Below are 72,089 nucleotides of genomic sequence, written 5' to 3' on the forward strand. Positions count from 1 at the left end.
CTATATCAGCCACTACAGAAAGAACAATAAATTTACATTGATATAGTATCAATAAAAAATATATTTACAACGGTATAGTAATTCACAATGCCAATACATATGGACTTGTCATAAATCTTCATTTCGACAAATATGAATTAGTTCCTACTGAGAAAAAAAAAATATTTATGCAACATTATAGATAAAAAAATTCAGTATAGGTCACACATGCTAAATATTCATACATCTCAATTACAAATATGCAAGATAATATAATAAAAAAAACAAGCTCCAAACATGCCTACAACTCAATTATCAAGAACATACTTTTTTTGTATTAAAAATTTAATAATAAAATGGATAATTGCAAGCTAATATAATTATCATACACGATATTTTATAATGATATTCACTTTAATTCCTCTTGATAATACAGTTTAACAACATGTATTTTTTGCATTAAAAGTTTAAAAAATTAAAAATAGATTTTTAATGCAAAATTGCATTAAAAATATAATTAGGTTTAACGGCATGTATTTGTTAATGTATTTTTTTGCATTAACAACAAATTAAAAAATACAGTTTTGCATTAAAAATATAATAACATGTATTTTCTTGCATAAATAATCTATCAACATGCAATTTTTTGAACTAGAAATTTAACAATAAAAATTAAAAATATTGTTTAATTCCTCATGATAATCAAAAACAATTTTTCGAAAAATCACCATTTCTCAAAAAAATTGATCATGAATATAAATAAATAAAAACCCAGTTCTTCACAGACCAAACTAACATCAGTCATTCCAACTCAAAAATCCACCTCAAATCCAATAAATTACATCAAATTTATTACATGCTTTAATAAACAACACTATAAGGAATCAAAGCGCTATAATATTAACACATTATTATCAAAATATTAAATAAAATTGATTAAATTGAGGAAAAAAAAAAAAAAACGCAGTTCTTTACGGACATCAGTCATTCAATCTCAAAAATCAATCTCAAATTGAATAAATTAGATAAAATTGAATACATGAGATGATAAACAACACTATAACGTATCAAAACCCTATAAATTTAACACATTCTTTGCAAAATATTTACTGAAATTGTGAAAATGGCAGAAAAAAAAAAAAAAAAAGAACAGTCCACTTTTTTTTTAACAGACATCACTCATATTTTCTATAAAATCCAACTCAAATTGAATAAATATAATCAAATTGAATATATCTAATGATAAACAACACTACAAAGATTCAAAACCCTATAAATTTAATACAAGATTTGTAAAATATTGACTGGATTTGATCGCATGACGGAAAAAAAAAAAAAAAACTGAGTTTTTACCTGTTCTTCGTGCATTTGTGTTTTCAAACTCAAAATTCATATCTATTCCTCCAAGATAATCACAAATTATGAACACAAAATTCTGACCAACACTCTTACAATCATTCAGCCTGAAATTTTACAAAAAATGAAGCTTTATTTTGATTGAAATTGGGAAAATGGCTGAAAAAAAAAAAAAAAAAAAAAACAGTCCACTCTTTTTTTAAACAGACAGCACTTTTATTTTCTATAAAATCCAACTCAGTTGAATAAATATAATCAAATTGAATATATCTAATGATAAACAACACTACAAAGAATCAAAACCCTATAAATTTAATACATGATTTGTAAAATATTGACTGGATTTGATCGCATGGCAGATAAAAACAAAAAAACTGAGTTTTTACCTGTTCTTCGTGCATCCGTGTCTTCAAACTCAAAATTGATATCTATTCCTCCAAGATAATCACAAATTATGAACACAAAATTCTGACCAACACTCTTACAATCACTCAGCCTGAAATTTTACAAAAAATGAAGCTTTATTTCAATTGAAATCACTAAAATGGCGGAAACCCTAAAACTCACTCTGCGAACCAAATTTGTTGATAAAAAACGGTGGTTTTTAATTCGTTTTATTGAGTGAAAATGATTCAAAGTTTGAATTAAAGCCAGTAATATTCGTTCATAAGGCTGAAAACGTTGAAAATCGATCAAAAAATGACAAAGAAATCAAAATCCCGTGAAGAACACTGTGCAGCCGGTGTTCTTCCGGGTGACTCGCGATTCTACTATTGGGACTCAGACATAATCGCGAGTCTACTATTGGGAATCGCCCAGTACTCTCTGGACACGGGCGATTCCCGTGTTTTGTACGGAATCGGCACGTCCTGTAGCGATTCCCGAGTCGAACCAGGCGAGTCCGGCTCGACTTGGTGATTTTTTAAACCCTGGTCTGTATCAAAGTTGGGAGCTTCCAACAAATTTTTTGATATTGACCTCACAAAGAAGTACTGTGGGGTCAGGACCATGTGCTCTACAACTTCAAAGTCTAGCCTCCCTGGACTATTGAGATGAGGGTCGGTTGGATGGCATCACTTGTTCTTCTAAAAAATGTACTGTGATCCCTCTGAAGGGACCGCACATAATTGACATATACACATATAACCCAACATACCACGCAGATTCTTTCCTACCTTTTTTTCTTCTCATTTTTCTTTCACTCACGATTTTTTTGAGGTGTTAACAGTAGGAATGGAGCCTAACACATTAGGTGTTGAAACACTGCTTCTCTCACTTTCACTTCCATAAATATAGAACGTTTCGCTAGTCTCAGCCATGCACTTTCCTTCCTACCCCATAACCATTCTCTCTCCTCTCTTTCTCTCAATGGATAATGTCCCGCTCCCTGGTCTTACAAGAAGCACCCCAAGTTTTCACACAAAAAAACATGAGAATTCATGTGATTTCTCCAATAATGACCTCCACTTTAATGGTTACGAGGTGAGAGTTCATAGTCAGATTGTGTTCCCACTCTTTTTTTTACAGTTCTAGGAAAACTTACTCACGGACGGTAATATCTATTGTGATAACACTTTGGTCCAGAAATTCTAGAAATTTTACTTGGACGCCTCTGTTTTCGTGGTGGTTTTCTTCTAGATTTGCTAGTATAGCATTTCTTTTTGTTTTTATGGTTTTTGGGGTAGCCTGTTGCCCTAGATATCTCATTGAGGGCGGTTTGACACCATACATGTGAAGTATACCCATCTAATGTTTGTTACATAGGTTTATATTTGGAATTAGTATAAAAAGGGGCCAATCTTATGTCTGTAATTTCAGTTGAGCCTATATGTCGTTTCTTTTATATGCATAACACTGTACGTAGATTGACCATAATGTGGTAATAACACATTTCCTTGCCATGATATGGAGATTAAACTTATATGATATCAAGGTGAAGAATATATGAAAGACTTTGGGGTCCAATGTTAGAGACATCTAGTCGCCCACTTTCTTTACTTGTTTTTTTTCTTTTTCTCTTTTTAAGTAGTTCAATATTGGAGACGTTAGATTGGTCCATATATGATAGAGTCAACCAAGCTGCTTATATAGCAATTTCATCCAAAGGCTCAGATTGAATCTAGGTTGGATCCAATGGTTATGGCCTCATTTCGAATTTAAATTTTTATTTGTTTTCTACATATCCAAATCACTTGAAATTTTGGATGTCTATTTTTTTAAAATAGAAAAATCTAATAAAAATATAAAAAAATAAAATACAAGAAATAAATTGAACAAAATACCCCAAAACTTTTTGTTTTCCACTTTATAAACCCATTTTCCCCATTATATTCGATCCTCCTCAAGAAATCATTATTAAGAATTTAAACTTTGTATCTTCATGTCCAAATCTTTTTAGTCTTGGTTTTGGGCATAAACAAATGAGTCATGTACTACAAAAATAGCAAATGAAAGTTTGCCCAGGGGTTTTGTCTTTCCTAGTGAGCCAAGAGTAGATTTCTTATGTACTAATATTCGTATTGTAGTAGTGGCATTTGAATTGAATCATTTTGCATTAAATTATAGCCCACGTTTCACTTTAGTCCAAGAGATAAGATCCAATCTATTTCAGGCAATCAAAGGTCTTTAAAGATTGAATATTAATGACTTATTTCCAGGTTGATTTCAATATTGCCTGGTTCAATGACATGAAGAAAAATTTGATGAGGATGATTACTGCCACCATTGATGACACAGAAACCATGGTTTTAATCGACAATATCCAACGGCTCAGCATATCCTACCATTTTGAGGCTGAAATCGGAGAAAGATTAGATCGCATTTATAGGAGTGGTATTGTAGGCGACTGCGATGACGACCTATATATTGTTTCTTTAGGATTTCGACTCCTCAGACAGCACGGATATAGAGTGTCAGCAGGTAAGTGATCTATTTCATAGTTTACTTGGGCCACCAGAGTTTATTTCTCTCCTTCTGATTTCTGATGTCGTGAATATTCCTTATCAATGGATCTCCATTTGAAGTTTATGTAGTTTTTTTATATTAATGAATAGGGGTAGGTGATTTTTGATGTAGTGAATATTCCTTTAGACCCCTCTAAAATCAACTACATTGGGCTAAATATGATTCTAAATTGAAGAGTAGATCAATTTAGAATCATATGATTCTACATTGGGCACTACTTGTAGATCAAGAGATTTCCAAAGGTCCAAGAATTTTCTAAATCCGATTCGTCGTTTGAAAGTTATGGTCCAAATAAAATTTTTTACCAGTAATTCTATAATGGTCCTTGTAAAAACCTCTGAAACCCTAACCTCATAGATCTAGGAAATCACAACCCTATGGGCAAGAAACCTAGCCAATTATCTTCAAGTTCAAATCCCTAATTTTCATTGATAAACTCAAGCCCTAGGGAGCTTTACCTAGGGATCTTCAAGAAGAAAAGTGAAGGAGCATGTGTAAACAACCCATGATTCTGATAAAGGCACCAACTTGGGGTCTTTGGGTGTGTCGGGTTGGTCGGCCTAGCTAGGTATGTCATTTTATTTATTAATTTATTGATTTTCAGATTAATTTAATTTTATTAATGTAATTTAGTTTACTTCTAGTCTTATGGTTTCTTGATAGGATTATTGCTATATTGAGCCGGATCTTCCAACAGTACTTAAAGAACTATGATCTTCTCTTAATTGGTTTTCTTTTTATATAGTAATTTGACGGATCCCACTCATCTCTACCTACTTTTTTTTTTTACTTGTTGAAAGCATAAATTATGTGAGGTTTCATTAAAGATCTTGTCGGATTTGGTTGTAAACAATTTGGTGCCCAACATGGGCTTGTTGAGCTCAAGATCGTTTGAAATCCGTCAAGAGTTGATTATGAAAAATCTGCTTCAAGGTCAATTTTTGACATATTAGTAAGATCATGGTCTATATGAGTCTATGTAGATTTATGGACCTATTTTTAAGGACATATAAGCTTTAAAATGGAGATCATTAATATGAAAAATAAATAAATTTTAAAAATTAAAAATAATAATTGCATTAAGAAAACATTTGGACTGTTAGTTTCAATTATTTTTAGATGGACACATATTTGCATCCATCTGTAAGATGGATGCTTTATAGCCAGGGACTGCAAATGTAGAAATTTGGTCTCTGCCACATGAAAGAATTTTCCTATTAGAAAACCACAGAATTTTGTTAAAACAGAGAGAGAAATAATCTTTTTCCATTGTTAAACCTTGCTTTGATTACCTCTTTTCTATAGCTTGGTTTTTTTTTGCTCGTAAGTAGTTTAAAGAAGTAAATAAATGAGGATCACTCTGTGGCCTTTTGTAAGAAGAGCATTTCTATTTCTCTCATGCGTCTTAACGGCAAAGAAGGTTGCTCTTTTGGGTGCGTGACTATCTCTACTTTTTGTGAAAACGTTTTTGGGTGTGTGATTATCCCTATTAAAAAAGGTGACCGAAGTTCCTTTGTCTCCCTATGCAAGAAGGCACCGTTTATGCAAGAAGACCCAAATTTAAAGAAAAACTCTTAAAAAAAAGAAAAAGACTTATAAAATAAAAAAAGAAAAAACAAAAGGGGTTGGATTCGGGGTTGTAGCATCCTCACACCTAGTCACCCCATTGTGCTTTCCATTTCTACCACTAACACCACCTTACTAACACTTTCAAATATCTAATTCCTAATCTACTTAAAATATATGGGTAGGGGTCTGTTTTCCCCACCTAATTAACAAAAAAAAAAAAACTCTTAAAAAACAAACTTACTAAAAAATGAAATTGCTTAGAAAAATATTTATGATAATTTCTCAACTAGCACTTCTTCTTCAACCCAGATCTGATCGCTCTAAATAATCGAGCGTGATCAATTCAACTAAATCATCCTCCCCTGGTTGGAGAGAACTTGCCCTCGAGTTAAGCTTGTTGTCACTGGAGGTATCTCCCGTATAAGGAATTAAGTGCTTGACATTGAAAACATCAAAAGTCCTCATAAGGCTTGGTATCTTTAACTGGTACGCATTGTCAATGATCTCCTATAAAATTTTGCATGGTCCAATGTTTCAATTACTGAGCACGCTATACTCCACAATGTTACACCTGCCTTTGGTCAAAACATCTCACATATAATCTCCAACTTCAATACTTGCTTGCGATGATGCTTATCTACAACAGCCTTGTATTTAGCATTATTGGCTTCAATTTTCTTCTTAACCTGCTCATGAATGCCTTTGATTTGACTAGCTAAGACTTTTTCCTTGCCACCAAATTTTCTACATGAGGCTTAGAAATTAAATCTATTACACTGTTTGGATTATATCTATAAACAACTTAAAAACAGATTTTCTGAGTAGTTCAATTCTTGGACCTATTGAAAGCAAATTTAGGTTGAGAAATCCCATTGCCTTGGTTTCTTTCCTGCCAAATTGCACAATAAATTTCCCAAGATTTTACTTCTACCTATGTTTGACCATCACTTCGGGACTGATTAGCATTGCTAAAACATAACTCAGTTCCCATCAAGTTCCATAGACATCTCCAAAAATTACTAACGAATACTGCATCTCTGTCTGATGTGATTGACATCAGAATGCCATACAATCGAATAATCTCTCTAAAATAAATTTTTGCACTGTTAGAAGTATCCATAGTTTTCCTGCTGGCAATAAAATATGTCATTTTGAAGAATATATTTTACCACCAAGAATACTGACCCAATACCTCTTTGCGTACTTGTCATACCCAAAACAAAATTGATACTAACATCCTCCTATGGTGTAGCTATTTGCGAAAATGGGGTACAGAGTTTGGTATTTTGCGCAGTCCCTTTAGAACAAAGAATGAACTCTAGTATACATAATTCATGCCTCTGAAAATAACACCATCTTGGACACAATTGTCGTCACACTTACCTGCTCAGACATATGCCATACTTGCTCCAAATTTAAGATCATCTTGGTACAACTCCTTGAAAGTATCATTATCCACCACCTTCACCTTCATAGCATTAAGTAGTGGCTTTCCTACTTAAAGCATTAGCTACATGGGTATGAACTCATGTTTTATGCTTCAAGGTGAAGCTAAACTCCTGCAAGTAGGACACCCATTTAGCATGCCTTCTGTTAAGTTTATGCTAGCTATTGACGCATTTAAGAGCTTCGTGATCCGAACAAAGAATGAACTCTTTATTCACCAAATAATGTCACCAGCATCTTAGTGCTTGCACAATGGTATAAAACTCAACATTATAAGTGGAATAATTAGACTTGGACCCATTGAGCATTTCACTGTAGAATGCCATCCGCTTTCCTTCCTGACTTAACATAACACTAATATCAATTCTTGATATGCCACAATCAACTATATTTTTTTTTTATCAAAGTATGGTAACGCCAATAAAGGTGCTTCTAGCATTTCCTTCTTTATCAACTGGAAACACTACTTTGCTTCTAGTGTCCACTAAAATCTACAAATTTTTAAACAATCTATAATTGGAAAAATAACAGCATTGAAAATGTTAATGAATGAACCGTAAAAAGAAGTCAAACCATGGAAACTACGGATATCCCGTATGTTGTGCAGAATAGGCCACTCAAGTATAGCCCTCACCTTGGACTGATATGCTTTCACCCATTCAGAAGAAGCAACATACTCCAACCATGCCACATTTCCTGTCATGAATTTGTATTTCTTAAGATTAGCATTTAGTTTCTCTTGACTTAGAGTTTTAAGAACATCCTTGAGGTGTTGCTTATGAAATTCACGTAAAGCACTATAAATTAATATGTCAATAAAGTATACGACAACATACTTGCCAATATAGGACCTAACTACATGGTTCATCATTCTCATGAAGGTACCAAGAGCATTCAACAATCCAAAGGGCATAACCAACCACTGAAATAACTCGTCTTGGGTTTTAACAAATCGAAATAGCTTTTATTTTTTATTCTAAAATATTTATTTTATTCTAAAATACTCGGTACTTTTAAAATTAATTACTCTTCAACTAATAATGAATTTTTTAAAAAACAGAAATGTCACTTTCAACTAAAAGAAACGTGACAAAAAAAAAAGACACAATAGTGGACACTAAATTGAGGTGTTGTACACTTGTCTAAAAGTGTTGACATGTGTGTCAGTTTCCACTAAGGGTTAACAGATGATCAAACCCTAAAACCAGTGTTTTAAAAAACGTCGAGTCGAACCGGACTCGTCCGGTTCGACTCAAAAATCGCAAAAAGTGGATCGTATCGGCTAAAAAATCGGAAATCGTCCGGTTCTAGAGAGAACCGGACGATTCTGTATAGTGACTCGCCGATTCATTGTACGGAATCGGCGAATCCGAACAGTGAATCGGCGAGTCCCGTACAAAATTTTTTTATTTTTATTTATTTTTTTTTTTTTTTTGTAATCCATGATAGATTTTTTTGTAATACTTGATCGAATTTTTTGTAATCCATGATCGAATTGTTTTTGTTTTTTTGTAATCCATGATCGAATTTTTTGTTTTTTTGTAACCCATGATAGAGTTTTTTGTAATCCACGATCGAATTTTTTGTAATCCATGATTGAAATGTTTGTTTTTTTTCCTTGTAATCCATGATCGAATTTTTTTTTTTTTTGGTAACCCATGATAGAATATTTTGTAATCCATGATCGAATGTTTTGTAATATATGATCGAAATGTTCTTTTTTTTTTTGTAATCCATGATCGAAATGTTTGTTTTTTTTTTTGTAATCCATGATTGAATTTTTTGTTTTTTTCTTTTTTTGTAACCCATGATAGAGTTTTTTGTAATCCATGATTGAATTTTTTGTAATCCATGGTCGAATTGTTTTTTTCTTTTTTTGTAGTCCACGATTGAATTTTTTGTTTTTTTTTGTTTGTTTTTTTTTGTAATCCATGATCGAATTTTATGTAATCCATGATCGAATTTTTTGTAATCCATGATTGAATTTTTTGAAAATTTGTGATTTTTTTTTTTTAATCCATGATCGAATTTTTTTTTGTAATCCATGATAGAATTTTTGGAAAATTTGTGATTTTTTTTTTTTAATCCATGATCAAAATTTTTTTTGTAATCCATGATAGAATTTTTTGAAAATTTGTGATTTTTTTTTTTAATCCATGATCGATTTTTTTGATTCTGAGGCCACCCTATCCCAGCCATATTATTCACATATCAAGTCCCAACAGCAACAGTGTAGGGATGAGCACGACAGTGCAGGTGTGCATGAAGGATGGACAATCTTCGGGGATTTTAGATTGGGAACACAACAAAACACTAACACTCAGGGATTTTAGAATAGTCAGACGCCTGCTAATATCGATGATTCGTTTTTAGATTGAATCAATGAATTGTTAAACGAATTCAATCAATGGCACCAGCGTGACCAAGAAGAACAATAACGTCGTCTATCATTTTATTTTTAGATCATATGTTACTAATTTTATGCTTTATTGTAGTCCATGTATGTTGATATACTTATTCCATGATAATTATATGTTTATCCTTTTGTGTGATGTAAATTAAATGCTGAATGGCGGTTCATGCAGGGAAAGAACATATCAATATTCGCATATTCATTCAAAAACATGAAAATTCTTAATGGAGTACCCTCATTTCTTATTGAATTCCTAAAAAACAATATTTATAATGAATTTTAATAATTTTTTCGGATTTTTTTTAAGCTTTATTATGACCGATTCACCCGATTCCCGATCCGGATCGTCGATTCGCCGGTCCGAATCGGTTTTTTGGAAGCCCGATCTGGATCACCGATCCGTTTTTTAAACCATTGCCTAAAACACATGTGTCTATGTTTCATAGGATTTCTCCATTTCCTAAATTACAAAACTCACAAAAATAAAACCTCTAATACCTCTCTCTCTCTCTGACCTTTAGTACTTCTCTCTATAATAATTCTCTCTTTGACTATTTGTATATCTATCTCTAGAAAGTTCTACTACGTCCCTTTCTTTTTCCAAGACCTTGCTCTTTTTCCTTTTTTATCTTTTTTGTATTCTTTTTTCTGAGAGTTAATAGTGAATTCATTAAAGAAAAATTTTTTCATGTGGGCTGGACAACATTTTTACATATGCTGTCCAATAAGTGTAAAGCATCCATTTTAAAGATGGATGCAAGTAGGTGCTCCACCTAAAAACAATGGAAACTAACCGTCCAAATGTTTATTTACTAGAATTATTATTTTTATTTTTTAAAATTTATTTATTCATCCATATTTATGATCTCCATATTAAATATTACATGTCCTTAAAAATTGTCTTAAAATTCATCTCAAAAATAAAATTTTTAAGAGGCCTGCATTTTTACGTATACGGGCTTGGCCGCATAAAAACCGGGTTTTTCAATAATAGAAAGAGGTAATACCTTTCTCCAATACCTTTCTCTCTAGGAGATGAATTTTGTGGCAATACTTGGGAACCTTGTATTCCCCTTAACACTCTGTCTGACTCAATCCCATAATGCGAATTATGAGCCGTTCATTTTCATGTTCCTTGGCATCTTCTTTTGTCGCATGTTCACGTACTTTAGGACAGTACATTGTTGTCCCCTTAAACGTGGTTCGTGGAATATCCGGCTGATGTCACCTACAGTGCAATCTAGTCAATGGACGGTGCCGATTATCTGTGCTGTGGTAGTGGCTTTTGATCAGGAATCACAATTGTTCCACAATGCTTGTTAGGATGAGAATGAATGTCTATTGTTTGATTTTTATTTCTATTTTTTTTTTAATGGTCCAGTGATTGCTAATCAGTATTAGTAAAATCAAATCGAAATGGTTAACCGGACGTGGGCACCGAAGCGATTTAACCGGCCTAATCAGTAAACCGGCCGATTCAACCGTTCTAACTGAACAAGTCCCGGGCAGTAAAAAATGCGTTGAAAAAATAAAAAAGATACAAAAATAAAGAAACTACTATAGTATGAAAAGCACATAAAGAATGATTGAAACAAAACACATTTAAATGAAATTGAAAATTTATGAAAAAATGAATTTTAACGGATTGATTTTTGATATTAAGTGAGTATTATTGATCAAAATAATTTTCAATCTTTACAATAATATAAAGAATATTAAAAAAAAGAAGGCTTTTAAAAATCAAATTCATTATTTTTTAGAATTTTTATACATTTTTTTATTTTTATTTTTTATATACCGATCGATCACCAAAACCACGCCGGTTTCGATCTTATCGAGTGTTAGTGGTTAGATCGCCCGGTTATTCCAACAATGTTGCTAATACATTACTTGACCGGTAAACTTTCAATGAGAATGGGGTTGGTCGTGTTGGGAGCACTACTTGTGTCCTAGCTAATGTCTAGCTTCCAATCTCACCTAACGCTTTTAAAAAACCATTAACGATTTAGAAAATGGATAGGGACTCATCATCCACATTGAATTACCCAAAAAAAAATTTTTTTCACTATACTACGTAATATTGGCATACGTTTCGGGATCGCAATCTGAGCATCGACCTGATCAGGGCCAAGGTCGACCCGTCCATAACCAACCCAAACATATGCACACACACACACATATATGTAAATAAGTTAATGAATATATATATATAAATATATATATAGGTGCGGTATGTATAGAGCCGAGGCTCTAAACAATCAAAGTAAACACACCTTGAAATCGTGTCGAGAAATGTGGTTTCAATACTGAAAATCTTTGTAATAATCTTAAAATATATTTTTATCTCTAATTATAAAATTTAAGCTTAAAAAATATTGTAGATCGAGTAGATCTATAAAAACTTAAAAATTTTAAAAATTAATGGTCGAAAAATACATTACAAGATGCACCATTTACAAAAACTTGAAATCCATTTTTTTTGTGATGTGCGTTGTTATCTCTATATTGTATATATTCGCGCAAACACAGATTTGCGAAGACGTTGACGTACATAAGTTTTAAACTGATATGTGCGAGCAAAATGGACATTTGCTTGCTTAGGCACAACCAGGGCTAGGATTATGCAAAATTTCTATTTATAACAAATTCTTGCGTCGTGAAATGTTTCAAATTTTTTATTGTTAAACGTAAGTCTAATTTTTTAGATACTTGAAATACTTTTCCCCTTCTTTTTTTTTTTTTTTTTTTTTTTTTTTTTTTTTTTTTTAAAAAATACTCATCCAGTTATTGAAAAGTGGATCCCACCAAAATTGGATCTAAAAAAAATCATCCTCAGTTTTATACCGAGGGGAGAAAATAAATCTTTTGATTCTGGTCCTGCCCAGGCATAATAGTTCAAGCACCCAAAGGTTAAAAGCTGCTCCATACCGACCACATATTTTTTATGAGATTTTTCGAATTTGACAATCAGTCCATTTCTTGATGGGGAATCATTAGAAAGGAAATTATTGAGAAACAAAAGCGGTGTAGGCCACTACGGTCTCGTGCGGCACGTTTTTAGGAAAATCTCAATAACAAGAACAAATGGTAGCCGCCCATGTACAGCGCATTTTTTTCATCCCTTACTTGTCCTTTCCAAAACTTGGAAAGTGTAGTACGGTCTCGTGCGGCTGGCTGTTTTGCTTTTTTTCTTTTTTTTTTTAAAGTTTAATGTATGCCAGGCATATAATCACGCCCACGAATTCAGGATTTTACTACTGGCTCTACAATGTAGAACTGGCAGATTAAATGGATCGATCGGAAAACCGCATAGAATTGCAGAAGGATAGGGGCAATGCACAAAGCAATGAATAGTGTAAAAATATGAAATTATTTTAGTTTAGAGATTGTATTTTATGATACCATTTTTCTTTTCAAATTGCTACTAGTTGTTCAATTAGATGGCCACAAAGTTCCCGAAAGTCTTTTGTGAACTTTAAGTTAGTCAAAGCCATGCTCACGTCCACCGATTTGAAATATGACCGATAAGAGTGATTGTGACCTTCATAAAAAAATAAAAATTTAGGTTCACTCTTCAACCCTCTACAACCCTTGACTCTTAATGTTAATACCATAGTTACCGGGAGTGGGAGAGGGAGCGGCTTCGGTTCCGGGAGCAGGAGCGGCGGATCGATGGCTACCTAAAGCTCTAAAGCTCAGGAAGCGAATTCCGATGAGGGTAGAAGTTACTAATCGAGATCCCGTTTGGACAGGGAGAAAGATCCAGATACATTGGGATCGAGATCCATATTTAACGGGAACGCGTTACATGTATTTACGGAACGAGATCCTGTTTGATTAGAGAGCGAGATCCCGTTTGAATAGGAAGCGAGATCTTGATACATTAGGATCAAGATCCCTATTTGACAGGAACGTGTTACATGTACCATGGGATCGCGCACCCATCGACAACAAGAACGCGATCCCATTTAATGTTGAGTCTCACCCTATCTAAACAATACCACCACCCTATTTGGCTAAGATCGAGCTCCTTTCATTGTAGGATCGTGCTTCGCACAATGGTAGTCCGCGCCCCCATCGCTGAACTCCACTTGTATGAAGAACCCAATTCCATTACATATGGATTTGTGCACCAACTAAGCACGGCAGCCCGTTCCCATAGAAATGCGATAGCAATTTGGTTACATTTAGAAATCATTGTTCGATCTATCAATGGCTCATGCGGCTAGATCCACGCACAACGAATCCTACATATCCATGGATTAATTAAATCCCATTAATCTAGTATGAAATAAAGTCTTATAATGCTATTGACAATTAATGTTAGTAATATTCAAACTCACATACATGATGATACGAATATGAGCTTTACGTTGGCATTTGTATACATGGAAATATATTGTCTAGGACTTGGGTACCATTTGGATGCAACCTAAGCATATATGGTTACTGTTACGCTTAAATTTCGGAAATGCATCACCATTATTTTTTGGTAGAAATAACTATATGAAAATTTACTAAAAATATTAATTTTTAGATTTAAATGTTATTTTTATTTAAGAATTTTCTTTTAGAAAGTTATAAAATGGTAAAATAAATTTATTCAAAATTTCAAAAAAGTTATTGTAATAGAAATAAAGGTAAATTATATATATATATATATATATATATATATATATATATATAGAACTAAGGATGCACTCCAAAAATCCATCGGAAAAGGTTGTTTTAATGTTGAAAAAATCTCTAATTGATCATCTTGACATCAAGATGTATGAGTATATGAAAGAAACAAAAAAAATTTGACTACTAAAACTTGTGCATCTTGCAACATATTATCAACACCGTCCATTTTAAGAATTTTCATATGTTTATAGATCTACATGATTTTAACCATTTTTGGGTCTAAAAGTATTTTATTAAATATGAAAATAGATTGTTAGATAATCCTAAGAATTTTTAACACCAAAATTACATGATATAAAATTTGGTGGTGTGTTCCGTCAGACAATGCGAGCGAGATCCGTGAAGTAGAGGGGGTGAAATCCGTTGTGTATGGGATCGAGATCCCACTTTTAGCGAGAGCGAGATCCCGGCTGAGGAATGCCAGAGCGAGATTTCGGATTCCGGTAACTATGGTTGATACCCATATCAGAGCTTTTGCTCTAAAAGGAGAGAGGGTTTGGAAGCGAGAGGAGAGAGAGGTTGGGGCCCGGTGATAGAGAGAGAGGATTTGGGAACGAGAGGAGAGAGAGTGGTTAAGGTGGGGATAGGGGAGAGAGAGACAGACAGAGAAGGGTTTGGGGTGAGAGGAAAGAGGGAGGTTGGATGAGTGGCGAGAGAGAGAGGGGTTTAGAGATAGAGGGGGTTTGGGGGAAATCACGGGGAGAGATTTAAAAAAAAATCACAGGAAAAAAAAACAAAGGGTGGTGTTTAGATCTGGGCCAGCACCCGACAATAGTCTATAATCTATATTAAAGTCACGACCTGGGCCAGTTCTCCACATTTTTTGTGGTATAAAACTCACCATGGAGGATTGTGGGGTCAGGACCCTGTACACTACGTCATAAAAATCTAGCATTGAGATTAAGCTTTTATGGGATTGCAACATTTAGAGCTTATAAAAAATGTGTTGTATGGCGATCATTTGAGGACCATACACAAATCGATGTATACACGTATAACCCAATATACCCACCCAGAGTAGTTACGAGAGTCGTTGGCACCGTCCTCTTCCTCGATTTTTATTGGTTTTTCGTGGAAATTGGGGGTGCGGTCTTATTTCGAGGCAACCGTCCTGTACCACGCAGCCACCTAAGACTTTACAAGTTGAAGCATTCACATTCACACTCACATTTCCACTCTCGCTCTCAATCTCACTCCTATAAATACAAATATGGAACGTTGGGTTACTCTCACACATAAACTTTCGTTCCCCATAATCTCTCTCTCTCACCAGTCGCCTCTCTCTCTTTCTCAATGGGTAAAGGCCCGGTAAGAAGAGCCCCGAGTCGAGTTTTAACAAAAGAAAATATGAAAGAGATTTCATATGATTTGTCCAATGAGGACCTTCACTTTAACGGTTACGAGTTGAGGGACAGCTTGGGTTCCCCCTCTTGTTTTAGATTTTTATGACGTTCCAGTCATCCTTCTTGTGATTACACTTTGTTTTTGTTGGTTGTTTCTTTCCAGTTTTGCAAATACCCCCACGACTCAACTTTCTTTGTAGTCTCCCTTCAGCCAACCTTTTTTTCTCTAATTTTTACTTCAAAAAAACTTTTCTTAGCAAATACCTTCAAGTCAAAATAGTCATTTTTTTAGACAAAAATACCATTTTTCCATAAAAAAGTCAAATATTAATGTAGACTGTCAAAAAAAAAAAAAAGCCAAAATTACACTAATTGCCGGACCACCAAATATCACCACCAGACCGAGACTAAAAATTGTAGGACCGCCCTCACAAGCTGTCGGACCGGTTTCCGATATTGCTGGACCACATTTGATCTTGGAACAATTGTCAGACCATTGTTGTCAAGTGCCAAAATGCGGTTACAAAGTGCCGGACGGACCACATTCCAATTTTGTTGGACCGCATTAAAAAAAGATCGTGGGTGGAAAGAAGAGAGAGAAGCTTTTTAATTTTGAGGGATATTTTGGTCTTTTTTATCATATATATGATTTGGGAGGTATTTGCTAAAAAAAAAAGAATTTTCATTAAAATTACGAAAATAGATTTTGTTTGGGGAGACTGCAAAGGAAAAGTTGAGTCTTTTTTTTTTTTTTTTTCTCGTACTTACGAAGTATGCCAATGTCGTATTTGGAATTAGAAAAAAAAGGGCCCAATCTCATGTCTCGAATATCGACGGCCTCATGTATCCTTTCGTTTATATTGTGATGTCTCTAAAAAATGGGGCCAATGTAATGCTTCCTTTCATCATAAGTAGATTGACCGTAACTTATAGATTCACTATAAGTCGATTGACCATAACTTACGGATAACTGATTTCCAGGCTGATTTCAATATTTCCCGGTTCTACAACCTGAAAAAAAAATTGATGAAGATGATTAGTGCCACTATTGATGACATAGAAGCCATGGTTTTAATCGACAACATCCAACGGCTTGGCATTTCCTACCATTTTGACGTTGAAATCCGAGAAAGATTGGAATGCATTTACAAGGGTGGTTTCGTAGGAGACTGCGATGCTGAGCTATATGTTGTTTCTTTACGATTTCGACTCCTCAGACAGCATGGATATAGAGTATCATCAGGCGAGTAATCTATATTATAGTTTGTTAGGACCACCCGATTTTATTTCTCTCCTTTGGAAGTCTGATGTCATGAATATTCCTCACCAATGGATCTCCATTTGTAGTTAATGTAGTTTTTTTATATTAACGAATATGGGTAGGTAATCGATTTTCCCCTCTCATTTACCTAAAAACTTATCATGTTAAGCTTCCTCAATTGCTACGCGTTTACATTTTTTGAAATACGAATGTAAATTTTCTAGTCTAATTTGTGCCAAGAAAATTGATTTGGTTCCATGTAATTTAATTGTTTTGACACCCCTTTTTTTATGTACAGATGTGTTCAACAAATTCAAGGATGAAAGTGGAAATTTCAATTCATGCTTGAGCAAAGATGTTATAGGCATCTTGAGTCTATATGAAGCTTCACACCTTGGCATACAAGGAGAAGAGTACATGGATGAAGCTTTAGCTTTCAGTCTTAAGCACCTTAAAGCATCGGGGTCTCGACTCGAGCCCGAACTTGCTAAAACTGTCAAGCATGCGCTCGAGCTGCCCATGCACTTTCGCACGCCAAGGTTAGAATCCATGTATTACATAAAAGTCTCTGAAAGAGACCTTGGTAGAAACCAGGATTTGTTAGAATTTGCAGTAATGGATTTCAATATGGTGCAAGCAATGCATAAGCAGGAGTTGAAAGAAGTCACAAGGTACTCGTTCACTTGAAATTGAGTTATCGTACCTAATGTCTCTCGTAACAGCTGACATTTCGTAGTGCAATATCGCAAATTCGATTCCGATAACTGAACTACCCTACAATATTTTCAGGTGGTGGAGGGACCTGGGTTTGGCAGATATGCTAACATTTGCACGGGATAAAATACATGAATGGTTCATGTGGCCTGTTGTTATTTCGTCGGAGTCTGAGTTTTCTGTGGGTAGAGTTGATCTCACCAAAGTCATAGCCTTCATTCATATCATTGATGATATTTACGACATTTATGGAACCTTAGATGAACTACAACAATTTACGGATGCAATAAAAAGGTATACGCAAATTTCTATAAATATATGCTTTGATATGTTTTTAAAAGATGCGGTTTCTGTAAGGCCTAGGCCTTATGAACTACGTAAAGCCTCACCTCGAATCTTTATCAAGAAAGCACTTTGAGCATCAAAAGTCTTCATGATGGCTCTAAAATCAATTTCTACCCCGGACCATAAAATTTGAAGCTGGAAAATTAGTTTGGAGTACATTTATCATTCCATTTTGACTGGATCCCATTCTTCTTCGTTCTTGTCTTGTGTTTCTGTAGATGGGATCCAATGGTTACGCGTGGGCTACCTGAGTACATGAAAACATGTTATTTAGCGTTATATGATGTCGCCAGTGATATATCTTTTAAGATATTCAAGAATCATGGGCTTAATGTCATGGGCCACTTGAGACAAGCGGTACTATTCTTCTCCAACCAGCTTCTCTCTCACTTTTTTAAGTTCCGTAATTATCATTATCAAATATATCTAATGAAAAGTATACAAACATATTATTTATGTTTAATGCTTAAAGATCAAAAAGAGAAAAAGAAAAAATCTCGATCTTTGTGATACATCTCAAACCAACCAATTTGACATTTAATGGCTAGTAGTCACTATGACCTTCTTGAAATGTAGATAAACGGCCTTACTGTATACAATTTCATATTTTATTACTCTTTGCAACCATGGTAATTAAGGTTCACATAGAAAATCATAAAAAAAAAGCTCCTTTTGATGTTGGAAAACCATCTACTTGATCATCTCGATATCGAAAAGGATGGCTATGAAAATAAAAAATATTTTGAGTCTCAAAAAAAGTACATATTCCAACACATTATCCGGATGGTCCATTTTCAAGATTTTCATATCTTTATAAATGTAGTTGATTTGAAAAAAATATCTAGTTTAAAACTCTATGATTAGAAATGACAATAGATTTTCAAATCATCCTAAGAATTTTTTTAACACTAAAATTACATCTTGTAATAAAGTTTAGAGATGCACCTTAATTCGATTGTTTAATATTGCAAAGCACAACCTTCATTTTTGACGTGTATATTCATCAAAATGAATGAGGAAATCGTAATTTTCTTTTGAATGCTAAGTGGGTACTAATAGTATTACTTGTAGTGGACTTCCTTATGTGAGGCATTCTTAGTGGAAGCGACATGGTTTAACTGTGGGTACGTGCCAAGCAAAGAAGAATATTTGAAGAATGGAGTGACGAGTTCAGGTGTACACGTGGCGTTAGTTCATGCTTTCCTTCTTTTAAGTCCCCACGTAACGCGGGAGACTGTGGAACTTGCAAGCCACAATTCTCAACTCATTCTTTCACCGGCTTCAATACTGCGCCTGTGGGATGATTTGTCAGCCACTGTGGTACGTATGAGTAACTACCACCCGTCACTCTTTTTTTCTTTTTTTTTTAATTAAGGCAACTCTGTTTTTTAATTTTTCAGTAGTTTTTAAAGCAGAAGTATAGGTTTTGTAGGGTTGAGAATCAGATCCGGATCTATTCAGATCCAAATCAGAAACTATATAGAAGATCTGGATCCAATTTTGGACGCGGATTAGTTCTAAAGTTGTACGTCATAAAGTTAAAATATAATTACAAAAATTATACATTCTCTCTCTCTCTATATATATATATATATATATATATATTAAATAGCCGGATCGGACCCGAATTGGATCTACTCTACCCGGCTCCCGAATTACTATTCGGACATAAATTTTTATCCAAATCCGAATTTTGGATGTATATCGGATCTGATAGGATCCGAATTTCGGGTTTCAGATCTGAATCGACTAAATTCTCAGCCCTAGAGGTGTGCTACCCACTACAACCTCTGCCCCTATATGTCACTCTCTTTTGTTGACCATATCTTTTATAAGTCTCTCTCTCCCCCTCTCCCTTCCATTTATCTGACTACACTTTATAAGGTTAACTTTCTAATAAATTTAAAGGAAAGTACACAATAAGAACATTTACCTTTTGTATAACGTGGTCACATTAATCTTGACCATTGGATGTAAAATAAATTGGCTGCAATTATTCAATTGACCAAGTTCAAGTTTCAAAAGAAATTTTCTCAAACTACTTTGTGGCACATTTAGGCTCTCAAATTTCACATCGAATGGTTGTAAGTAATTGCGACCACTTTATAGGGTCTCACCGTATATAATCCCTAAATTTAATGCGAATTTTTTTTAACTAGAATACTTTGCTTATTTTTTTGAATAACGAATTTTCTGTACTTTACAGGGGTACAGTTGTAATTAAATTTAAAATGTCTTATTACTGATTTATTTTCTTACTTGTAATGATTTGTAATTGAAAATCCAAAAAACTAAAAGCGTCTCATTGCTTTCACTTGAAGAATAAGTGCAGAAAAATAAGGAGATTTTTAGTTCCTAATGAACCTCGCCGATTAGAACTCTGTTGTGCAAGGAGTAATTCTTAGTTTCTGAAGAAAGAGCAAAAACGTAGGGGCGGACATTTCTAATTAAACCAAATGGACGGCTTTTATTGTAATTTCTTAGCTTTAGACTTATCATGCAATAACTCATAAATTTCATGAAGTAAATAACAAATTTCTCTTCTTTCCGTTTTTTTTTTTTGTTTTTTTGTTTTTTGTTTTTGATATCAAAGAAACTTAAGATGTAGTGCTAACAAAACGGAACTGCTAACGCCTTGACCCAATCCCGATTCCTTAACTAATAAATTTCTTTCTCAGGTCGTTGTATCTTGTTTTGTATTTTTGGTGATTAACAATTTTTAACTTGGCAACATTTGCTGCTAGGATGAAAAGGAGAGGGGATATGATCCTTCCTACATCGAGTGCTACATGAAGCAACACAAGGATGAAACCGAAGAAAACGCTAAACAACACACAAGGGACTTGATTGCCACTATGTGGAAGAAACTCAACCAAGAATGCCTCGACCCAAGTCCTTTCCCACACTCCATCACAAAGATGGCCTTGAATGGCTCTCGAATGGTCCAAGTCATGTACCAATCTGAGATTGATTCAGTTGGTTCTACTCTTAAGGACCAAATGAAGTCACTGCTTCTTGAACCCATGTCTCTAAATTCTTAACTTTTCCATTACGCATTTAGAATACCTATGCGTAATGAAAATTCGGTAAAAATATGCTTTTAGTTCCTTTTCATGTAATTCTTTTCACTAAGGACCAAGTAAAATACGGACAAAAATGATTGGATCAGTGTGATTTCTGATCAGTTAAGGCTATATCTACTCTTTATATATCATTTTTCATATATTAAGCCGTAGGACTCACGGAACTATATGAATTATTATGAAAAACGTTATAGGGTATGGGATCTAACAAGAGACAGTTTTGTGTGAGATAAAAAGGACAGAGTTAACAAATATGGGGATAGATCATTTTTCTCGTTGTATCTTTAGGGTGTATAATCATGGATCTCTCTCTCTCTCTCTCTCTCTCTCTCTCTCTCTCTCCATTTAGTTCTCTTTAATGTGTCCTGTTTAAACATAGTTATCTTTCTTGCATCATTCTTTAGATCAACAAAATAATCTCAAGTTATTAAAATAACAAAAGCGAGCAAGTCTCCAATTAAAATGTGATTTTGACAAATAATCTCAGATTTCTAAAATTTGTTAAAAACTTCAAGTTTTTCAAAGAATCTTTTAATTTTTTTTTTTTTATTTTATGGAACCAATATAGATGATTGTTTTATCCTAACATGGTTTCCAGGGGACTCAGTGATTATTAAGTCTGTTGTTTCAGTATCCGAGGCTTGGGTATACTTTCATAGGGTTTGTAGAATTGAGGGGTAAAATGTCAAAGAGGCTAAAAATGGTTTTGCATAGGATTAGGATATTTTGGTGGTTTGAGATGTCGGTATTAGGTCCATGGTCACTTTGGGAAATCTAGTAGGCCGGGATCCTAAGAATTTGGGGATCGGGGAGCTAGGAATCTCCTTAGTAATGTAGGGTGATTATAGTTACCCCCGTTGGCACACCACACATTATGGATAGAAAATGTCAAAGTAGTAGACACCCAACACACAAAATAAAAAGAGGTGAAAATAAACTGGATGTCTTCATTCTAGCAGTTTAACATCATGCGGTTATGGATGTATACGTCCAAGTAATTTAATGCCATGTCATATCGTAGAAGACACATATCTTTTTGGAAAGTAATTTAATGCCATGTCATATAGTAGAAGACACATATCTTTTTGGAAAGGATTTGAAAACATCTTTTTGGAAAGGATTTGAAAACAATGAGTGATTTTTTTGAAGGTTTTTCGAAAGACAAACTTTGAAAATGAATAGGCCTGTAGTTAATCCAATTGTAGCTCCTTTGGTAGAATAAGGTTTAAATGTTTATCGAAGTTTAAACTACCAAAAATCTAATCAAAGTGGTAAATTTTGAAATCAATGTTTGTCACTTGGATTTGAATGGGTGAACCTAGTTAAATTTAAGGAATCGTTAGAAGCTCCTTCTGAAAGAAAGACCTATATGATCTTTTACCGGAGAATATATATATATATATATATTCACCCTTTTCTTTTGGCAAAAGATCACTTACAGGTGGCCTTTATTATAATAAGATAAATTTCAAAATAAAATAAACATGACAATAAAACCAAAATCTTAACAACTTGATGCCATAGAAACAACTATACACTATGCTTGAGAATAAAAGATAAGATTGCAAGAAACAAAAGGAAGAGTGCCGGAGATGACCTCAACCGGGCTTATTACATCCCACACTGAGTCGCTGCCATCCGATGGTACGGGATCAACGGTCTAGCTTCAATCTCGAATTGAGAAAACAAATTTCGACCAAGCCACACCAATGGAACATGAATCCCTTTGATCACCAACTCAAACCCTAGGTGAATTCTCTTAGCAACTTAGTTTGAAAGAGATGAATTCTCTTGTTGCTAAACCCTAAAACCCTTAGCCATAAATCCATATTTGAGATATATGAGAGAAGAACTCTATAACCTAAACCCTTAGGTTCTTTCACAATGTGGGAGAGAGACCAAACAAGAGAGAGATAAACTTTCTTAAGAGAGAGAGATAAAAAGAAAAGGTGTAAAGATTTTTTGGTAGAGACCATCACTTTTCTATAGGCTTTGAATAAGATTAGGGTTTCTTAGGGTTTTCTTTGACTTACCTCTTCTTGTGAGATTGAACATAGACCGTCGATCAAGGGTGACTTGTGGGGTAAAAGATCTGAGCCATCCATTCCATAGATGGGCCATCAACATTATGGAAGGTGCATGAACCATTATCTCCCTTTTCTAAACTATTTTATCATCAAAAGAAATTAAATAAATTAAATCTAATCAAAATATTTTGTATACCATAAAATAGCACAAGTCTACTCAATCTTTCCATAAAATCTTTCAAGTCAATATCTTCCAACTATATGACCACATGCCATATCACTAAAAAATAGGAAAGAGAATAAGGGTGGGGCGTGCCACCCAAAAGAGTCACTCATGGGCCCCACCTTCTAAGAATATGGCGGGCTCATGTGTACAATGGGCTCCCATGATATTTTTATATAATTAATAAAAGGATTTTAGAATATTATTTGAATATTTAAACATTTGTAAAGTCAATATCTTTAATTTTATAAATCCATAAATTATAAATAAAATATCCAGAAGTTTATAAAAGTTCAAATAATAATCTTAAAATAATTTTCATCATAAAACAAACACAATTAAATTAATTTGATGGGAAAATAATCCATATGGTTCAGGAATCAGCAATCATGGGGCGCTCCATTTTCTACATTGGACTACAGACCACACTTGTTTTATCAGACCGACCCAGCCTTTCTCATGACCCACAGTCCAAGCAGGGGCTCATTAGCGGATCACCAAAGTCCAGCCAATGAGGCAAGGGATTGCAATCCCAGCTTGTGGATTACAGGTCCTCCCTTAGAGACGAGTCAAGGTCACCTAGACCTGATGCGACCATAGCTCCTATGGTGCATTGGGGTATCTCTTGCACATGCATACGTTTCATCCTAATGGGGGATTTTTCGCTTTCCTAAACGATCTATCGATATGCATGTCGTGTGATAGTACATGGATGAGGTTTTGGCCCCAGTCTCTGTAGGCCACCATCACACATAAGGGTCATACAGTCCCTCGGTTCACTCATCCGAGCATGTTCTCCGATCTCATCAAGGGCTAACCCATAAACTCTCATCGGTTTGTTCTTCATGCTCAGATAACATGGGTTTTTTCCAACCGACTGGCCTAGATCGTTAAGCACAGATCGATATCAGCAAACCATCGTTTCTTTAGTATGATCCATAGAGACCACACTCCCACTCAATTCATGTTTCACTATATCATTTCATTTTACAAGCACTCATAAGGCCTTTAAAGGCCACATGAACCCAGCACCTTCTATATATAATGGGTCTTAAAGTTCAACCATCGACCTTTTGGATGAGATAGGCATTTTGCTTTGATTGGTTAGTTAATTCTTCTTATTAAAATCCATGCCAACCGGACTAAGAATTTGAGACTAGCAATCATCGAATACCCCCAACCTCTGGACTTTTTCCTCTTGTCACAGTCCAAAGAATGATTTTAAGAGTTTTCATGAAGCCTCTATCTTAAAGAGTGCAAGATGCTACCCATAGTATTTTGATACCTCCTTGAACTTGTAATTTTGTTTTTTTGTCCACTAACTTCATATATTCATATGATGGAGATCCTTTAGGTTCATACATAGAGATCCATTCCCTAGGTTCATCGAGCAATGCCCTTTTCCTGATTTAAGCACCAGACTGTCTGACTCTTTCTTGAGATCTCAAACACCTTTTTTGTGGTTTCATTTGAAATTTGTTTTTTAATACATCCACCACAAGGGCCCTTTTGATTGTTCAACATGGCTCTCTCTCTCTCTCTCTCTCTCTCTCTCTCTCTCGATCGACACGTGCACTACATTTGATGTGGGTAATCCATTGAGGCATTGAGACTGTCATTGATTGAAGTCTCTTATGGATGGTGGTTTTGATTTTTCTTGCCCTCTTATCTGTAATTTGTTTCGTGCATTTTTGGCACGTCGTTGTAGGACTAAAAAAAATCACAATATTCCTCGAGAATTATCAAATTTTGCATTCTTCATGTGCAAAACAGGTTTCAATTTTTTTTTGTGCTCAAATTGCCCTCTACCCATAGATTGATATCCAACACTTCTTCAAAGGTGGTTGATGAATTTCATCAATCCCCTATTTAAAACTTTCCACCCGAGCTTAGTGTGCTTCATAGTCAAAGTTACTTTCGGCTTCCTAATCCCATTGACCTTCGTCCTTATGGCTAAGCTCATTAGATTTTCTCTTTATTAGGTTTAATCTTTTACCTACCCTAATGTGTTCTAGATTTGCCTTAGGTTTAAGGCTTTTAACAGTTTTCATAGGTAGTTGTAGACACCCCTTTTCTTGCCTGAGGGAATCCTAGAAAACAAATTAATAATTTTAGTGGTCCTAGGACTAGTAAGGACTCAATTAATTACCTAAAACCCACTTAACGAATTTCTAGAAAACAACCCAAAAATCTTAGCAGGTTGACAACAACCATCGCTCTTGTACCGGTGTTGCAAAAAGTAGATGAAGACTTTGCCGATGATTCCAAATATTAATGGGTTATGCCAGTTGACTTTGAATCGCAGAGAGTCCAGGGTTTTTAAGAACGGCTGAGAATTGTTTCTTTTTTCTCTATATTTTCCATGGCCATGAAGACCTAATTTATAGGTAGATGGGATGATGCGGTTCTCCAATGTTCAACTTTCCTTCCTAGAACATCTATAAAGTGACCCTCAATTTCTAAGAGATATGGGCCTTTTCGATCCACTATCCGTTGAAAAGTTATCCACTATCTGTTGAAAAAGAGGTTTTCTCTCTCTAAATTTTTTTTGTAAAGATAAATAGTTAATAATACATTATTTTTAAAAAAAATAATCAAAATAAAAAAGTATATGGTATGTCTGAGGCCCCATTATCACACGTACCAATAGGCCACCTTTGCGATATCACAAGCAAATGGAGATACACAAGTGCGAACCTCCATTTCATGCAACATTTGCTTCATCTCTCTAACCAAACCCTCGATATGTTTCTCCTATAGACACGGACACATGTGTCTCTTTATGACAAGGATACGAGTATCAAAAACTTAAATCCAAAGCAATGACATGTCAGTACAATAAGCAAGTATCTACATAAATTTACATCTATATATACATATCTTAAAATCTATGTGTAGTTCTCATCTACATTTACACATACAACAATTTATATCATACAATAATAGTAAAGCATCTAAAAATAAAATTAATTAAATTTATAGCCCCAAAAAAGGCTACATTGTGAATTTAAATTTTATTCATTAAATTTTTTAATTGACCGATTCAATGTTGCATTATAGCAGTATGTAGAAAAGCTACAAAGTATTAGAAAATTATTAATTCAAAATGTAGTACCGGCTATTGAAAATTGTCCTAATGCATTCATAAAAAATACAAGCTTCTAAAATTAGTGAAGTCAATTGCTAGAACAAGGCAATGTACAATATAATTCATGCAATTAAAGGCAAAAAGGATGGAACAATAAAGATCTTATATGGCACAAGGCACAATGGGAATGGGAGATATAAATGAATATACATTGGTCCACAACTTGCCAAGGAGAAACCAGTGGCCAACAGGTTTGGAGAGGGAGAAACTAGTGGTCAACTAGTTGGGAACGTAGAAATTCTAAAAAGTTTCATGTTAGTTAAAATAGATCGTATCTTTTATTTATAGTAACAATTACTATGAAAACCTTAATTTAACAAATAAATATTTTTTTTTGTCTTTAGTCTAAAATATTTATTTCCTTTTAAAATACTTGTTACTTTTAAAATAAAATAATTTTCAACAAAGAATAGATTATCTAAAAAACGAAATTCACTTTAAAAAAAAGAGACACGACCAAAACAAAGGACACAATAGTGGACACTTAATAGAGGCGTCGTATACGTGTCTAAGAGTGTGGACATGTGTCGGTATCCGTCAAGTATCGAAACAAGTTCAAACCCCAGAACATGTGTGTCTATATTTCATGTCATTTCCCCATTTCCTAAATCATAAAACCTAGCAAAATAAAACCTCTAAAACCTCCACACCCCCACCCCCCCCCCCCCCCTCTCTCTCTTTCTCTCTCTCTTCCTCTCTCAAGAACCAATACTTCACTTTCTCTTTAAGCGCTGATATTTCTTTTTACACTCGGATTTAAGTTGATCTCAGAGAGAGATCAACCGAAATACCATGCAAAACTAGTTAATTTTAGAGATTAGTAGAGTGGAGCCACTCAAATTATGGGCTAAAAAATGTTGTTGATGTATACTGATCCGGTTCTTTTATGAGTTTGTTCGCTTCATTGCGACAGCCCCAAATTTGACTATTAGACCTTAAAGACTCCCTGAAATTTAACCAAAACTAATAATAAAGAAATTTAAAGAGAAATAAAATAAAGCAAAAAAATTAAATGAAGAAATAAGTAAATAAAAAATAAAAGAGAGAGAAATAACGCATATTTGAGAAACCCGGACTGGGGCCCAAATTAGGACTGCAAGTTGATTTACACCTTTTGATGTATTCTCTTGCCTTCTTAAAGCATGTTTGTAAGGTTTTGATTTGGATCTATGAGACTTAGAATGAGGAATTTTGAGAGGATCCAGGATTAGGAGCTTTTACCTAAGGTTTTCTAGCGTTTTTCCCTATTTTCCTAGAGGGTTTTCTAGACCCATCATACCACGCGACACACAGCTCGTCATGCATCAAGAATGTGACATGTGTCAAATCGTGTACGGACTAACTTGTCATTTTTATGAAAATCTTCCTTGGGCCATAACATTCTAATCGTAAGTCGGATGTTGGCAATTCTTGAACCGTTAGAAAGATTGCAACCTCCTCTATAAGTTGGAATCATATTTTTCCAAATTTGAGTTACCTTTTAGGGGTATATAAGGCTGGGACTTCAAGGTCTCGGTTTTATGTGTTTAGGTGTCAGATTGGTGTCTGGGTTAGATTCTTAGATTCATAAGGCTCATGGGTGTCTAAAGGGACTATTTGAAGTGTTTGGGTTAGTTTTAGATAACTTTGGGACAATTCTATGAGTTTAGGGCTGCTATGGCTCACTAGGGTTAGGGGATGTCTGCAGTTACCCCTCGTTGGAATTCATTTGGAACGCCGACTGAATAACAAAGAAGTAGACACCTCAAACACAATCGAAAGGAAGTTTTTGAGGGGCATCCTTTTTATTGGTCAGTATCCTTTGAGGAGGTAGTATGCCGTTGGTTATTTTTTGTCCATAAGACATCAAACTGGCACTACACTTTATTAGAGGTGGTGATGTTGAGAGGACTCCGACAATCTAGATTCGAAGAAATAGTCAGCACGAACTGTGCTATCTTTGAGTTCGTGACTTCTCTTTGCTGAAGTCCTCCCAATACTACCTGAGATGTCAATGTAGTCATCTTCGACTTTAGATCATTTTCTTAGGATATGGCTTTCAATTGAATGGGAAATTTCAATTAAGAAGAAAATGATAATGATGAATTTCTGCCTACTTGAACTTATGTTTGCCTTTGATTCTAATTTCTTTGGGTCCACTGGTTTAGGTTAAGCTTTTGAGAACCTATGGATTAGTTATGCTTAAGGGTTTTCCTAAGGATTTTAATTCATGCTTCAAGACTTTAAGAGAAGGCGAAAACATTGTAGCATCATGTATAGGTTGTCCAAGTCCTTCACTTTGGAGAAAATTTTTAGAAAATTTTGAAAATAGAGAAGGAATTTTTTAAAACAGAACCAGGTGTTTATGCGTATTATTTTAACAAAGAAACTAAGGTTTTTGAAACCTTAGAAACACATAAGGGAATTTTTGAAAAAGAGTGGAATTTTTTAAAATAGGTTTGGTAAGCTGTTTAGGATCATACTACCATGGAGCTTCTCTCTCTCTCTCTCCTTTTTTTTTTTTTCCTTTTTTTTAAATATGAGCTTGCTGAGCCTCTGGTTGGGACCTTCAGGATAAGGAATAATTGAATACTCTTCTATCTTCCACCCTTAGCTCTTGTGTCACAACTCAAAGGAGAGATATTGCTAAAGTTTTCAGGCAAGTCGATGCCTTAGAAAAAATGAAATATTACCTTTGAGTGCTCAATGTCTCCTTGGATGCTGAATTTCTTTCCTCCACTATCACTCCTTTGAATTTCATATTGTCTAGGCTCTTCGTATTTACTTGGATTGATGCCTATAGTTTTCTTTGCTTTTGACATTCTTCTAACTTAGGAAGAGAAGTTGAGTAGAATTTCTAGCGATATTGGAGAAGAGACGAAAAAAGAACTTTTTTTTTGGGTGTGCCCTATGGTCCCTTTCGAGTGTCCAGCCTTGTGGCCATTTTCGAGTGTCCAGCCTTGTGGCCATTTTTTTAGAACGCTTAAGATTTCTTTTGGATTTTCTACCAGGCAAACTTCATTTTTTTTTTCCTTTTTTTTTTTTGTTGTATTTTTTCTTATCGCCCCAAGAGTCTCTTTTGGGTGTTCAACCCACTGGCCTTTTATCCAAATTTTCAGTTTGCCAGAATTTCTTTTTCTTTTCTCTGTTTTTTTCAGTTTTGAAGATGGTGATGAAAGAGGACGCTTAAGATTTCTTTTGGATTTTCTACCAGGCAAACTTCATTTTTTTTTCCTTATTTTTTTTGTTGTATTTTTTCTTATCGCCCCAAGAGTCTCTTTTGGGTGTTCAACCCACTGGCTTTTTATTCAAATTTTCAGTTTGCCAGAATTTCTTTTTCCTTTTATCCAAATTTTCAGTTTGCCAGAATTTCTTTTTCTTTTCTCTGTTTTTTTCAGTTTTGAAGATGGTGATGAATGAGGAGGAGAAGAAGACGAGTATGAAGGAGGAGGAGGAGAAGAGTCGGTGGTGTTTTCCTTTTTAAGGTACTTCTATAAGAGCTCGATCATTCTTCCTTCCATTAAATAAGGAATTCCTCTTTTTACTTTTTCTTTTTTTTTTTTTTTTTTTGACAAGTTTACAAAGGAATGGAACTTCAGACCTAGTGCTATGAAAACCTAACAGCTAACACCTTGGCCCAAGGCCAATTCCTTAACTAATAAATTGCTTTCTTAGTCTTCGTATCTTGTTTTGTATTTTTGGTGATTAACAATTTTGAACTTGGCAACATTTGCTACTAGGATGAAAAGGAGAGCGGATGTGATCCATCCTACATTGAGTGCCACATGAAGCAACACAAAGATGAAACCGAAGACAACGCCAAACAACACACAAGAGACTTGATAGCCACTATGTCGAAGAAACTCAATCAAGAACGCCTCGAGCAGAGTCCTTTCCCACACTCCTTCACAAGGATAGCTTTGAATAGCTCTCGAATGGTCTAAGTCATGTACCAATCTGAGATTGATTCAGTTGGTTCTACTCTTAAGGACCAAATGAAGTCTCTGCTTCTTGAACCCATGTCTCTAAATTCCTAACTCTTCCATTACTCTTTCAAAATACCTACGCATAATGCAAATTCAGTAAAAATATGTTGTTAGTTTCTTTTGATGTAATTCTTTTCACTAAGGAACAAAGTAAAAGGAGGACAAAAAAGATCGGGTTGGTGTGATTTCTGATCAGTTAAGGTCTCTATTAAAGAGGTTATAGGGTATGGGACCTATTAAGAGAAAGTTTTGTGTAAGATAAAAAAGGACACATTTAACAAATATGGGGAAATGTCAGTTTTGTCTTTGTATCTTTAGGGTCCAAAACATGGATCTCTCCCTCTCTCTCTGTCTCTTTCCATTCAGTTCTCTTGCATGTGTCCTCTTTAGACATAGTTATCATTATTTATCAACAAAAGAATCACAAGTTATCCAAATAACAAAAGTGAGAGAGACTCCAATTAAATGTGGTTTTGCCAAAATATCTGAGATTTTTAAAAAACCTTTGTCGGAAAACTTGTTCCAAATCCTCATATAGATCATGTTTATAGGCTAAATAAAGAATCATAAACCCCATTTTGGAATTGGTTATTCTTCAAAGAGCTGCTGAACCCTAGGGACCACAACAGCCCAGTAGACTCTATCATCTTTTAAAACATAAAACTCACACATAAGACCTAATCAAGTCCTAAAATTATCATCCTAGATAGCCCTATGCCTAATAGACATAGGAAACCAATCTGGACATCAATCCAATACCCCAAAACCTGAAACTGATTCCTAAGAGTCCTATCCCTTTAGACTCGTCTAAAATCAACCACATTTGGCTAAATATGATGCTAAATTGAAGAGTAGATCATGAGATTTCCAACAGTCCAAGAATTTCCTGAATCCGATTCGCCGCTTGAAAGTTATGGTCCAAATAAATTTTTTTACTAGTAATTCTAGAATGGTCCCTGTAAAAGCCTCTGAAACCCTAACATCATAGATGTACGAAATCACAGCCCTAGGGGCACGAAATCTAGCAAATTATCGTCAAATTCAAATCCCTAATTTTGATTGATAAACCCAAGCCCAAGAAAGTTTACCTAGGCATCATCAAGAAGAAACGTGTAGGAGCATGGTGTAAACAACCCTTGATCCTAACACGGGCACTAACTCGGGGTCTTTGGGTGTGCCGGGCTGGTCGGCCTAGCTAAGAAGTCATTTTATTTATTTATTTATTGATTTTCAGATTAATTTAATCTTATTAATTTTATTTAGTTTATTTTTAGTCTTAGGGTTTTCTAATAGGGTTATTGTGATATTGAGCCGGATCTTTCAACGGTACTTAAAGAACCATGATCTTCTCATATTTCTTTTTTTTTTTTAATTGTAATTTGACAAACCCACTCATCTTTGCCTATTTTTATTTTTAAATCGTTGAAAGCATAAATTTTGTGAGGTTTCAATCAAGATCTCATCGGATTTGGTTGTAAACAATTTGGCGCTCATCATGGGGTTTGTTGAGCTCAAGATCGTTTGAAATCCGTCAAAAGTTGATTCTGAAAAATCTGCTCCAAGGTCAAATTTTGGCATATTAGTGAGGACACCGTGTCTATGACTATGTAGATTTATGGACCTATTTTTAAGGACATATAAGCTCTAATATGGAAATCATCAATATGAAAAATAAATAAATTTTGAAAATTAAAAATAATAATTCTATTAAGAAAACATTTGGATTGTTAGTTTCTTTTGTTTTTAGATAGACCACATATTTGCATCCATATGTAAAATGGATGCTTTATAGCTCGGGACAACAAATGTAGAAATGTGGTCCTTGTCGCACGAAACAATTTTCCTCCTATAAAACCCCAGAATTTTGTTAAAAGAGAGAGAGAGAAATAATATTTTTCCATTGTTAAACCTGGCTTTGATTACCTCTTTCTTATAGCTTGGTATTTCTTGTTTTTCTGCTCGCAAGTAGTTAAAATAAATAAATAAATGAGGATCACTCTGTTACCTTTTATGAGAAGAGCGTGTTTATGTTTCTATTTCTCTCATGCTTCTTAACGGCAAAGACAGTTTTTTTTTTTTTTTTGGGTGCGGGACTATCTCTACTTTTTGTGAGAAAGTTTTTGGGTGCGTGACTATCTCTATTCTCTATGAGAAGAGCATGTTAAGAGTTGGAAAGAAGGTTTTTGGGTGCGTGATTATCTCTATTAAAAACGGTGACTGAAGTTCCTCCGTCTTTCTCTCTATGCAAGAAGGCACCATTTATGCAAGAAGGCCCAAATTTAAACAAAAACTCTAAAAAAAAAAAGACTTGCAAAAAAAAAGGGGAAAAAAAAGAAAGAAAGAAAGAAAAGAAAAAAAGAAAGAAAGTGGGGCTGGGTTCATGGTAGTCAAATCCCCACATTTAGTCATCCCATTGTGGCTTCCATTCCTACCACTAACACCACTCTACCAACACCTTCAGAAATCTAATCCCTAATTTACTTAAAATGAATGGGTAGGGTCTGTCCACCCCACTTAATTGCCAAAAAAAAAAAAGAACTCTTAAAAAACTAACGTACTAAAAAATAATATTGCTTAGAAAAATATTTATGATAATTTCTCGACTAGTACTTCTTCTTCAACCCAGATTTGATCACTCTAAATAATCGAGCGCGATCATCTCAACAAAATCATTGTTCACTGGTTGGAGAGAGCTACCCCTCGAGTTAAGCTCGTTGTCACTGGAGGTATTTCCCACATAAGAAATTAAGTGCTTGACATTGAAAACATCAGAAGTTCTCATATGGCTTGGTGTCTTTAATTGGTACATCTTGTCAATGATCTTCTATAAAATTTTGTTTGGTCCAATGTTTTGATTATTGAGCTCGCTATTCTCCAGAATAGGACACCTGTCTTTGGTCAAAACAGCTCACATAATCTCCAACTTTGATACTTGCATGCGACGATGCTTATCTGCAATAGCCTTGTGTTTAGCATTATTGGCTTCAATCTTCTTCTTAACCAGCTCATGAATGCGTTTGATTTGGTCAGCTAAGAATTTTTCCTTGCCACTAAATTTTTCTATATGAGGCTTAGAAATCAAATTTATCACCCTGTTTGGATTATATCTATAGACACCTTAAAAAAGGATTTTATGAGTTGTTCAATTCTCTGACCTGTTGAAAGCAAATTTAGGTTGAGAAATCTCATTGCTTTGGTTTGTTTCCTACCAAAATGCAAAATAAATTCCCAAGCTTTTACTTTTTACCTACGTCTGACCATCACTTCGGGAATGATTAACATTGCTAAAACAAAACTCAGTTCCCATAAAGTTCCATAGAGATCTCCAAAAATGACTAATGAATATTGCATCTTTGTTTCTTTGAAGTGATTGACATTAGAATGCCATGCAAATGAACAATCTCTTTGAAATAGATTTTTGCACTATTAGAAGCACCCATAGTTTTCAGAATTGGATAATATAGAGAGAACACAAATGTACATGTGTATGACGATTCGTATAAATTATATGCCTAATTTAAAACTTGGTGATTATGAGTTAGGTCAGGTTTAAGAAGAAGGTGATTTTGGTTTGGAGAACACTGTAATTGTGAGATTCTCCTATTTTTCTTTTTTCTTTTTTCTTTTTTTGTAATTTTGTCTTGTCATTTGGCGAATTGCGTGATTTAAACGGGGCAAATTGGAATGGAAAGCCTGGTGAGTCCAGGTCGGGTACAAACATTTGAAACACTGTTACATTGGCGTAACTCTTACTTTAGAATGGACAATCATACGAAGAAAAGAGTACCATACACAAATTGTGAGTTGAGAATTGAACTATTGAGATTAAGCTTTTATGAGATGGCAACATTTAGTTGTTATCAAGAATGTATGGTGATCCCTCTGAGTACCATACGCAAATCGATATATACACGTAATACACAAAGAAGTCACAAGGCAATAGTTCACATGAAATTCAGTTATGATATCTAATGTGTCTCGTAGCAGCCGACCTTTCGCAATGCTATATCAAAAATTCGATTCCGACAACTGAACTACCCTAGCCACTGTTCAAGAAGAGAAAGGGTATCTCTGGGAACTGCAGCCTGGTGAATCCAACCTCCGTATCGTGTCACTTCTGTACTCTGAACCTTTGGGGTGCGTGGTTAATGTCAAATAAGGAAATTTTGAGGGCTTTGGGGTGAAACCCCGGCGTTAAACCTGCCTATCTATATAGCCTTCCGGTACTTCAAACACCGGACAGTTAAAAAAGTAATTAGAAAAAAACGAAAAAAAAAAAACGAAAGCCGGGGAAAGAATGAGTTGAGGATTGTGGCTTGCAACTTCCACAGTCTCCCTCGTTACGTGGGAAAGTAAAAGAACGAAAGCATGAGCTAGTGCCACGTGTACACCTGAACTCGTCCCTCCATTCTTCAAATATTCTTCTTTGCTTGGCACGTACCCACAGTTAAACCATGTCGCTTCCACTAAGAATGCCTCACATTAGGAAGTCCACTACACGACATTACCAGCATGTAATACTATTAGGACCCAGTTAGCATTCAAAAGGAAATTCGACTTCCTCATTCATTTGGGTGCATATACACTAAAAATTAATGGGTACATGGTATGGAAGAATGAAATGGTATAGGAGATTGAGAGTGATGTGTAGAAACGAAAAACAATATACGAAAATAAGAAAGAAGAAATAAACACAAAAGAAAGAGACAATCAACCACAACGTAAAGATATATGTGGTTCGGCAACGTGCCTATGTCCACCGGAGATGAGAGCTTCTTTACTGGCAATGGAGAATAGAGTTACAATAGCTATCCTCCTCACACCTTTTTGTTCTCTCTGATTACAAAGATATCTGTGTTTTTCCCCTTAACCCTAAAAACCCCCATCGCAATATATCGAGTCTCAAATAGATGGTACAAATTACCGAAATACCCTATGTACAGATATATATCGAATCCCAGATATATCAAAAGCCCTCCAGAGTCGTCCTTTTGACTCCATCTTGGCAGATCTATTTTCTCAGAATATAAGACATCAATCCTCAACATGATGGTGTATTTATGGTTAAATTTTCTTGTAGGTTATTTTTTTAATGACCATGTGCAATGGTTCCTTCAGCTGGTGGTACAAGTGTGGAAATGACTTATTCCACACAAAGTAGAAGTTTTCATTTGGTTGGCACTCCAAAATAAGATCCTCACAATTGACAATCTTGTTAAAAGGGAGAAGATTTTATCTAACATTTGCCTAATGTGTGAGGAATATGGGGAATCAGGAGCTCATCTCTTTCTTCATTACTCATTTGTCTTGAGAACATTGGTTTTCTCTTTACCACAAGAGACCCTTGGAATTGTTACCCAATTAGCCATTCTTAACTTACCCAAAGTTGGTAGTGTATTGTGGAAGATTGCAAGAGGGGCTATTTTGTGGGAAATTTGGAAAAAAGGACATTTGAAAGGAATGTATTACCTTTTGATAGAATCTTAAATAATATTAAGCATTCGTTTTGGTGTTGGTTGTCCATTATAAAAGAGGAAAGGGGTATTTTGGAGGTTGATGTTTCTATTAATCTCTCCAATCTTTTCAGGATGGGTATGGTTCTATGTTTTTCGAGAATACAATAAATTGCTCCCATTCAAGGTAGTTTTAACGTTATTTTGATGGGATTTCTTTGTACAATCTTAGTTTGGTAGTTATTAGAGGGGTCATGAGGGATGGGAATGGATCAGTTGTGTTCTTCTTTGCGGGACTCATAGGCATAACGACAAGCAATCATACCGAAATCTTAGCTCTTTTCAATGGTTTTGAAATTTTTATTTATAAGAACCTTGGGTCTGAATGTATCTTGAAGGGGGCTCTTTAAATGTGATTCGGTGGTACAAAAGGGAGCAGTGATTTGCTTGGAAACTAAGGTCGGTTTGGTTCCAAATCTTGTATATGTCTAGATTCCATATAGTCTCCTTTAACCATGCTTTCAGGGAGTCCAATGAGGTGGCTAACTCGCTAGCAAAGACATGCATTTCTTAACCTTCTCTTCTTATTTATGATGATGTAACTGTTTCTGTGTAATTTTTCTATCAATAATGCCTTGAATGTTAATAAAAAAAAAAAAAAGGGTGTGGTTTGCAATATTAAACAATCAAATTTAGGCATATCTTTGAATTGTATTCTCAGAATGTAAGTTTGGTGTCAAAAATTCTTTGGATGACATCGAAATCTTTTTTTATCTCTAATCATAAAGGTCTAAACTTCAAAACTTATTCAAATAAATTAAATCTATAAACACATGAAAGTCTTGAAAATAGACGGTCCAGATAACATGTTGGAAAATGAACTATTTTTGAGACTCAAAATCCTTTTATTTTATTTTATTTTTTTCATAATCATCCTTTTCGATATCAAGATGATCAAGTAGATGGTTTTTTTCCAAAATCAAAAGGATTTTTTTCAATGTTTTTTCATGTGCACTTTAATTCTACATTTTAATGTTGCAACGAGTAATAAAATATGAGATTGTATATAGTAAGGCAGTTTATCTTTGTTAAAAGGTCATAGTTACTACTAACCATTAGTTGTCAAATTGTTTGGCTTAGGGTGTTTCACAAAGTTTGAGATTTTTTTAAAAAAAACTTTAAGTCTAATTAATGACAGACTCATAACCTCCAAATTTGAAATTTTATAGACAAAAGTACATATAACTTTGTTGCATTAAAAGTAAATGACATGTTTGTATAATTTTTGTTAGCTATAGTCAATAATGATAATTACTTAACTTAGAAAAGAGAGAGAGAAGAAAAAGGTCGGAGAAGAATAATACCGCTTGTCTCAAGTGGCCCATGATATTAAGCCCATGATTCTTGAATACCTTAAAAGACATATCACTGCTAATCTCATAAAACGCTAAATAACATGTTTTCATGTACTCAGGTAGTCCATGGGTAGCCATTGGCTTCCTTCTATAAAAACACAAGACAAGAAAGAAGAACAATTGGATTAAGTCAAAATGGAAAAATAAATGTATTTGAATGAGACCAAAGTAAAAGTGGCCCAATAAAATACAATGAAACCATTTATTTTTTGTACAAGGTAGTTACAAGTAATCTTGATTATTGGATGTGAAATTAGATAGTTGCATTTATTCCCATGACCAAGCTCAAACTTCAAAAGAATTTTTGTCAAACTTTGTGACACACCTAAACTATCATATTATCAGGCGGTTGTAAGTAATTGTGACCTCAGTGTATCATAGGTAAGTACTCTTAGAGTATACAATCTCATAAAATACACCTAATATAAAAAAGGTCCGGTTTCTATGCTGCCAAAGATGTATATATAGAAATGCGGGCCCCTTAATAAATCAACTTTTTGAGATGGATGTTAAAGACAATTTTTAAGGACATTTAATCTCTAACATGGAGATCATGAATATAAAAAAAATCAAAAAATTTTAAAAACTAAATAATTATTCTAGTAAGAAAATATTTGGACTATTACTTTCTATTGTTTTTAGATGGAACACCTACTTGTATCCATCTTTAAGATGAATGATTTACACTTTCTGGACCGCATACGTAGAAATGCGGTCTAGCCCGCATGAAACAATTTTCATATAAAAAATGGCAGTCGGTAAATCTATACAATGGTTGCCTAAACGTAACCTTAAACAATTCCCATTTAGAAATGGAAATTATTTTGATAGGGCTGCAGCCCTGCAAAAATAAGTAAAGAGTCATCTAAAACTAACCAAAAATTACAATTCTAGCATCGTAAAACCTTCAAAAATCGATCACTATTATGGTTATGCAAAGAATTAGGATTGCAAACCCAAAATTTTTTTGTATATTTTAATACATTATCTAGACAGTCTATTTTTCTTTAAAAATAAGTGTTCATGGATATGCAAGATCTGCACATTTTTTGAGCTTGAGATTTCATTGTCTTAAATAGAAATAGATTTTAGAGCCATGAAGATTTTTTATACCCAAAGTTCTGGATAAGGATTCGACTTGAGGCTTGTTTTCATAAAGCCTAGGCCTTACAGAAACCGCATTCTTTAAAAAATACATCAATGCATATAGTTATAAATATCTGAATACACCTTTTTATTGCATCTGTAAATTGATGTAGTTCATCTAAGGTTCCATGAATGTCATAAATATCATCAATAACATGAATGAAGGCAGGGACTTTGGTGAGATCAACTCCATCCATAGAAAACTCAAGACTCCCGCGAAAGAACAGCAGGCCACATGAGCCATTCGCATATTTTATCCCGTACGAATGTTAGCTTATCCGCCAAACCAGGTCCCTCCACCACCTGAAACGTTTTTAGGGTAGTTCAGATATAGGATTCGAATTTGAGAAATAGCACTATGAACGAGAGATATTAGGTATCATATAGAATGGTTTGGCAAGGTACCAAACCCATAACTGAATTTCATGTGAACGATTACCTTGTGACTTCTTTCAACTCCTGCTTATGCATTGCTTGCACTATATTGAAATCCAATACAGCAAATTTAAAGAAATCCTGGTTCCTCTAGGGGTCTCTTTCATACACTTCTACGTATTATATGGATTCTAAGCTCGGCATGTCCGGTGCAAGGGCAACTCGAGTACATGCTTGACAGTTCTAGCAAGTTCGGGCTCTACTCGAGACATCGATGCCTTAAGGTGCTTAAGACTGAAAGCTAAAGCTTCATCCACGCACTCTTCTCCTTGTATGCCAAGGTGTGAAGCATCTTATAGACTCAAGATGCCCATGACAGCTTTGCTCAAACGTGGCTTGAAATCTCCACTTTCATCCTTGAATTTGTTGAACACATTTGTACAGAAACAAAGGGTGTCAAAACATATAAATTACATGGAACCAAATTAATTTTCTTTGCACAAATTAGACTGGAAAATTTACATTTGTAATTCAAAAAATGTAAAAGGTCACCAACTGAGGAAGCTCAGCTTGGAAGAGACTGTAATATAATAATTTTTTAGGTAAATCAGAGGGAAAATTGATCACCTACCCATATTCATTAATATAAGAAAACTACATAAATTATAAATGGAGATCCCTTGATAAGGAATATTCACGACATCAGAAATCAAAATGAGAAAAATAAAATCTGTTCTTTTGAACAAATTATGATATAGATCACTTGCCTGATGACACACCATATCAATGTTTGTCTGAGGAGTCGAAATCGTAAAGAAACAACATATAGGTCGTCATCGCCTTCTCCTACGAAACCATCGTTGTAAATGCGACGTAATCTTTCTCCGATTTCAGCCTCAAAATGGTAGGATATGCCAAGCCGTAGGATGTTGTCGATTAAAACCATGGTTTCTATGTCATTAATAGTGGCACTAATCGTCCTCATCAATTTCTTCTTCAAGTCGTTGAACCGGGCAATATTGATATCAACCTGAAAATCAGTTATGCATAAGCTTAAAAGACTTTTGATAGCCTCAAATGGATCTGCATCTCAGTTATGCATAAGCTTAAAAGACTTTTGATAGCCTCAAATGGATCGGCATCTAATTTCCTGGAATAAAGTGAAAAATGGGCTATAAAGTAATGCAAAATGATTCTATTCAAATGCCACTACTACAATACCCATATGGAAAAAGTTTATATAGAGCTGAGGCTCTAAACAATCAAATTAGAGCCCACCTCAAAAATTCCACTAGAAGAGGATTTTTTTATGCTTAAATATTCTCAGATTAATCATCTCGACATCAAGATGCATGGGCATGAGAAAAAAAATAGATTTCAAGTTTTAGAAATAGTGCATCTTGCAACACATTTTTGGACAGTCAATTTTCAAGATTTTGAAGTTTTCATAGATTTACTTGATCTACACTATTTTTTAAGCTTTAAATTTTATAATTAAAGATGAAAATATATTTTAAGGCTATGACAAAGATTTCCAATATTGAAACCACATTTCTTGATATTATTTGAAAGTATGCTTTGCTTTGATTGTATAAAGACTCTACAAATATATTTTTTGGGTAAATACACCCTACAAATATTACAAATATTACTGTATATGAAATGTACTATTGGCTTACCAGGAAAGACAAAACCCTGGGCAAACTTTGTTTTGCTATTTGTCTACTATATGACTTATTTGTGGTTGTGTGATGTAACTCCACCAGCTAACTGAAAAGACTTACATGAAGATAAAAACTTTTTTACTACTCAGGTTGAGACTCAGAAGTTTAAATTTTGGGAAAATTACAAAAAAAGCCCCCAAAACTACTAACTTACCTTAACCTAATTTTTTCTCTTATTTTTTTCCTCAAAATATACTTTCTATGTAAAAAAACCCCCAAACAAATAAAAAATAAAAAAAATACTTAAACGATCTTCCCTTACTGTTACGTTACCTACACATCTCTCTCCTCTATCCCACCAAAATAGAGCTCTTCGACACCATGTAAGTGCGATCCAGCAGTAGCGCTCCAGCACTGTGTAAAGTTCGGTCAGGCAGTTACGACACTGTGTAAAGGGTAGTCAGGCAGTATGGCTCCAGTACTATATATGCAGTTCGGCAATTAAAAATGGCGGTCCGACAGTTGCAAAGGGCCGTCCAGCAGTTGCAAAGGGCGGATCGGCAGTGGCAAAGGGCAGTCTGACAGTTGCAAAGGGCAGTCTAGCTGTTTCAAAGCGCAGTCTGGCACTTGTGCGCTCTGGCAGTGTGATGGTGAGCTCTGACAATGTGCTACTTGGGTCCAAAAGTCAAAGTGAAATCTGTCCAAAATGATTTTTGTGTACAAAAAGGGCATTTCCATCTAAAAAATATTAACTTTTTCGTTTGGGGATATTTTCATAGAAAGTTTGTTTAGAGAAAAAAGTAAGATAAAAGGTTAAGTTAGGGGTAAGTTGCATAAAAAGTGTGGTCTTTGGGGTTTTTTGTAATTTTCTCTTAAATTTTTAGTGGTAAATTATTTGAGAAAGATCAAATGTAAATGGGAAAATGGATTTGTAAATTGGAAAAAAAAAAAGAGAGAAAAGAACGAAGTTCGTCATAGAAAAACTTACTTATGGACCGGATAAAGCATTATGTTTTTGGTCCAAAAATTCATAAATTTTACACCAAGGTTCTTGTTTTACATCTTTTATTCAAATTTTTCAATATTGCAAATATCAAAATGCATATTTTATTTTTTTATTTATTTTGGTGATTTCTGGAGCCATCAATTGTCCCAGATATTAGACCAACCCATTTATTGGATATATATATATATATATATATATATATATATATATATGGACCAGTCGAAATGTCTCCAATATTGAACTACATTAAAATTAAAAAAAGTGGGCTAGCTGATTATCTCTAACATTTGACCCCCAATTTTTCATATTTTGTCCACCTTGACATCATAAATGTTGAACCTCCACATCATTGTAAGGAAATGTATTATTACCACATTACGGTCAATCTACTTAAGGTGTTATATAAAAGAAAGGAAACAGAGACATAAGATTGACCCCTTTTTTTTCTAAATCCAAATACTGCCCTATGTCAGAAACATCAGATGGGTATATTTCATAAGTATGGGTCGAACCGCCCAGCAATAGGTCGGTAAAATATCTAGGGCAATAGACTACCCCGAAAACTATAAAACCAAGAAGAAATGAGCTCCTGGTGGGTATGTTAGGAATTATACCAATTTATGTATGGTACGCAGAGGGATCACCGTACATTCTTGATAAGCAATCTAACAAAAGTTCAATCGCAATAGTCCAAGGACGCTAGATTTTTATGATGTAGAGCACATGGTTTTGACCCCACTGTACTCCTTTGTGAGGAAAATACCACCAAATTTGTGGGAAGCTGCCCCAGGCCGTTGCTCCTCCCACATGCCAAACACTATTGTAACCTTGTTGTATCCAAAGTAAATGGGTGGGTAAATGAGTATGGCTTGCATAAGGTTTTAACCTTAAACAATCCAATTACGAGGCGCACGTCTAAATTTTAAAATAAATGTAATATTAATATAAAAAATTCTTAAAACGTCTTGAGAATCTGTTTTCATCCTAAATTATAAAATTTTAGAATCTAAAAGTAGTTCAAATAAAGAACACATGAAAATTTTTAAAAGTGAACGGTCAAATAAGGAAGATCTATTTTCTCCATTGTACAAGCATCGTTACAATGGTAAAATCCTGAATTCATAAGTGCCTGTCGTAGGCCACTGGTGTGTTGTACACTTCCCCTGTCATACGATTTGTTCGTGTTATTGATATTTTCTGAAACGGCCATAGAAACATTTCACATGAGATTAGGAGTGCCCAAAGTACTTTTCATAAAAAAAATTCACATGGGAGTTTTGGATTTCCCAGAGATTTTTTTCGTAGATCCAAAAGGCAAATCAAATCATGTCTCTCAATTATTTCCTTTTTCAATGATCCCCTCCAAGAAATGGACTGATTGTGCATGTTGGAGTAGGAATCTGACTGAAAAATTCTCATGAAAAATATCTTGTTTTGGAACTAGTAAGGAACAACTTTTAACCGTTGGGTGCCTGTGTTGGGGAGAAAGACAAACCGGGTGATACCCGATCAACAAGCACAACAGAACAAAACAATTCTTCCCCTCTTAAGTGAACCTAATAGGAAGTAATCAAGTAGATAGCAATATATCAAACATTAAAAGCAATTATTAAGCTCCCAAATCAGCATCACCACAAACACACATATAAATACCACCAATTTTTACGTAGAAAACCTCCCCAAAGTGAGGAGTAAAAACCACATATTTTTATCACCAAATAATGGGAATACACAAGAGTCTTCTCTAGTGAAAACTAGAGGCATACAATAATACCAACCAGCAAAAACAATAGATTCTTAGGAAATATCATAAACAAGATGAACTCCAAAAAGAGAAAATTGAAGAGATCTCACCAAAACAGAGTTAGCAAAGAGGGCTCTGCAAAACTGAGTTAGAGAACTCCAAACACCAATCACACCGTTCAGAATGAAGAACCATATGTTGCGAACCTGCTGTCAAAATTTCAGGTCGATCTGACTATGAATGCCCATCCAATCGAGCTCTTGATGCTGACTGCATAATGCCTCAAAAACCCAAAATTTTCTCCTCTCTCCTCTTCTCTCTCTTCTAATCTCACTTGTTGAAAACGAATAAGAAAACCCCTCATTTAACATAGAATGGGAAAAATAACTGAAATGCCCTTACTCCATATGGGATTTACTCCATATGAGCTTCACCCAAAAAAGGATGAACTTTGGGCCATCCTCCACATGGAGGGAAACCCAACCCAACAAATCTCCGCCTCCCGATTATGTGGAGGAATTCTCCATCCCAGTGACCAAACAACAAATCTCAAGCTTCTCCCTTGGTAAACCATTTGTCAAAAATATCAGAGCCACTATGATCCTTATGGATTTTCTCAATTTCTAGCGACTTCGAATTTAAAACATCCCTTATTCAATGATACCTCACATCAATATGCTTTGATCTAGCATGAAAAGTGGAATTCTTACAAAGGTGGGTAGCACTTTGACTATCACAAAACAACACATATCACTTTTATTGGAAGCCAAGCTCCTGCACACGCCTCATCATCCATAGGAACTCTTTGCCGGCTTCCGTTGTTGCAATGAACTCTGCCTCAATGGTAGAAAGTGCAACACATTTCTGTAATCTTGATTGCCAAGCTACGACTTCACTTGAGAAAGTGATCAAGTAACCCGAAGTAGAATTACGTGAATCAACATCCCTGGCCATATCTGCATTTGTGTAGCCAACCAACAAAGGTTTTTCACTTCCAAAACAAAGTCTCAAATTGGAAGTGCCTCGAAGATACCTCATAATCCACTTGATTGCATATCAATGCTCTCTTTCTGGATTTGAGAGAAAACGGCTAACTATGCCAACTACGTGAGCTATGTTTGGCCTTGTGCAAACCATAACATACATCAAACTTCCCACTGTTGAGGCAAATGGAACTCTTTCCATGTTTTTCTTCTCGTCAATAATAGAAGGGCTCTGCTTGGTGCTCAGTCCAAAGTGAGTAGCAAGAGGAGAGCTAACCACTTTAGCTTTGTCCATCTTGAATATTTGAAGCACTTTTTCTATGTAATTCTCTTGTGATAACCACAACTTCTTGACTTACCTATCTCGAATGATTCTTGTGCTAAGAATCTGTTTTGTTGGCCCCAGGTCTTTCATGGCAAAAGACTTGCTCAACTGCTTCTTCAACCTGTCAATCCTCGAAGTACTCCTGCCAACAATCAACATGTCATCTACATAGCGCAAAAGGATAATAAAGCCATCATCAGATGATTTCTGAAAAAAAACACAATGGGCAAAAGTAGTTTTCTTGTAGCCTTGCTTCCCCATAATTGACTCAAACTTCTTATACGATTGTCTTAGTGCCTGTTTCAAGCTATAAAGACTTTTCTTCAATATGCACACAGAATCTTCTTTTCCTTTCACCTTGAAAGCCTCTGTCTGCTCCATGTAAATCTCATCTTCCAAATCACCATGAAGGAAAGCAATCTTCACATTCTTTTGCCCAACCTCTAAGTCAAGACTACCTGCTAAAATAAGGACCACACGAATAGATGATATCTTTACAACTGAAGAGAAGATCTCATCAAAATCAATGCCTTTTCTCTGGCTGAATCCCTTGACAAGCAATCTAGCTTTGTACCATGGACGTGAGGTGTGTTCTTCTTGCTTCACCCTATACACTCACCTATTCTTCAAAGCACGTTTACCTTTAGGCAACTTCACCGACTCAAAAGTGTGATTCTTATGCAATGACTTCATCTCATCTTGCGTGGCTTCAACCCACTCATTCTTGTGTTCTTCTTCTATGGCTTCTTCTAAACACTCGGGTTCTCCCCCATCTGTTAATAATATATACTCATCTATAGAATACTGTGTGCAAGGTCGTCGGTCTCTAGTAGACCTCTTGAGTGGGACAGGTGGTGGAACTTTTGGTACTGGCAACTGCTCATGAGAACCATCATCTGTCTCAACCTGTATGGGAGCACCTGCATCACTTGTACCTTGCTGGTCACTCTGAACTTCATCTCCAACCTGTTCTGGCATCGGTGTTGGAGGAACTGGATTCAAGTCAATCAAATCATCACTATGTTGAGGTACTAATCTTCTCTATCTTATCAATATTTTGTATGCTTTGATCTTCCGTAAATACAACATCTCGGCTTCTAATAATTTTCTTCTCAATAGGATCATATAACCTGTAGCCAAATTCATCCTGACCATAACCCACAAATACACTTTGTCATGTCTTGACATCAAGTTTAGACCTCTCGTCTTTGGGAATATCCACAAATGCCTTGCATCCAAAGACACACAAATGATCATAAGAAACATCCATGCCTGTTCAAACTTTATTTGGCACATCAAACTGTAATGGAACACATGGTGTCAGATTCAACACGTGTACAACTGTATTCAAAGCCTCACCCCAAAAGGATCTAGGCAACCTTGCTCGTGAAAGCAAATATCTAACACTCTCCACCAATGTCTTGTTCATTCTCTCAGCTAAACCATTCAATTGAGGAGTCTTTGGAGGTGTCTTTTGATTCTGAATACCCTGTTTTCTGCAATAATCATCAAACGGTCTTGAATACTCTCCCACATTATCTGTGCGAATACATTTCAACTTCTTTCCAATCTGTCTCTCAACTGAAGACCAAAAATGTTTGAATACATCTAGCACTTGATCCTTCGTCTTCAAGGGGTAAACCCACAACTTCCTTAAATGATCATCAATGAAGGTTACAAAATAGAGAGAGCCGCCAGGCGTTCTCATCTTCATAGGACCGTACACATCAAAATGTACCAAATCAAGTACCTTGACTTCCTTGAACGAGGGGAACTCTTGAAGGAAACTCTATTATTTTTCCCTGTCAAGCAATGAGCACACTTTTTCAAATGTGTACCATTCATTCTAGATAGGAGCTTCTTCTTGGATAACATCATCATTCCCTTCTCACTCATGTGACCGAGTCTCTTGTGCCACAACTCAATTGTACCTTCATTCTCCACTGCATTTATAATGCCTTTGGAGAGCTTTCCCTGCAATAAGTATAATGTCAAACACTTTTTTCCTTTTGCCACAATCATAGCTCGCTTGATGAGCTTCCATTGGTCATCACCGAAGGTATTACAGAACCCCTCATCATCAAGTCTACCTGCAGAAATTAAATTCAAAAGGATGCTAGGAACATGTTTCACATCCTTGAGAAGTAACTTTGTGCCCGTATTGGTTTCCAAATAAACATCTCATATGCCAACAACTTTGGCCAAACCATCATTGCCCATTTTTACGGCCCCAAAGTTACTAGGTGTATAAGATGTAAAGAATCCTTTCGAGATGTAGCATGAATGGAAACACTACTGCAATCACCCAACTTGTCTCATAGCATGCAAGATTAACAACATCAATATCATATACAATTAGTGGTGGCAACTCGATCGTCAACACTGTCATCATCTTTCTTCTTTTCTTTACATTTTTCCTTTTTATTCTCTCTCTTCAACTTCCGACAATACATATTGGTATGACCCTTTAGACCACAATGATAACATTCAACATTTGTAAACTTGTTGGACTTACCTCTGCTCTTGTCTCTATTCTTCGGACCTCGGCTCTTACTCTTCCCCCTTTCCTTGGTGACTAAAGCATCTGATTGTGAAGAGGAACCCTATAACATTTGTCACGCCCCAAGAATTTACAATACTGATATTTCTGAGATGTGACAGTCAAAACAAATATATATCTCATTGAAAGGACAAATTTACAGTGGTGAATTCTTACAAAGTAACAAAAGAAAGTTTAAGCACAACTACAATATCTTCCAAAGTTGATCTTGACGAGCACTACAAATGAAACCGCAGTTATCGTGAAAAAAAAATTTACCATAATTTGATGAGTTTGGCTACTCAGTAAGTGATCATCATAATTCTAAAAATAATCATGATTGAAAGATATCAATATTTTTCAAAAAGGAAATCTATTAACATAAATTCATCAACAGTTTCACTTTAAAAAAAAAATGCATAATTAAGTATAATTCGAATAATTGAAATGCGTATAACATTTTAACGCCAATGCATAATTCAAAGGATTTCACAAATTACCCTACTAGCATCTCAAGTGGGTCACCTATATATCCCATCAGCGTCCTGATGGGTCCACTTAATCCCTATCAGCGTCCCAAATAGGTCCACTTAATCCCTGTAGGTCCACTTATACCTCACCGGTGTACCGGATGAGTCCACTTAATCCTTACCGGCGTCCCAGATAGGTCCGCTTATACCTCACCGGCGAACCCGATGAGTCCACTTGCATACTTAAAGTATTTCTAAATCTCTTTAAACATTCGAAAGCAGTAATATCATGTACTCAACTTATCACTGAAATTATTAATATGAATTTCACTAAAACCATTATTAACAATCACTTTCAATAACATTTCTAAAATAACCAGTCAAATATTTTGGGCTCAAATGAAGAAAGGTAGCAGTTCGTAAAGACATTCTAGCATAATTGCCAATCTAATATGGATAGAAAAACACTAATAGAAATTCACGAATACAGAATTATCACAATTTATGGGATGTCAATTAGCAAATGAACATTTCACTGACAATGCTATAATCAAATGCAAAAATATCAGTTTTCAAATAATAAGGCAGTCATTTGCACATGAAATTTACAATGTCTAAATATTAAAAAACAGTAGAAAGAAATCTCACAATTTTACTAAATGCAGAAATATCACATTTATTTTTAATAATTTTACAGTATCTAAAATTTTCTAACAATGGACAAGAAAAATAAATATATTTATTTCTAAGAATTTACAGCATTTAAAATATTTTACAATAGATAAAATGTCACCATTTTTACTAAAAAGATTATTCTTCGAAATAATGAGGCCGCTTGCGCATAAAATTTATCGCGCCTAAAATTCATGATAATAAGCAAAAGTAATTATTTCATTTTATTTTTAAAAAGAATCAATTATTTTTCGAGACAATGAGGCCACTTACATAAAATATTTGAGAGGGTGCTACCGATAAAAATTCGCGCGTAGAAGGTTGCATCCTTCTTCGTCCCTGATACGTCTTTGCTAGACAAAAAAGCTGTACCTTTTGGAGAATAGGCCAAGAAGTTTAAAAACTCATTTTTGCTAACTTTATTCAACCAACCATCACTCATGAGAGTAATGCCTGTCATTGGCCAACTCTGTTTATATTCTTCAATCCACTTTGTAACTTCCTCCACCTCTTCATCTAATATTGGCCCACTAAGCTCATATGCCGTCGAGGGTTTTACCCCAGGCCCGGCTTTCTGGATTGCACTGACCATAGATGGAAAATATGGGCTATTGGCTACATCAAAGGGAATTCCTTTATCGTAGAACTATTTACCAACATATCTCCCCAACATGTTTCTAGTACCTTTAACCATGGCTTTTAGGGTCATCTGTTGTGACTTAGGCTTTGAGAGAAATGGGTCGATACGACCATGACTTGCAATATTGGCACTCCTAGGTAACCTAGAAACAATTTCTTCAACGTCTGATTCTTCTTGATACATATTGCCACCAACCCCTCCATACATATTTGAGCTGGACCGGCCATACATGCTCGAGTTGGGCCCGCCATACATGTCTGAGCTAGGCCCACCATGCATGCCCATGTCATAACCACCAGGCATTCTAAACCCGCGTTCCTTCTTATATATTTCATGTAAACTTATTCTTGTGGCCATCTCTAAGTCATTATTATATTACTCTTCTAGATCATTTCCGCTTGATGGCGTATATAAACTAGTTATCTTCTCATCCATCCTTTGCCTTGTAATTTTTTTTCCTTTGGTAGCCTTGAGAAATGCCGCCATTTGCTTTCTTACATTATTAGGGAAACTATTGCAAGCAGAAACATCTCCCTTAACCCCTGCCAAGTGTTGCTTGAACATATGTACCCCACTACTTATCACTCTTTAGCAGTAATTACAAATAATTTTGTCTTTTTTGTTGGGATCAAGTTTGACCCCATGTTGCCATGCAGGGTCTTCTGCAGATCTTACCATGGTTCAACTTTAAAATGTAAAAGGTTAAAAATTAACCTGACAGTTGAACATGAAAAATAATCATCATGTGTGGTGATAATATGTAGTGGTAGTTCATGAAGTTATATTTGTTAATTAATGCAAAATACTTCTATTGACAAAAATATTTTAATTCTTATTGGGAAAAATAATTTATTTATGCAACATTATAGATAAAAATAGCCTATATCAGCCACTACATAAAGAACAATAAATTTACATTGATATAGTATCAATAAAAAATATATTTACAATGGTATAGTAATTCACAATGCCAATACATATGGACTTGTCACAAATCTTCATTTCGACAAAAATGAATTAGTTCCTACCGAGAAAAAAAAAATATTTATGCAACATTATAGATAAAAAAAATTCTGTATAAGTCACACATGCCAAATATTCATACATCTCAATTACAAATATGCAAGATAATATAATAAAAAAAGCAAGCTCCAAACATGCCTACAACTCAATTATCAAGAACATACATTTTTTGCATTAAAAATTTAATAATAAAATTGATAATTGCAAGCTAATCTAATTATCGTACATGATATTTTGCAATGATATTCACTTTAATTCCTCATGATAATACAGTTTAACAACATGTATTTTTTGCATTAAAAATTTAAAAACCTAAAAATACTTTTTTAATGCAAAACTGCATTAAAAATATAATACAGTTTAACAACATGTATTTGTTAATGTTTTTTTTTGCATTAACAACAAATTAAAAAAATACAGTTTTGCATTAAAAATATAGTAACATGCATTTTTTTGGATAAATAATCTATCAACATGCAATTTTTTGAACTAGAAATTTAACAATAAAAATTAAAAATATTGTTTAATTCCTCATGATAATCAAAAACAATTTTTTGAAAAATCACGATTTATCAAAAAAATTGATCATGAATATAAAAAAAAAAAACCCCAGTTCTTCATAAACCAACCTAACATCAGTCATTCCAGCTCAAAAATCCACCTCAAATCAAATAAATTACATCAAATGTAATACATGTTTTAATAAACAACACTATAAGGAATCAAAGCCCTATAATATTAACACATTATTATCAAAATATTAAATAAAATCGATTAAATTGAGGGAAAAAAAAAAAAAACGCAGTTCTTCACAGACATCAGTCATTCAATCTCAAAAATCAATCTCAAATTGAATAAATTAGATAAAATTGAATACATGAGATGATAAACTACACCATAACGAATCAAACCCTATCAATTTAATACATTCTTTGCAAAATATTTACTGAAATTGTGAAAATAGCGGAAAAAAAAAAAAAACAATCCACTTTTTTTTTAACAAACTTCACTCTTATTTTCTATAAAATCCAACTCAAATTGAATAAATATAATCAAATTGAATATATCTAATGATAAACAACCCTACGAAGAATAAAAACCCTATAAATTTAATACATGATTTGTAAAATATTGACTGGATTTGATCGCATGGCGGGAAAAAAAAAAAAAAACTGAGTTTTTACTTGTTTTTCGTGCATCCATGCCTTCAAACTCAAAATTGATATCTATTCCTCCAAGATAATCACATATTATGAATACAAAATTCTGACCAACACTCTTACAATCACTCAGCCTGAAATTTTACAAAAACTAAAGCTTTATTTCGATTGAAATAGTGAAAATGGGGGGAAAAAAAAAAACAGTTCACTTTTTTTATAACAGACGTCACTGGTATTTTCTAAAAAATCCAACTCAAATTGAATAAATATAATCAAATTGAATATATCTAATGATAAACAACACTGCAAAGAATCAACACCCTATAAATTTAATACATGATTTGTAAAATATTGACTGGATTTGAACGCATGGCGGAAAAAAAAAAAAACTGAGTTTTTACCTGTTCTTCGTGCATTCGTGCCTTCAAAGTCAAAATTGATATCTGTTCCTCCAAGATAATCACAAATTATGAACACAAAATTCTGACCAACACTCTTACAATCACTCAGCCTGAAATTTTACAAAAAATGAAGCTTTATTTCGATTGAAATCATTGAAATGGCGGAAACCTTAAAACTCACTCTGTGAACCAAATTTATTGATAAAAAACGGTGGTGTTTAATTCGTTTTATTGAGTGAAAATGATTTGAAATTTGAATTAAAGTCTGTAATATTCGTTCATAAGGCTGAAAACATTGAAAATCGATCAAAAAATGAAAAAAAAAATCAAAATCCCGTGAAAAACACGGTGCAGCCCGTGTTCTTCCGGGTGACTCGCGATTCTACTATTGGGACTCAGACATAATCGCGAGTCTACTATTGGGAATCGCCCAGTACTCTCTGGACACGGGCGATTCCCGTGTTTTGTACGGAATCGGCACGTCCTGTAGCGATTCCCGAGTCGAACCAGGCGAGTCCGGCTCGACTCGGCAACTTTTTAAACCCTGGTCTGTATCAAAGTGGGGAGCTTCCAACAAATTTTTTGGTATTGACCTCACAAAGAATACTGTGGGGTTAGGACCATGTGCTCTACAACTTCAAAATCTAGCGTCCCTGGACTATTGAGATAACGGTCGGTTGGATGGCATCACTTGTTCTTCTCAAAAATGTACGGTGATCCCTTTGAAGGGACCACACATAATTGACATATACACATATAACCCAACATACCACCTGAGTAGTACACGTTAGTAGGGTCGTGCGCAGCTTCTTTCGTACCTTTTTTTCTTCTCATTTTTCATGTTGGAAATGGACGGTAGGGTGTTATTTCGAGGCATTCGCCACAGACACTTTACTCTCCACCTGATTTCTACGTAGCTTTCTTTTCACTCTCGATTTTTTTGAGGTGTTAACAGTAGGAATGGAACCTATGACATTACGTGTTAAGCTTTTTTGAAGCGTTAAAACACTGCTTCTCTCACTCTCACTCCCATAAATATGGAACGTTTCACTACTCTCAGCCATGCACTTTCCTTCCTTCCCCATAACCATTCTCTCTCCTCTCTCTCTCTCTCGCTCAATGGATAATGTCCCGCTCCCTGGTCTTACAAGAAGCACCCCAAGTTTTCACACAAAAAAACATGAGAATTCATGTGATTTCTCCAATAATGACCTCCACTTTAATGGTTACGAGGTGAGAGTTCATGGTCAGATTGTGTTCCCACTCTTTTTTTTACAGGTTTAGAAAAACTTACTCACGGACGGTAATATCTATTGTGATAACACTTTGGTCTAGAAATTTTACTTGGACGCCTCTGTTTTCGTGGTGGTTTTCTTCTAGATTCGCTAGTATTGCATTTCTTTTTGTTTTTATGGTTTTTGGGGTAGCCTGATGCCCTAGATATCTCATTCATGGCGGTTTGACACCATACATGTGAAGTATACCCATCTAATGTTTGTTACATAGGTTTATATTTGGAATTAGTATAGAAAGGGGCCAATCTGATGTCTCTAATTTCAGACGAGCCCATATTTCGTTTCTTTTTTATGCATAACACTGTACGTAGAATGACCATATTGTGGTAATAACACATTTCCTTGCCATGATATGGAGGTTAAACATATATGATATCAAGGTGGAGAATATATGAAAGACTTTGGGATCCAATGTTAGAGATATCTACTCGCCCACTTTCTGTACTTGTTTTTTTTTTTTTTTTCTTCTTAAGTAGTTCAGTATTGGAGACGTTAGACTGCTCCATATATGATAAAGTCAACCAAGCTGCTTATATAACAATCTCATCCAACGGTTCAGATTGAATTTAAGCAGGATCCAATGGCTATGGTCTCATTTCGAATTTAAATTTTCATTTGTTTTCTACATATCAAAATCACTTGAAATTTTGGACGTCTATTTTTTTAAAATAGAAAAATCAAATAAAAATATAAAAAAATAAAATACAAGAAATAAATTGAACAAAATACCCCAAAACTTTTTGTTTTCCACTTTATAAACCCATTTTCCCCATTATATTCGATCCTCCTCAAGAAATCATTACTAAGAATTTAAACTTTGTATTTTCATGTCCAAATCTTTTTAGTCTTGGTTTTGGGCAGAAACAAATGAGTCATGTACTACAAAAATAGCAAATGAAAGTTTGCCCAGGGGTTTTGTCTTTCCTAGTGAGCCAAGAGTAGATTTCTTATGTACTAATATTCGTATTGTAGTAGTGGCATTTGAATTGAATCATTTTGCATTAAATTATAGCCCACTTTTCACTTTAGTCCAAGAGATAAGATCCAATCTATTTCAGGCAATCAAAGGTCTTTAAAGATTGAATATTAATGACTTATTTCCAGGTTGATTTCAATATTGCCTGGTTCAATGACATGAAGAAAAATTTGATGAGGATGATTACTGCCACCATTGATGACACAGAAACCATGGTTTTAATCGACAATATCCAACGGCTCAGCATATCCTACCATTTTGAGGCTGAAATCGGAGAAAGATTAGATCGCATTTATAGGAGTGGTATTGTAGGCGACTGCGATGACGACCTATATATTGTTTCTTTAGGATTTCGACTCCTCAGACAGCACGGATATAGAGTGTCAGCAGGTAAGTGATCTATTTCATAGTTTACTTGGGCCACCAGAGTTTATTTCTCTCTTTCTGATTTATGATGTCGTGAATATTCCTTATCAATGGATCTCCATTTGAAGTTTATGTAGTTTTTTTATATTAATGAATAGGGGTAGGTGATTTTTGATGTAGTGAATATTCCTTTAGACCCCTCTAAAATCAACTACATTGGGCTAAATATGATTCTAAATTGAAGAGTAGATCAATTTAGAATCATATGATTCTACATTGGGCACTACTTGTAGATCAAGAGATTTCCAAAGGTCCAAGAATTTTCTAAATCCGATTCGTCGTTTGAAAGTTATGGTCCAAATAAAATTTTTTACCAGTAATTCTATAATGGTCCTTGTAAAAACCTCTGAAACCCTAACCTCATAGATCTAGGAAATCACAACCCTATGGGCAAGAAACCTAGCCAATTATCTTCAAGTTCAAATCCCTAATTTTCATTGATAAACTCAAGCCCTAGGGAGCTTTACCTAGGGATCTTCAAGAAGAAAAGTGAAGGAGCATGTGTAAACAACCCATGATTCTGATAAAGGCACCAACTTGGGGTCTTTGGGTGTGTCGGGTTGGTCGGCCTAGCTAGGTATGTCATTTTATTTATTAATTTATTGATTTTCAGATTAATTTAATTTTATTAATGTAATTTAGTTTACTTCTAGTCTTATGGTTTCTTGATAGGATTATTGCTATATTGAGCCGGATCTTCCAACAGTACTTAAAGAACTATGATCTTCTCTTAATTGCTTTTCTTTTTATATAGTAATTTGACGGATCCCACTCATCTCTACCTACTTTTTTTTTTTACTTGTTGAAAGCATAAATTATGTGAGGTTTCATTAAAGATCTTGTCGGATTTGGTTGTAAACAATTTGGTGCCCAACATGGGCTTGTTGAGCTCAAGATCGTTTGAAATCCGTCAAGAGTTGATTATGAAAAATCTGCTTCAAGGTCAATTTTTGACATATTAGTAAGATCATGGTCTATATGAGTCTATGTAGATTTATGGACCTATTTTTAAGGACATATAAGCTTTAAAATGGAGATCATCAATATGAAAAATAAATAAATTTTAAAAATTAAAAATAATAATTGTATTAAGAAAATATTTGGACTGTTAGTTTCAATTATTTTTAGATGGACACATATCTGCATCCATCTGTAAGATGGATGCTTTATAGCCAGGGACTGCAAATGTAGAAATTTGGTCTCTGCCACATGAAAGAATTTTCCTATCAGAAAACCACAGAATTTTGTTAAAAGAGAGAGAGAAATAATCTTTTTCCATTGTTAAACCTTGCTTTGATTACCTCTTTTCTATAGCTTGGTTTTTTTTTGCTCGTAAGTAGTTTAAATAAGTAAATAAATGAGGATCACTCTGTGGCCTTTTGTAAGAAGAGCATTTCTATTTCTCTCATGCGTCTTAACGGCAAAGAAGGTTGCTCTTTTGGGTGCGTGACTATCTCTACTTTTTGTGAAAAGGTTTTTGGGTGTGTGATTATCCCTATTAAAAAAGGTCACCGAAGTTCCTGTCTCCCTATGCAAGAAGGCACCGTTTATGCAAGAAGACCCAAATTTAAAGAAAAACTCTTAAAAAAAAGAAAAAGACTTATAAAATAAAAAAGAAAAAAAAAAGGGGGTTGGATTCGGGGTTGTAGCATCCTCACACCTAGTCACCCCATTATGCTTTCCATTTCTACCACTAACACCACCTTACTAACACTTTCAAATATCTAATTCCTAATCTACTTAAAATATATGGGTAGGGGTCTGTTTTCCCCACCTTATTAGCAAAAAAAAAAAAACTCTTAAAAAACAAACTTACTAAAAAATGAAATTGCTTAGAAAAAGATTTATGATAATTTCTCAACTAGCACTTCTTCTTCAACCCAGATCTGGTCACTCTAAATAATCGAGCGCAATCATTTCAACTAAATCATCCTCCCCTGGTTGGAGAGAACTTGCCCTCGAGTTAAGCTTGTTGTCACTGGAGGTATCTCCCGTATAAGGAATTAAGTGCTTGACATTGAAAACATCAAAAGTCCTCATAAGGCTTGGTATCTTTAACTGGTACGCATTGTCAATGATCTCCTATAAAATTTTGCATGGTCCAATGTTTCAATTACTGAGCACGCTATACTCCACAATGTGACACCTGTCTTTGGTCAAAACATCTCACATATAATCTCCAACTTCAATACTTGCTTGCGATGATGCTTATCTGCAACAGCCTTGTATTTAGCATTATTGGCTTCAATTTTCTTCTTAACCTGCTCATGAATGCCTTTGATTTGATTAGCTAAGACTTTTTCCTTGCCACCAAATTTTCTACATGAGGCTTAGAAATTAAATCTATTACACTGTTTGGATTATATCTATAAACAACTTAAAAACAGATTTTCTGAGTAGTTCAATTCTTGGACCTATTGAAAGCAAATTTAGGTTGAGAAATCCCATTGCCTTGGTTTCTTTCCTGCCAAATTGCACAATAAATTTCCCAAGATTTTATTTTTACCTATGTTTGACCATCACTTCGGGAATGAGTAGCATTGCTAAAACATAACTCAGTTCCCATCAAGTTCCATAGACATCTCCAAAAATTACTAACGAATACTGCATCTTTGTCTGATGTGATTGACATCAGAATGCCATACAATCGAATAATCTCTCTAAAATAAATTTTTGCACTGTTAGAAGTATCCATAGTTTTCCTGCTGGCAATAAAATATGTCATTTTGAAGAACATATTTTACCACCAAGAATACTGACCCAATACCTCTTTGCGTACTTGTCATACCCAAAACAAAATTGATACTAACATCCTCCTATGGTGCAGCTATTTGCGAAAATGGAGTACAGAGTTTGGTATTTTGCGCAGTCCCTTTAGAACAAAGAATGAACTCTAGTATACATAATTCATGCCTCTGAAAATAACACCATCTTGGACACAATTGTCGTCACACTTACCTGCTCAGACATATGCCATACTTGCTCCAAATTTAAGATCATCTTGGTACAACTCCTTGAAAGTATCATTACCCACCACATTCACCTTCATAGCATTAAGTAGTGGCTTTCCTACTTAAAGCATTAGCTACATGGGTATGAACTCATGTTTTATGCTTCAAGGTGAAGCTAAACTCCTGCAAGTAGGACACCCATTTAGCATGCCTTCTGTTAAGTTTATGCTAGCTATTGATGCATTTAAGAGCTTCGTGATCCGAACAAAGAATGAACTCTTTATGCACCAAATAATGTCACCAGCATCTTAGTGCTTGCACAATGGTATAAAACTCAACATTATAAGTGGAATAATTAGCCTTGGACCCATTGAGCATTTCACTGTAGAATGCCATCCGCTTTCCTTCCTGACTTAACATAACACTAATATCAATTGTTGATATGCCACAATCAACTATATTTTTTTTTTATCAAAGTATGGTAACGCCAATACAGGTGTGCTTCTAGCATTTCCTTCTTTATCAACTGAAAACACTACTTTGCTTCTAGAGTCCACTAAAATCTACAAATTTTTAAACAATCTATAATTGGAAAAATAACAGCATTGAAAATGTTAATGAATGACCCGTAAAAAGAAGTCAAACCATGTAAACTACGGATATCCCGTATGTTGTGCAGAATAGGCCACTCAAGTATAGCCCTCACATTGGACTGATATGCTTTCACCCATTCAGAAGAAGCAACATACTCCAACCATGCCACATTTCCTGTCATGAATTTGTATTTCTTAAGATTAGCATTTAGTTTCTCTTGACTTAGAGTTTTAAGAACATCCCTGAGGTGTTGCTTATGAAATTCACGTGAAGCACTATAAATTAATATGTCAATAAAGTATACGACAACATACTTGCCAATATAGGACCTAACTACATGGTTCATCAATCTCATGAAGGTACCAGGAGCATTCAACAATCCAAAGGGCATAACCAACCACTGAAATAACTCGTCTTGGGTTTTAACAAATCGAAATAGCTTTTATTTTTTATTCTAAAATATTTATTTTATTCTAAAATACTCGTTACTTTTAAAATTAATTACTCTTCAACTAATAATGAATTTTTTAAAAAAGAGAAAAGTCACTTTCAACTAAAAGAAACGTGACAAAAAAAAAGATACAATAGTGGACACTAAATTGAGGTGTTGTACACTTGTCTAAAAGTGTTGACATGTGTGTCAGTATCCACTAAGGGTTAACAGATGATCAAACCCTAAAACCAGTGTTTTAAAAAATGCCGAGTCGAACCGGACTCGCCCGGTTCGACTCAGAAATCGCAAAAAGTGGATCGTATCGGCTAAAAAATCGGAAATCGTCCGGTTCTAGAGAGAACCGGACGATTTTGTACAGTGACTCGTCGATTCACTGTACGGAATCGGCGAGTCCGAACAATGAATCGGCGAGTCCTGTACGGATTTTTTTTTTTTTTTTTTTTTTTTTTTTTTTTTGTAATCCATGATAGATTTTTTTGTAATACTTGATCGATTTTTTTGTAATCCATGATCGAATTTGTTTTGTTTTTTTGTAATCCATGATCGAATTTTTTGTTTTTTTGTAACCCATGATAGAATTTTTTGTAATCCATGATCGAATTTTTAGTAATCCATGATCGAAATGTTTGTTTTTTTTCCTTGTAATCCATGATCGAAGTTTTTGTTTTTTTTTTTTTTTTTTGTAACCCATGATAGAATTTTTTGTAATCCATGATCGAATGTTTTTTAATATATGATCGAAATGTTTGTTTTTTTTTTGTAATCCATGATCGAAATGTTTGTTTTTTTTTTTGTAATCCATGATTGAATTTTTTGTTTTTTGCTTTTTTTGTAACCCATGATAGAGTTTTTTGTAATCCGTGATTGAATTTTTTGTAATCCATGATTGAATTGTTTTTTTCTTTTTTTGTAATCCACGATTGAATTTTTTGTTTTTTTTTGTTTTTTTTTGTTTGTTTTTTTTTGTAATCCATGATCGAATTTTATGTAATCCATGATCGAATTTTATGTAATCCATGATCGAATTTTATGTAATCCATGATCGATTTTTTTGTAATCCATGATTGAATTTTTTGAAAATTTGTGATTTTTTTTTTTTAATCCATGATCGAATTTTTTTTTGTAATCCATGATAGAATTTTTGGAAAATTTGTGATTTTTTTTTTTTAATCCATGATCAAAAAAATTTTTGTAATCCATGATAGAATTTTTTGAAAATTTGTGATTTTTTTTTTTAATCCATGATCGATTTTTTTGAAAATTTGTTTTTTTTTTTTTTTAATCCATATTATTCAAAGAGAAAATGAGAGAGATGATGATTCTGAGGCCACCCTATCCCAGCCATATTATTCACATATCGAGTCCCAACAGCAACAGTGTAGGGATTAGCACGACAGTGCAAGTGAGCATGAAGGATGGACAATCTTCGGGGATTTTAGATTGGGAACACAACAAAACACTAACACTCAGGGATTTGAGAATAGTCAGACGCCTGCTAATATCGATGATTCGTTTTTAGATCGAATCAATGAATTGTTAAACGAATTCAATCAATGGCACCAGCGTGACCAAGAAGAACAATAACGTCGTCTATCATTTCATTTTTAGATCATATGTTACTAATTTTATGCTTTATTGTAGTCCATGTATGTTGATATACTTATTGCATGATAATTATATGTTTATCCTTTTGTGTGATGTAAATTAAATGCTGAATGGCGGTTCATGCAGGGAAAGAACATATCAATATTCGCATATTCATTCAAAAACATGAGAATTCTTAATGGAGTACCTTCTTTTCTTATTGAATTCCTAAAAAACAATATTTATAATGAAGTTTAATAATTTTTTCGGATTTTTTTTAAGTTTTATTCTGACCGATTAACCCGATTCCAGATCCGGATTGCCGATTAACCGATCCGAATCAATTTTTTGGAAACCCGATCCGGATCACCGATCCGTTTTTTAAACCAATGCCTAAAACACATGCGTCTATGTTTCATAGGATTTCTCCATTTCCTAAATTACAAAACTCACAAAAATAAAACCTCTAATACCTCTCTCTCTCTCTCACCTTTAATACTTCTCTCTATAATAATTCTCTCTTTGACTATTTGTATTTCTATCTCCAGAAAGTTCTACTACGTCCCTCTCTTTTTCCAAGACCTTGCTCTTTTTCCTTTTTTTTCTTTTTTGCATTTTTTTTTTTTGAGAGTTAATAGTGAATTCATTAATGGAAAATTTTTTCATGTGGGCTGGACAATATTTTTACATATGCGGTCCAATAAGTGTAAAGCATCCATTTTAAAGATGGATGCAAGTAGGTGTTCCACCTAAAAACAATGGAAACTAACGGTCCAAATGTTTATTTACTAGAATTATTATTTCTATTTTTTAAAATTTATTTATTCATCCATATTTATGATCTCCATATTAAATATTACATGTCCTTAAAAATTGTCTTAAAATTCATCTCAAAAATAAAATTTTTAAGAGGCATGCATTTTTACGTATACGGGCTTGGCCGCATAAAAACCGGGTTTTTCAATAATAGAAAGAGGTAATACCTTTCTCCAATACCTTTCTCTCTAGGAGATGAATTTTGTGGCAATACTTGGGAACCTTGTATTCCCCTTAACACTCTGTCTGACTCAATCCCATAATGCGAATTATGAGCCGTTCATTTTCATGTTCCTTGGCATCTTCGTTTGTCGCATGTTCACGTACTTTAGGACAGTACATTGTTGTCCCCTTAAACGTAGTTCGTGGAATATCCGGCTGATGTCACCTACAGTGCAATCTACCTGAATAAGTCCCGGGCAGTAAAAAATGCGTTGAAAAATTAAAAAAGATACAAAAATAAAGAAACTACTATAGTATGAAAAGCACATAAAGAATGGTTGAAACAAAACACATTCAAATGAAATTGAAAATTAATGAAAAAATGAATTTTAACGGATTGATTTTTGATATTAAGTGAGTATTATTGACCAAAACAATTTTCAATCTTTACAATAATATAAAGAATATTAAAAAAAGAAGGCTTTTAAAAATCAAATTCATTATTTTTTAAAAATTTTATACATTTTTTTATTTTTATTTTTTATATACCGATCGATCACCAAATTTTTTATATAAACTTTAAGCTTAAAAAATATTGTAGATCTAGTAGATCTATAAAAACTTAAAAATTTTAAAAATTGACGGTCGAAAAATACATTATAAGATGCACCATTTACAAAAACTGGAAATCCATTTTTTTTCTGATGTGCGTTGTTACCTCTATATTGTATATATTCGCGCAAACACAGATTTGCGAAGACGTTGACGTACATAAGTTTTAAACTGATTATGTGCGAGCAAGATGGACATTTGCTTGCTTAGGCACAACCAGGGCTAGGATTATGCAAAATTTCTATTTATAACAAATTCTTGCGTCGTGAAATGTTTCAAAACGTAAGTCTAATTTCTTAGATACTCGAAATCCTTTTTCCCTTATTTTTTTTTTTTTTTTTTTTTTTAAAAAAAAAAAAATACTCATCCAGTTATTGAAAAGTGGATCCCACCAAAATTGGATCTAAAAAAAATCATCCTCAGTTTTATACCGAGGGGAGAAAATAAATCTTTTGATTCTGGTCCTGCCCAGGCATAATAGTTCAAGCACCCAAAGGTTAAAAGCTGCTCCATACCGACCACATATTTTTTATGAGATTTTTCGAATTTGACAATCAGTCCATTTCTTGATGGGGAATCATTAGAAAGGAAATTATTGAGAAACAAAAGCGGTGTAGGCCACTACGGTCTCGTGCGGCACGTTTTTAGGAAAATCTCAATAACAAGAACAAATGGTAGCCGCCCATGTACAGCGCATTTTTTTCATCCCTTACTTGTCCTTTCCAAAACTTGGAAAGTGTAGTACGGTCTCGTGCGGCTGGCTGTTTTGCTTTTTTTCTTTTTTTTTTTAAAGTTTAATGTATGCCAGGCATATAATCACGCCCACGAATTCAGGATTTTACTACTGGCTCTACAATGTAGAACTGGCAGATTAAATGGATCGATCGGAAAACCGCATAGAATTGCAGAAGGATAGGAGGAATGCACAAAGCAATGAATAGTGTAAAAATATGAAATTATTTTAGTTTAGAGATTGTATATTATGATACCATTTTTCTTTTCAAATTGCTACTAGTTGTTCAATTAGATGGCCACAAAGTTCACGAAAGTCTTTTGTGAACTTTAAGTTAGTCAAAGCCATGCTCACGTCCACCGATTTGAAATATGACCGATAAGAGTGATTGTGACCTTCATAAAAAAATAAAAATTTAGGTTCACTCTTCAACCCTCTACAACCCTTGACTCTTAATGTTAATACCATAGTTACCGGGAGTGGGAGAGGGAGCGGCTTCGGTTCCGGGAGCAGGAGCGGCGGATCGATGGCTACCTAAAGCTCTAAAGCTCAGGAAGCGAATTCCGATGAGGGTAGAAGTTACTAATCGAGATCCCGTTTGGACAGGGAGAAAGATCCAGATACATTGGGATCGAGATCCATATTTAACGGGAACGCATTACATGTATTTACGGAACGAGATCCTGTTTGATTAGAGAGCGAGATCCCCGTTTGAATAGGAAGCGAGATCTTGATACATTAGGATCAAGATCCCTATTTGACAGGAACGTGTTACATGTACCATGGGATCGCGCACCCATCGACAACAAGAACGCGATCCCATTTAATGTTGAGTCTCACCCTATCTAAACAATACCACCACCCTATTTGGCTAAGATCGAGCTCCTTTCATTGTAGGATCGTGCTTCGCACAATGGTAGTCCGCGCCCCCATCGTTGAACTCCACTTGTATGAAGAACCCAATTCCATTACATATGGATTTGTGCACCAACTAAGTACGGCAGCCCGTTCCTATACAAATGCGATCTCAATTTGGTTAAATTTAAAAATCATTGTTCGATCTATCAACGGCCCATGCGGTTAGATCCATGCACAACCAATCCTAGATATCCATGGATTAATTAAATCCCATTAATCTAGTATGAAATAAAGTCTTATAATGCTATTGACAATTAATGTTAGTAATATTCAAACTCACATACATGATGATACGAATATGAGCTTTACGTTGGCATTTGTATACATGGAAATATATTGTCTAGGACTTGGGTACCATTTGGATGCAACCTAAGCATATATGGTTACTGTTACGCTTAAATTTCGGAAATGCATCACCATTATTTTTTGGTAGAAATAACTATATGAAAATTTACTAAAAATATTAATTTTTATATTTAAATGTTATTTTTATTTAATAAGTTTCTTTTAGAAAGTTATAAAATGGTAAAATAAATTTATTCAAAATTTTAAAAAAATTATTGTAATAGAAATAAAGGTAAATTATATATATATATATATATATATATATATATATATATATATATATATATATATATATAGAACTAAGGACGCACCCCAAAAATCCATCGGAAAAGGTTGTTTGAATGTTGAAAAAATCTCTAATTGATCATCTTGACATCAAGATGTATGAGTATATGAAAGAAATAAAAAAAATTTGACTACTAAAAATTGTGCATCTTGCAACATATTATCAACACCGTCCATTTTAAGAATTTTCATATGTTTATAGATCTACATGATTTTAACCATTTTTGGGTCTAAAAGTATTTTATTAGATATGAAAATAGATTTTTAGATAATCCTAAGAATTTTTTACACCAAAATTACATGATATAAAATTTGGTGGTGCGTTCCGTCAGACAATGCGAGCGAGATCCGTGAAGTAGAGGGGGTGAAATCCGTTGTGTATGGGATCGAGATCCCACTTTTAGCGAGAGCGAGATCCCTGAAGTAGAGAGAGCGAGATCCCAGCTGAGGAATGCCAGAGAGAGATTTCCGATTCCGGTAACTATGGTTGATACCGATATCCTCAGACAGCATGGATATAGAGTGTCATCAGGCGAGTAATCTATATTATAGTTTGTTAGGACCACCCGATTTTATTTCTCTCCTTTGGAAATCTGATGTCATGAATATTCCTCACCAATGGATCTCCATTTGTAGTTAATGTAGTTTTTTTATATTAACGAATATGGGTAGGTAATCGATTTTCCCATCTGATTTACCTAAAAACTTATTACGTTAAGCATCCTCAATTGGTAGGCGTTTACATTTTTTGAAATACAAATGTAAATTTTCTAGTCTAATTTGTCCCAAGAAAATTGATTTGGTTCCATGTAATTTAATTGTTTTGACACCCCTTTTTTTATGTACAGATGTGTTCAACAAATTCAAGGATGAAAGTGGAAATTTCAGTTCATTCTTGAGCAAAGATGTTATAGGCATCTTGAGTCTATATGAAGCTTCACACCTTGGCATACAAGGAGAAGAGTACATGGATGAAGCTTTAGCTTTCAGTCTTAAGCACCTTAAAGCATCGGTGTCTCGACTGGAGCCCGAACTTGCTAAAACTGTCAAGCATGCGCTCGAGCTGCCCATGCACTTTCGCACGCCAAGGTTAGAATCCATGTATTACATAAAAGTCTCTGAAAGAGACCTTGGTAGAAACCAGGATTTGTTAGAATTTGCAGTAATGGATTTCAATATGGTGCAAGCAATGCATAAGCAGGAGTTGAAAGAAGTCACAAGGTACTCGTTCACTTGAAATTGAGTTATCGTACCTAATGTCTCTCGTAACAGCTGACATTTCGTAGTGCAATATCGCAAATTCGATTCCGATAACTGAACTACCCTACAATATTTTCAGGTGGTGGAGGGACCTGGGTTTGGCAGATATGCTAACATTTGCACGGGATAAAATACATGAATGGTTCATGTGGCCTGTTGTTATTTCGTCGGAGTCTGAGTTTTCTGTGGGTAGAGTTGATCTCACCAAAGTCATAGCCTTCATTCATATCATTGATGATATTTACGACATTTATGGAACCTTAGATGAACTACAACAATTTACGGATGCAATAAAAAGGTATACGCAAATTTCTATAAATATATGCTTTGATATGTTTTTAAAAGATGCGGTTTCTGTAAGGCCTAGGCCTTATGAACTACGTAAAGCCTCACCTCGAATCTTTATCAAGAAAGCACTTTGAGCATCAAAAGTCTTCATGATGGCTCTAAAATCAATTTCTACCCCGGACCATAAAATTTGAAGCTGGAAAATTAGTTTGGAGTACATTTATCATTCCATTTTGACTGGATCCCATTCTTCTTCGTTCTTGTCTTGTGTTTCTGTAGATGGGATCCAATGGTTTCGCGTGGGCTACCTGAGTACATGAAAACATGTTATTTAGCGTTATATGATGTTGCCAGTGATATATCTTTTAAGATATTCAAGAATCATGGGCTTAATGTCATGGGCCACTTGAGACAAGCGGTACTATTCTTCTCCAACCAGCTTCTCTCTCACTTTTCTGAGTTCCTTAATTATCATTATCAAATATATCTAATGAAAAGTATACAAACATATTATTTATGTTTAATGCTTAAAGATCAAAAAGAAAAAAAAAAAAAATCTCGATCTTTGTGATACATCTCAAACCAACCAATTTGACATTTAATGGCTAGTAGTCACTATGACCTTCTTGAAATGCAGATAAACGGCCTTACTGTATACAATTTCATATTTTATTACTCTTTGCAACCATGGGAATTAAGGTTCACATAGAAAATCATAAAAAAAAAGCTCCTTTTGATGTTGGAAAACCATCTACTTGATCATCTCGATATCGAAAAGGATGGCTATGAAAATAAAAAATATTTTGAGTCTAAAAAAAAGTACATATTCCAACACATTATCCGGATGGTCCATTTTCAAGATTTTCATATCTTTATAAATGTAGTTGATTTGAAAAAAATATCTAGTTTAAAACTCTATGATAAGAAATGACAATAGATTTTCAAATCATCCTAAGAATTTTTTTAACACTAAAATTACATCTTGTAATAAAGTTTAGAGATGCACCTTAATTCGATTGTTTAATATTGCAAAGCACAACCTTCATTTTTGACGTGTATATTCATCAAAATGAATGAGGAAATCGTAATTTTCTTTTGAATGCTAAGTGGGTACTAATAGTATTACTTGTAGTGGACTTCCCTATGTGAGGCATTCTTAGTGGAAGCGACATGGTTTAACTGTGGGTACGTGCCAAGCAAAGAAGAATATTTGAAGAATGGAGTGACGAGTTCAGGTGTACACGTGGCGTTAGTTCATGCTTTCCTTCTTTTAAGTCCCCACGTAACGCGGGAGACTGTGGAACTTGCAAGCCACAATTCTCAACTCATTCTTTCACCGGCTTCAATACTGCGCCTGTGGGATGATTTGTCAGCCACTGTGGTACGTATGAGTAACTACCACCCGTCACTCTTTTTTTCTTTTTTTTTTAATTAAGGCAACTCTGTTTTTTAATTTTTCAGTAGTTTTTAAAGCAGAAGTATAGGTTTTGTAGGGTTGAGAATCAGATCCGGATCTATTCAGATCCAAATCAGAAACTATATAGAGGATCTGGATCCAATTTTGGATTCGGATTAGTTCTAAAGTTGTACGTCATAAAGTTAAAATATAATTACAAAAATTATACATTCTCTCTCTCTATATATATATATATATATTAAATAGCCGGATCGGACCCGAATTGGATCTACTCTACCCGGCTCCCAAATTACTATTCGGACATAAATTTTTATCCAAATCCGAATTTTGGATGTATATCGGATCTGATAGGATCCGAATTTCGGGTTTCAGATCTGAATCGACTAAATTCTCAGCCCTAGAGGTGTGCTACCCACTACAACCTCTGCCCCTACATGTCACTCTCTTTTGTTGACCATATCTTTTATAAGTCTCTCTCTCCCCCTCTCCCTTCCATTTATCTAACTACACTTTATTCCATTTATCTAACTACACTTTATACGGTTAACTTTCTAATAAATTTAAAGGAAAGTACACAATAAGAACATTTACCTTTTGTACAATGTGGTCACATTAATCTTGACCATTGGATGTAAAATAAATTGGCTGCAATTATTCAATTGACCAAGTTCAAATTTCAAAAGAAATTTTCTCAAACTACTTTGTGGCACATTTAGGCTCTCAAATTTCACATCGAATGGTTGTAAGTAATTGCGACCACTTTATAGGGTCTCACCGTATATAATCCCTAAATTTAATGCGAATTTTTTTTAACTAGAATACTTTGCTTATTTTTTTGAATAACGAATTTTCTGTACTTTACAGGGGTACAGTTGTAATTAAATTTAAAATGTCTTATTACTGATTTATTTTCTTAATTGTAAGGATTTGTAATTGAAAATCCAAAAAACTAAAAGCGTCTCATTGCTTTCACTTGAAGAATAAGTGCAGAAAAATAAGGAGATTTTTAGTTCCTAATGAACCTCGCCGATTAGAACTCTGTTGTGCAAGGAGTAATTCTTAGTTTCTGAAGAAAGAGCAAAAACGTAGGGGCGGACATTTCTAATTAAACCAAATGGACGGCTTCTATTGTAATTTCTCAGCTTTAGACTTATCATGCAATAACTCATAAATTTCATGAAGTAAATAACAAATTTCTCTTCTTTCCGTTTTTTTTTTTTGTTTTTGATATCAAACAAACTTAAGATGTAGTGCTAACAAAACGGAACTGCTAACGCCTTGACCCAATCCCGATTCCTTAACTAATAAATTTCTTTCTCAGGTCGTTGTATCTTGTTTTGTATTTTTGGTGATTAACAATTTTGAACTTGGCAACATTTGCTGCTAGGATGAAAAGGAGAGGGGATATGATCCTTCCTACATCGAGTGCTACATCAAGCAACACAAGGATGAAACCGAAGAAAACGCTAAACAACACACAAGAGACTTGATTGCCACTATGTGGAAGAAACTCAACCAAGAATGCCTCGACCCAAGTCCTTTCCCACACTCCATCACAAAGATGGCCTTGAATAGCTCTCGAATGGTCCAAGTCATGTACCAATCTGAGATTGATTCAGTTGGTTCTACTCTTAAGGACCAAATGAAGTCACTGCTTCTTGAACCCATGTCTCTAAATTCTTAACTTTTCCATTACGCATTTAGAATACCTATGCGTAATGAAAATTCGGTAAAAATATGCTTTTAGTTCCTTTTCATGTAATTCTTTTCACTAAGGACCAAGTAAAATAAGGACAAAAATAATTGGATCAGTGTGATTTCTGATCAGTTAAGGCTATATCTACTCTTTATATATCATTTTTCATATATTAAGCCGTAGGACTCATGGAACTATATGAATTATTATGAAAAACGTTATAGGGTATGGGATCTAACAAGAGAGTTTTGTGTGAGATAAAAAGGACACAGTTAACAAATATGGGGATAGATCATTTTTCTCGTGGTATCTTTAGGGTGTATAATCATGGATCTCTCTCTCTCTCTCTCTCTCTTTCCATTTAGTTCTCTTTAATGTGTCCTGTTTAAACATAGTTATCTTTCTTGCATCATTCTTTAGATCAACAAAATAATCTCAAGTTATTAAAATAACAAAAGCGAGCAAGTCTCCAATTAAAATGTGATTTTGACAAATAATCTCAGATTTCTAAAATTTGTTAAAAACTTCAAGTTTTTCAAAGAATCTTTTAATTTTTTTTTTTTTTTTTATGGAACCAATATAGATGATTGTTTTATCCTAACATGGTTTCCAGGGGACTCAGTGATTATTAAGTCTGTTGTTTCAGTATCCGAGGCTTGGGTATACTTTCATAGGGTTTGTAGAATTGAGGGGTAAAATGTCAAAGAGGCTAAAAATGGTTTTGCATAGGATTAGGATATTTTGGTGGTTTGAGATGTCGGGATTAGGTCCATGGTCACTTTGGGAAATCTAGTAGGCCGGGATCCTAAGAATTTGGGGATCGGGGAGCTAGGAATCTCCTTAGTAATGTAGGGTGACTATAGTTACCCCCGTTGGCACACCACACATTATGGATAGAAAATGTCAAAGTAGTAGACACCCAACACACAAAATAAAAAGAGGTGAAAATAAACTGGATGTCTTCATTCTAGCAGTTTAACATCATGCGGTTATGGATGTATACGTCCAAGTAATTTAATGCCATGTCATATCGTAGAAGACACATCTTTTTGGAAAGTAATTTAATGCCATGTCATATAGTAGAAGACATATCTTTTTGGAAAGGATTTGAAAACAATGACTGATTTTTTTGAAGGTTTTTTGAAAAACAAACTTTGAAAATGAATAGGCCTGTACTTAATCCAATTGTAGCTCCTTTGGTAGAATAAGGTTTAAATGTTTATAGAAGTTTAAACTACCAAAAATCTAATCAAAGTGGTAAATTTTGAAATCAATGTTTGTCACTTGGATTTGAATGGGTGAACCTAGTTAAATTTAAGGAATCGTTAGAAGCTCCTTCTGAAAGAAAGACAGACCTATATGATCTTTTACCGGAGAATATATATATATATATTCACCCTTTTCTTTTGGCAAAAGATCACTTACAGGTGGCCTTTATTATAATAAGATAAATTTCAAAATAAAATAAACATGACAATAAAACCAAAATCTTAACAACTTGATGCCATAGAAACAACTATACACTATGCTTGAGAATAAAAGATAAGATTGCAAGAAACAAAAGGAAGAGTGCCGGAGATGACCTCAACCGGGCTTATTACATCCCACACTGAGTCGCCGCCATCCGATGGTACGGGATCAACGGTCTAGCTTCAATCTCGAATTGAGAAAACAAATTTCGACCAAGCCACACCAATGGAACATGAATCTCTTTGATCACCAACTCAAACCCTAGGTGAATTCTCTTAGCAACTTAGTTTGAAAGAGATGAATTCTCTTGTTGCTAAACCCTAAAACCCTTAGCCATAAATCCATATTTGAGATATATGAGAGAAGAACTCTATAACCTAAACCCTTAGGTTCTTTCACAATGTGGGAGAGAGACCAAACAAGAGAGAGATAAACTTTCTAAAGAGAGAGAGATAAAAAGAAAAGGTGTAAAGATTTTTTGGTAGAGACAATCACTTTTCTATAGGCTTTGAATAAGATTAGGGTTTCTTAGGGTTTTCTTTGACTTACATCTTCTTGTGAGATTGAACATAGACCGTCGATCAAGGGTGACTTGTGGGGTAAAAGATCTGAGCCATCCATTCCATAGATGGGCCATCAACATTATGGAAGGTGCATGAACCATTATCTCCCTTTTCTAAACCATTTTATCATCAAAAGAAATTAAATAAATTAAATCTAATCAAAATATTTTGTATACCATAAAATAGCACAAGTCTACTCAATCTTTCCATAAAATCTTTCAAGTCAATATCTTCCAACTATATGACCACATGCCATATCACTAAAAAATAGGAAAGAGAATAAGGGTGGGGCGTGCCACCCAAAAGAGTCACTCATGGGCCCCACCTTCTAAGAATATGGCGGGCTCATGTGTACAATGGGCTCCCATGATATTTTTATATAATTAATAAAAGGATTTTAGAATATTATTTGAATATTTAAACAATTGTAAAGTCGATATCTTTAATTTTATAAATCCAAAAATTATAAATAAAATATCCAGGAGTTTATAAAAGTTCAAATAATAATCTTAAAATAATTTTCATCATAAAACAAACACAATTAAATTAATTTGATGGGAAAATAATCCATATGGTTCAGGAATCAGCAATCATGGGGCGTTCCATTTTCTACATTGGACTACAGACCACACTTGTTTTATCAGACCGACCCAGCCTTTCTCATGACCCACAGTCCAAGCAGGGGCTCATTAACGGATCACCAAAGTCCAGCCAATGAGGCAAGGGATTGCAATCCCAGCTTGTGGATTACAGGTCCTCCCTTAGAGACGAGTCAAGGTCACCTAGACCTGATGCGACCATAGCTCCTATGGTGCATTGGGGTATCTCTTGCACATGCATACGTTTCATCCTAGTGGGGGATTTTTCGCTTTCCTAAACGATCTATCGATATGCATGCCGTGTGATAGTACATGGATGAGGTTTTTGGCCCCAGTCTCTGTAGGCCACCATCACACATAAGGGTCATACAGTCCCTCGGTTCACTCATCCGAGCATGTTCTCCGATCTCATCAAGGGCTAACCCATAAACTCTCATCGGTTTGTTCTTCATGCCCAGATAACATGGGTTTTTTCCAACCGGCTGGCCTAGATCGTTAAGCACAGATCGATATCAGCAAACCATCGTTTCTTTAGTATGATCCATAGAGACCACACTCCCACTCAATTCATGTTTCACTATATCATTTCATTTTACAAGCACTCATAAGGCCTTTAAAGGCCACATGAACCCAGCACCTTCTATATATAATGGGTCTTAAAGTTCAACCATCGACCTTTTGGATGAGATAGGCATTTTGCTTTGATTGGTTAGTTAATTCTTCTTATTAAAATCCATGCCAACCGGACTAAGAATTTTAGACTGGCAATCATCGAATACCCCCAACCTCTGGACTTTTTCCTCTTGTCCAAAGAATGATTTTAAGAGTTTTCATCAAGCCTCTATCTTAAAGAGTGCAAGATGCTACCCATAGTATTTTGATACCTCCTTGAACTTGTAATTTTGTTTTTTTGTCCACTAACTTCATATATTCATATGATGGAGATACTTTAGGTTCATACATAGAGATCCATTCCCTAGGTTCATCGAGCAATGCCCTTTTCTTGATTTAAGCACCAGACTGTCTGACTCTTTCTTGAGATCTCAAACACCTTTTTTGTGGTTTCATTTGAAATTTTTTTTTTAATACATCCACCACAAGGGCCCT

General features: G+C 34.6%; 2 protein-coding genes and 1 pseudogene across 4 annotated transcripts; 2 read left to right on the top strand and 1 right to left on the bottom strand.

The window, feature by feature from the left end:
- Positions 1 to 2,651: 2,651 nt before the first annotated feature.
- LOC148783335 (trans-ocimene synthase, chloroplastic-like) lies at positions 2,652 to 21,270 on the top strand. Of its 2 annotated transcripts, none has more exons than XM_088860155.1 (7): positions 2,652 to 2,817; positions 3,993 to 4,254; positions 17,316 to 17,688; positions 17,807 to 18,025; positions 18,295 to 18,433; positions 19,148 to 19,396; positions 20,821 to 21,270. In XM_088860155.1, the coding sequence occupies exons 1-7, from the start codon at positions 2,653 to 2,655 to the stop codon at positions 21,115 to 21,117; spliced, it is 1,704 nt and encodes a 567-aa protein (XP_088716281.1). In that variant the 5' UTR covers position 2,652; the 3' UTR covers positions 21,118 to 21,270. The 2 variants fall into 2 exon arrangements, with proteins under 2 accessions (XP_088716281.1, XP_020521061.2); XM_020665402.2 differs by lacking the exons at positions 2,652 to 2,817; positions 3,993 to 4,254 and adding exons at positions 15,641 to 15,721; positions 16,738 to 16,999.
- A 16,226-nt stretch (positions 21,271 to 37,496) lies between these two features.
- Positions 37,497 to 40,122, bottom strand: LOC110006999 (trans-ocimene synthase, chloroplastic-like; annotated as a pseudogene). Its single transcript, XR_016050421.1, has 3 exons — positions 39,675 to 40,122; positions 38,976 to 39,061; positions 37,497 to 38,839 (listed from the first exon to the last, which is right to left on the bottom strand). The product of XR_016050421.1 is annotated as a trans-ocimene synthase, chloroplastic-like (transcript).
- Positions 40,123 to 52,510: 12,388 nt separating this feature from the next.
- Positions 52,511 to 68,491, top strand: LOC18431529 ((3S,6E)-nerolidol synthase 1). Its single transcript, XM_011624092.3, has 7 exons — positions 52,511 to 52,771; positions 53,938 to 54,199; positions 64,538 to 64,910; positions 65,029 to 65,247; positions 65,517 to 65,655; positions 66,370 to 66,618; positions 68,042 to 68,491. Exons 1-7 carry the CDS (start codon positions 52,601 to 52,603, stop codon positions 68,336 to 68,338), a joined length of 1,710 nt encoding a protein of 569 aa, XP_011622394.3. The 5' UTR covers positions 52,511 to 52,600; the 3' UTR covers positions 68,339 to 68,491.
- The last annotated feature ends 3,598 nt before the right edge of the window (positions 68,492 to 72,089 follow it).

Source organism: Amborella trichopoda, chromosome 2 (genome assembly GCF_054954075.1).
Source record: "Amborella trichopoda isolate Santa Cruz 75 chromosome 2, AtrichopodaSantaCruz75HAP2 v2.0, whole genome shotgun sequence".
NCBI lineage: Eukaryota > Viridiplantae > Streptophyta > Magnoliopsida > Amborellales > Amborellaceae > Amborella > Amborella trichopoda.

What these genes read in the sequence shown, in the direction of transcription:
- LOC148783335 (XM_088860155.1), top strand. Translation starts at nt 2,653, where the DNA reads ATGCACTTTCCTTCCTACCCCATAACCATTCTCTCTCCTCTCTTTCTC. An exon ending in CGGATATAGAGTGTCAGCAG is followed by an intron (nt 4,255 to 17,315) that starts GTAAGTGATCTA and finishes TTTTATGTACAG; the next exon opens with ATGTGTTCAACAAATTCAAG. An exon ending in GAGTTGAAAGAAGTCACAAG is followed by an intron (nt 17,689 to 17,806) that starts GTACTCGTTCAC and finishes CAATATTTTCAG; the next exon opens with GTGGTGGAGGGACCTGGGTT.
- LOC18431529 (XM_011624092.3), top strand. Translation starts at nt 52,601, where the DNA reads ATGCACTTTCCTTCCTTCCCCATAACCATTCTCTCTCCTCTCTCTCTC. An exon ending in CGGATATAGAGTGTCAGCAG is followed by an intron (nt 54,200 to 64,537) that starts GTAAGTGATCTA and finishes TTTTATGTACAG; the next exon opens with ATGTGTTCAACAAATTCAAG. An exon ending in GAGTTGAAAGAAGTCACAAG is followed by an intron (nt 64,911 to 65,028) that starts GTACTCGTTCAC and finishes CAATATTTTCAG; the next exon opens with GTGGTGGAGGGACCTGGGTT.